Here is a 72,089-nt window from a genome sequence, read left to right on the forward strand (position 1 = left end):
CATTGTGATGACAAATGTCATGGAGCATTGTGATGACAAGGACATGGAGTATTGTGATGAGAAAAAAATGGATAATTGTGATGACCTGTGTCATGGATCTCTGCAATGACAAGGCGCATGGAGCATCGTGAGGACAGGAGTTATGGAGCAATGTGATGAAAGGGGTCATGGCGCATTTTGATGACATGTGTCATGGAGCATTCTGATGAAAAGCTTGTGGAGTATTGTGATGACCAGCACATGGAGCATTGTGATGACAAGGTGATGGAGTTTTGTGAAGACAGTTGTCAGGGACCATTGAGATGACATATATCATGGTCCATTGAGATGACAATGGCATGGAACATGGTGGAGGCAAGTGTCATGGAGGATTGTGATGACAAAGATAAAGCAGCATTGTGATGACAAGTGATTGGACCATTGTAATGACAAGGGTCATGGAGCATTGTGATGACAAAGGCATGGAGCATTTTGATGATAAGGGAATGGAGCATTGTGATGAAAAAGGCATGGAGCTATTTTATGACCGAGTTGAAGGAGCCTTCTGACAAGTGTCAGGGAGAATTGGGATGACAAGCGTTTTGAGCATTGTGATGACACATGTCATAGAGCATTGAGATGACAAGGGCATGGAATATTGTGATGACAGGCATCATGGAGCGTTGTGATGACAAGGGTCATGGAGCACTGTGATGACAATGGCATGGAGCATTGTGAGGACAAGGGTAGAAAGCAATGTGATCCGAAATTTCATGGAGGAATGTGGTCACAATGGGAAAGGAGTATTGTGATGACAATCGCAAGGAGCAGTGTGATGACAAGGTCATGGAGCATTTTGCTCACAAAGGCATGGAGCATTGGGATGACAAGTGTCATGGAGCACTGTGTTGACAAGCGTCATGGAGCATTGTGATTACAGTGGTCATGGAGCATTGGGATGGCAAGGGCCTGGATTATCATGATGGCAAGGGTCATGGAGCATTTTGATGACAGGCGTCATGGAGCATTGTGATGATACGTGTCATGGAGCATTGTGATGAGAAGGTCATGGAGCATTGGGCTGAAAATATTCATGGAGCATTGTGATGACAGGGTCATGGAGCATTGTTATGACAAGTGAATGGAGCCTTGTGATGACAAGTTCCTGGAGCATTGTGATGAGAAGACCATGGAGCCTTGTGATGACAAGTCTCATGGAGCATTCTGAGGAAAAGGGTCATGGTGCATTGTGATTTCAGGGTTCATGGAGCAATTTGATGAAAACGGCATGGATCATAATGATGAAAAAGACATTGAGCCTTATCAGGAACGGCTTCAAGGAGCATAGTGACGAGTAGTGTCGGGGAGCATTGTGATGACAAGTATATTGAACATTGTGGTGACAAAGTCCATGGAGCATTCTGATGAGAATAGCATGGATAATTCTTATGACGAGTGTCATGGGGCTTTGTGATGACAAGTGTTATGAAACATTGTGATCACAAGGGTTTGGAGCATTTTGATAACAGTGGTCATGGAGCATTTTGATTTCATTGTGATGACAAAAGCATGAAGCATTATGATGATGGGCATGGTGCATTGTGATGACAGGGTTCATGGAGCATTGAGATGAAAAGTTTCATGGTGCATTTTGATGACAGGGGTTATGGAACAGTGTGATGTCAGGGGTCATGGAACATTTTGATGATAAGGTCATGTAGCATTGTGATGACAGGGGTTACGGAACATTGTGATGACAGCAGTGAGGGAGTATAGTGATGACTAGTGATGGAACACTCTGATATCAGTGGTGAGAGAGCATTTTGATGAGAAATGCATGGAGAATTGTGGTGACAAATGTCACAGAGTCTTGTGAGGACGAGGGCATGGACAATAGTGATGACAAATGTCATGAGCATTGTGATGACTGGAGTCACGTAGAATTTTCATGAAAGTGGTCATGAAGCATGGTGATAACAAGCGCATGGAGCATTGTTTTGACAAGGGCATGGAGCAGAGTTATGACAAGGTAATGGAGTTTTGTGAAGAGAGTTGTCAGGGAACATTGTGATGTCGTATGTCATGGTACATTGTGATGACAATCACATGGAGTATCGTGATGCCAAGAGTCTAGAGTATTGTGATGACATTGGCATGGAGCATTGTAATGATAAGGACATGGAGCATTGTGATGAAAAAGGCATGGAGCTTTTTCATGAGAGAGTTCAAGGAGACTTCTGACAACTGTCAGGGAACATTGTGATGACAAGTGTATTGAGCATTGTGATGACAGTGGTCATGGAGCCTTGTGATGACAAGGGCATAGAATATTGTGATGACAATGGCATGGAGCATTGTGTTGAGCATGTCCTGGATCATTCAGATGACAGACGTCATGGAGCATTGTGATGAACTATGTCCAGTCCCTTGTGATGACAATGGCATGGAGCATTGTGATGCCAAGTGTCAAGGAGGATTATGATGACAAAGGTAATGGAGCTGCGTGATGACAACGGCTTGGATCATTGTGATGACAATGGCATGGAGCATTGTGTTGACAGGGTCATTGAGCATTAGTGTGACATTTTTCTTGGATTATTGTGATGACAGTGGGCATGGCGCATTGTGATGGCAAGGGCATTGAGCATTATGTTGACAAGGTCATGTACTATAGTGAAGACAGTTGTCAGGGAGCATTTTGATGACATATGTCATGGTCCATTTGGATGACAATGGCATGGATCATTGTGATGCCAAGTGTAATAGAGGACTGTGATGCCAAATGTAATGAAGCACTGTAATGACAAGGGCTGGGAGCATTGATGACAAGGGTCATGGTGCATTGTGATCACAAGGGCATGGATTATTGTGATGAGAAGACCATGGATAATTGTGATGATGATCGTCATGGAGCACTGTAATGACAAGGGGCATGGAGCATCGTGCGGACAGGTGTCATGGAGCATTGTGATGATAGGGGTCATGGCGCATTTTGATGACAAGTGTCTATGGAGCATTCTGATGACAAGCTTGTGGAATATTGTGATGACAAGCACATGGAGCATTGTGATGACAAGGTCATGGAGTTTTGTGAAGACAGTTGTCAGGGACCATTGCCCTGACATATGTCATGGTCCATGGTGATGACAATGGCATGTAACACTGTGGTGCCAAGGGTAATGGAGTATTGTGATGACAAATTAATGAAGCATAGTCATGACAAGGGTTTGGAACATTGTGACGACAAAGGTCACAGAGCATTGTGATGACAATGGCATGGAGCATTTTTATGATAAGGGAATGGATCATTGTGATGAAAAAGGCATGGAGCTATTTTATGACAGAGTTCAAGGAGCCTTCTGACAAGTGTCAGGGAGCATTGGGATGACAAGTGTTTTGAGCATTGTGATGACACATGTCATAGAGCATTGTGATGACAAGGTCATGGAATATTGTGATGACTAGCATCATGGAGCGTTGTGATGAAAAAGGGCATGGTGCACTCTGATGACAATGTCATGGAGCATTGTGATGATAAGGGCATGGAGCATTGTCATGAGCTTTTTCATGAGAGAGTTCAAGGAGACTTCTGACAAGTGTCAGGGAGCATTGTGATGACAAGTGTACTGAGCATTGTGATGACAATGGTCATGGAGCATTTTGATGACAAAGGCATGGAATATAGTGATGACAATGGCATGGAGCATTTTGTTGAGAATCCCCTGGAGCATTCTGATGTCATCAGTCATGGAGCATTGTGATGACATATATCAGGTCCATTGTGATGACAATCACATGGATCATTGTGATGACAATTTCATGGAGTATTGTGAAGACAGTTTTCAGGGAGCATTGTGATGACATATGTCATGGTCCGTTGTGATGACAATGGCATGGAACATTGTGGTGCCAAATGTCATGGAGGATTGTGATGACAAAGGTAATGGAGCATTGTGATGACACGGGATTGGAGAATTGTGATGACAAGTGTCATGGAGCATTGTGATGACAATGGCATGGAGCATTTTAATGAAAAGGGAATGGAGCATTGTGATGAAAATGGCATGGAGCTACTTTATGACAGAGATCAAGTAGCCTTCTGACAAGAATCAGGGAGCTTTGGGATGACAAGTGATTTGAGCATTGTGATGACACATGTCATAGAGTATTGTGATGAAAAGGGCATGGAATATTGTGATGACAAGCTTGTGGAGTATTTTGATGGCAATCACATGGATCATTGTGATGACAAGTTCATGGAGTTTTGTGAAGACAGTTGTCAGGGAGCCTTGTGAGGACAGGTGTCATGGAGCCTTGTGATGACAGGGGTCATGGAGCATTGTGATGCCAAGGGTCATGGAGCATTCTGATGACAAGCTTGTGGAGTATTGTGATGAAAATGTCATGGAGCATTGTGATGACAATTGCATGGAGCACTGTGATGATAAGGGCCATTGAGAATTTGATGACAATGTCGTGAAGCATTGTGTCCGCAGCGCATGGAGCTTGCTATGAGAAGGGTCATCGAGCTCTGCGATGACAATGTCTTGGACTATTGTGAAGACAGGTGTCAGGGAGCATTGCGATTACAAAGGTAATGGAGCATTGTGATGACAAGGGCTTGGAGGATTGTGATGACACTAGTCATGGAGGAATGTGATTAAAAGGGCATGGAGCATTGTGATGACAAGGGCCATTGAAAATTTTAATGACAACATCCTGAAGCCTTGTGATGACAAAGCACAGGGAGCTTGCTATGACAGGGACCACGGAGCATTAGGATGAAAAGGACAGGGAAAATTGTGATAACAAGAGCCTGTATCATTGTGATGAGAACTGTCACGGAGCATAGTGATAACAAGGTCGTGAAGAATTGTGATGAAAATGGACATGGAGCATTGTGATGACCAGTGGATGGAGCATTTTGATTGCAAGACCGTGGAGCATTGTGAAGAGAAGACCACGGATAATTGTGATGACGAGCGTCATGGAGTTCTGTAATGACAAGGGGCATGGAGCATTGTGATGACAGGGATCATGGAACATTGTGATGCCATGTGTCATGGAGTATTGTGATGACAAATGTAATGGACCATTGTGATGACAAGTCCTTGGAGCATTGTGATGACAAGAGTCATGGAGCATTATGATGACAATGGCAAGGAGCATTGTGATGATAAGGGCATGGAGCATTGTGATGAAAAAGGCATGGAGATATTTTTTGACAGAGTTCAAGGAGCCTTCTGACAAGTGTCAGGGAGCATTGTGATGACAAGTGTATTGATGATTGCGATGAATATGTTCATGCAGCTTTGTGATGACAAGGGCATGGAATATTGTGATGACAATGGCATGAAGCATTGTGTTGAGAATGCCCTGGAGAATTCTGATGGCATGTGTCATGGAGCATTGTGATGACATATGTCCAGTCCACTGTGAAGACTATAGCATGGAGCATTGCGATACCAAGTGTCATGGAAGATTAATATGACAAAGGTAATGGAGCATTGTGATGTAAATGTGATGGACTATTGTGATGACAGGCATCATGGAGCGTTATGATGACAAGGGTCATGGAATATTGTGATGAAAATGGCATGGAGTATTTGTTGAGAATGACCTGGAGCATTAAGATGGCATACGTCATGGAGCATTGTGATGACATATGTCTGGTCCACTGTGATGGCAATGGCATTGAGCATTGTGATGCCAAGTGTCATGGAGGATTATGAGGACAAAGGTAATGGAGCATTGTGATGATAATGGCTTGGAACATTGTGATGTCAAGGGTCATGGAGCATTGTGATGACAATGGCAAGGAGCATTGTGATAATAAGGACATGGAGCATTGTGATGAAACAGGCATGGAGCTATTTTTTGTCAGAGTTCAAGGAGCCTTCGGACATGTGTCAGAGAATATTGTGATGACAAGTGTATTGAGCATTGCGATGATAATGTTCATGCAGCATTGTGATGACAGGGGCATGGAATATTGTGATGATAATGCCATGGAGCATTGTGTTGAGAATGCCCTGGAGCATTCTGATGACATGTGTCATGTAGCATTGTGATGACATATATCCGGTCCACTGTTAAGAAAATGGCATGGAGCATTGTGATTCCAAGTGTCATGGAGGATTATGATGACAAAGGTAATGGAACATTGTGATCGCAATGGTCATGGAGTGTTGTGATGACAAGGGTGTTGGATTATTGTGATGACAATGGCATTGAGCATTGTGTTGAGAATGCCCTGGAGCATTTCGATGACATGCGTCATGGAGCATTGTGATGACATATGTCCAGGCCTGTGAGATGACAATGGCATGGAGCATTGTGATGACAGGTCCATGGAGCATTGGCCTGACAAATTTCATGGATTATTGTGATGACAGTGCGCATGGCAAATTGTGATGACAAGTGCATGGAGCACTGTGATGACAAGGTCATGGAGTATTGTGTAGAGAGTTGTCAGGGTTCATCACGATGACATATATTATGGTCTATTGAGATGACAATGGCATGGAGCATTGTGATGACAAGGGCAAGGAGCATTGTGATGACAGTTTCATGGAGCGTTGGTCGGACAAGTTTCATGGATTATTGTGATGACAGTGGGCATGGTGAATTGTGAGGGCAAGGGCATTGAGCATTATGTTGACAAGGTCATAGCCTATAGTGAAGACAGTTATCAGGGCGCATTTTGAGGTCATATGTCATGGTCCATTGGGATGACAATTTCATGTAGCATTGTGATGCCAAGTGTAATGGAGGACTGTGATGCCAAAGGTAAAGGAGCATTATGATGACAAGGGCTAGGAGCATTGTAATGACAAGTGTCATGGAGCATTGTGATGACAATTACATGAGTATTGTGAGGAGATGACCATGGATAATTGTGATGACCTGCTTCATGGAGCTCTGTAATGACAAGGGGCATGGAGCATCGTGAGGACAGGAGTTATGGAGCATTGTGATGATAGGGGTCATGGCGCATTTTGATGACATGTGTCATGGAGCATTCTGATGAAAAGTTGTGGCGTATTGTGATGACAAGCACATGGAGCATTGTGATGACAAGGTCATGGAGTTTTGTGAAGACAGTTGTCAGGGACCATTGTGATGACATATATCATGGTCCATTGTGATGACAGTGGCATGGAACATGGTGGTGCCAAGTGTCATGGAGGATTGTGATGACAAAGGTAAAGCAGCATTGTGATGACAAGGGATAGGAGCATTGTGATGACAAGGGTCATGGAGCATTGTGATGACAATGGCATGGAGCATTTTGATGATAAGGGAATGGAGCATTGTGATGAAAAAGGCATGGAGCTATATTATGACAGAGTTGAAGGAGCCTTCTGACAAGTGTCAGGGTGAATTGGGATGACAAGCGTTTTGAGCATTGTGATGACACATGTCATAGAGCATTGAGATGACAAGAGCATGGAATATTGTGATGACAGGCATCATGGATCGTTGTGATGACAAGGGTCATGGAGCACTGTGATGAAAATTGCAGGGAGCAGTGTGATGACAAGGGTAGAAAGCAATGTGATCCCAAATTTCATGGTGGATTGTGGTCACAATGGGAAAGGTGTATTGTGATGACAAGCGCATGGAGCATTGTGATGACAAGGTCATGGTGCATTTTGCTCACAAAGGCATGGAGCATTGGGATGACAAGTGTCATGGAGAACTGTGATGACAAGCGTCATGGAGCATTGTGATTACAGTGGTCATGGAGCATTGGGATGGCAAGGGCCTGGATTATCATGATGGCAAGGGTCATGGAGCATTTTGATGACAGGCGTCATGGAGCATTGTGATGACACGTGTCACGGAGCATTGTGATGAGAAGCTCATGGAGCATAGGGCTGAAAATATTCATGGAGCATTGTGATGACAGGGTCATGGAACATTGTTATGACAAGTGAATGGAGCATTGTGATGACAAGTTCCTGGAGCATTGTGATGAGAAGACCATGGAGCATTGTGATGACAAGTCTCATGGAGCATTCTGAGGAAAAGGGTCATGGAGCATTGTGATTACAGGGTTCATGGAGCAATTTGATGAAAACGGCATGGATCATAGTGATGAAAAAGACATAGAGCCTTATCAGGAACGGGTTCAAGGAGCATAGTGATGAGAAGTGTCGAGGAGCATTGTGATGACAAGTATATTGAACATTGTGGTGACAAAGTTCATGGAGCATTGTGATGAGAATAGCATGGATAATTCTTATGATGAGTGTCATGCGGCTCTGTGATGACAAGTGTTATGAAACATTGTGATCACAGGGTTTGGAGCATTTTGATAACAGTGGTCATGGAGCATTTTGATTTCATTGTGATGACAAAAGCATGAAGCATTATGATGATGGGCATGGTGCATTGTGATGACAGGGTTCATGGAGCATTGAGATGAAATGTTTCATGGAGCATTTTGATGACAGGGGTTATGGAACAGTGTGATGTCAGCGGTCATGGAGCATTTTGATGATAAGGTCATGTAGCATTGTGATGACAGGGGTCATGGAACATTGTGATGACAGGGGGAGGGAGTATATTGATGACTATTGATGGAACACTCTGATATCAGTGGTGAGAGAGCATTTTGATGAGAAGTGCATGGAACATTGTGGTGACAAAAGTCACAGACTCTTGTGATGACGAGATCATGGACAATTGTGATGACAAATGTCATGAAGCATTGTGATGACTGCAGTCACGTAGAGTTTTCAAAAAAAAGGTCATGGAGCATGGTGATAACAAGCGCATGGAACATTGTGTTGACATGGGCGTGGAGCAGAATTATGACAAGGTCATGGAGTTTTGTGAAGAAAGTTGTCAGGGAACATGGTGATGACATATGTCATGGTCCATTGTGATGACAATGGCATGGAGTATTGTGACGCCAGGAGCCATGGAAGATTGTGATGCCAATATCATGGAGCATTGTGATGATAAGGACATGGAGCATTGTGATGAAAAAGACATGGAGCTTTTTCATGAGAGAGTTCAAGGAGACTTCTGACAAGAGTCAGGGAGCATTGTGATGACAAGTGTATTGAGCATTGTGATGACAATGGTCATGAAGCATTGTGATGACAAGGGCATGGAGTATTTTGATCACAATGGCATGGAGCGTTTGTTGAGAATCCCCTGGTGCATTCTTATATCATGCGTCATGGAGCATTCTGATGGCATATATCCGGTCCATTGTAATGACAATGGCATGGAGCATTGTGATGCCAATTGTCAAGGAGGAGTATGATGACAAAGGTAATGGAGCATTTTGATGACAAGGGTTTGGAACATTGTGAAGACAAGGGCATAGAGCATTGTGATGACAGGGGCATGGAGCATTGGCCTGACAAGTTTCATGGATAATTGTGATGACAGTGCCCATGGCAAATTGTGATGACAGGGGCATGGAGCACTGTGATGAAAAGGTCATGTAATTTTGGGAAGACAGTTGTCAGGGACCATTGTGATGACGTATATCATGATCCATTGTGATGACATTGGCATGGAACATGGTGGTGCCAAGTGTCATGGAAGATTGTGATGACAAAGGTAAAGCAGCATTGTGATGACAAGGGATTGGAGCATTGTGATGACAAGGGTCATGGAGCATTGTGATGACAATGGCATGGAGCCTTTTGATGATAATTGAAAGCAGCATTGTGATGAAAAATGCATTGAGCTGTTTTATGACAGAGTTGAAGGAGCCTTCTGACAAGTGTCAGGGAGAAGTGGAATGACAAGCGTTTTGAGCATTGTGATTGCACATGTCATAGAGCATTGAGATGACAAGGGCATGGAATATCGTGATGACCGGCATCATGGAGCGTTGTGATGACAAGGGTCATGGAGCACTGTGATGACAATGGCATGGAGCATTGTGATGACACGGGTAGAAAGCAATGTGATCCCATATTTCAATGAGGATTGTGGTCACAATGGGAATGGAGTATTGTGATGACAAGGCATGGAGCATTGTGATGACAAGGTCATGGAGCATTTTGCTCACAAAGGCATGGAGCATTGGGATGACAAGTGTCATGGAGCACTGTGATGACAAGCGTCATGGAGCATTGTGATTACAGTGGTCATGGACCATTGGGATGGCAAGGGCCTGGATTATCATGATGGCAAGGGTAATGGAGCATTTTGATGACACGTGTCATGGAGCATAGGGCTGAAAATGTTCATGGAGTATTCTTATGACAGGGTCATGAAGCATTTTTATGACAAGTGAATGGAGCCTTGTGATGACAAGTTCCTGGAGCATTGTGATGAGAAGACCATGGAGCCTTGTGATGACAGTCTCATGGAGCATTCTGAGGAAAAGGATCATGGAGCATTGTGATTACAGGGTTCATGGAGCAATTTGATGAAAACGGCATGTATCATAGTGATGAAAAAGACATAGAGCCTTATCAGGAACGGGTTCAAGGAGCATAGTGACGAGAAGTGTCGGGGAGCATTGTGATGACAAGTATATTGAACATTGTGGTGACAAAGTACATTTTTCATTGTGATGAGAATAACATGGATAATTCTTAGGACGAGTGTCATGGGGCTTTGTGATGATAAGTGTTATGAAACATTGTGATCACAAGGGTTTGGAGCATTTTGATAACAGTGGTCATGGAGCATTTTGATTTCATTGGGAGGACAATAGCATGAAGCATTATGATGATAGGCATGGTGCATTGTGATGACAGGGTTCATGGAACATTGAGATGAAAAGTTTCATGGAGCATTTTGATGACAGGGTTTAGGGAACAGTGTGATGTCAGGGGTCATGGAGCATCTTGATGATAAGGTCATGTAACATTGTGATGACAGGGGTCATGGAACATTGTGATGACAGGGGTGAGGGAGTATACTGATGACTAGTGATGGAACACTGATATCAGTGGTGAGAGAGCATTTTGTTGAGAAGTGCATGGAGCATTGTGGTGACAAATGTCACAGACTCTTGTGATGACGAGGGCATGGACAATTGTGATGACAAATGTCATGAAGAATTGTGATGACTGCAGTCACATAGAATTTTCAAAAATTGGTCATGGAGCATCGTGATAACAAGCGCATGGAACATTGTGCTGAAAAGGGCGTGGAGCAGAATTATGACAAGGTCATGGAGTTTTGTGAAGAGAGTTGTCAGGGAACATTGTGATGACATAAGTCATGGTCCATTGTAATGACAATGGCATGGAGCATTGTGATGCCAATTGTCATGGAGGATTATGATGACAAAGGTAATGGAGCATTGTGATGACAAGGGTTTGGAACATTGTGATGACAAGGGCATAGAGCATTGTGATGACAGGGGCATGGAGCATTGGCCTTACAAGTTTCATGGATTATTGTGATCAAAGTGCGCATGGCAAATTGTGATGACAAGGGTATGGAGCACTGTGATGAAAACGTCATGGAGTATTGTGTAGACAGGTGTCAGGGAGCATCGTGATGACATATGTCATGGCCCATTGTGATTACAGTGGCATGGTGCATTGTGATGCCAAGGGTCATGGAGGATAGTGATGACAAATGTAATGGAGCATTGTGATGACAAGGGCTTGGAGCATTGTGAGGACAAGGGCCATGGAACATAGTGATGACAAACGTAATGGAGCCTTGTGATGACAAGGGCTTGGAGCATTGTGATGTCAAGAGTAATGGAGGAATGTGATTACAAGGGAATGGAGCATTGTGATGAAATGGGCCATTGTAAATTTTAATGACAACATCGTGAATCATTGTGATGACAAAGCACTTGGAGCTTGCTATGGCAGGGATCTTTGAACATTAGGATGAAAAGAGCATGGAAAATAGTGCTGACAAGAGCCTGTATCATTGTGATGAGAAGTGTCATGGAGCATTGTGATAACAAGGACGTGGAGAATTGAGGTGACATGGGACATGGAGCATTGTGATGACCAGCGGATGGAGCATTTTGATTGAAAGACCGTGGAGAATGGTGATGAGAAGACCACGGATAATTGTGATGACGAACGTCATAGAACTCTGTAATGACAAGGGGCATGGAGCATTGTGAGGACAGGTGTCATGGAGCACTGTGATGACAGGGGTCATGGAGCATTCTGATGCCAAGTGTCATGGAGCATTCTGATGACAAGCTTGTGGAGTATTGTGATGACAATGGCATGGAGCATTGTGATGACAAGGGCATGGAGCATTGTGATGATAAAGGCCATTGAGAATTAGATGACAATGTCGTGAAGCATTGTGATCCCAAGCGCATGGATCTTGCTATAAGAAGTGTCAAGGAGCTCTGCGATGACAATGTCATGGACTATAGGGAAGACAGGTGTCAGGGAGCATTGTGATGACAAAGGTAATGGAGCATTGTGATGACAAGTGCTTGGAGGATTGTGATGAGAAGACCATGGATAATTGTGATGACCTGCTTCATGGAGCTCTGTAATGACAAGGGGCATGGAGCATCGTGAGGACAGGTGTTATGGAGCATTGTGATGATTGGTGTCATGGCGCATTTTGATGACATGTGTCATGGAGCATTCTGATGAAAAGCTTGTGGAGTATTGTGATGACAAGCACATGAAGCATTGTGATGACAAGGTCATGGAGTTTTGTGAAGACAGTTGTCAGGGACCATTGAGATGACATATATCATGGTCCATTGTGATGACATTGGCATGGAAAATGGTGGTGCCAAGTGTCATGGAGGATTGTGATGACAAAGGTAAAGCAGCATTGTGATGACAAGGGATTGGACCATTGTGATGACAAGGGTCATGGAGCATTGTGATGACAATGGCATGGAGCATTTTGATGATAACGGAATGGAGCATTGTGATGAAAAAGGCATGGAGCTATTTTATGACAGAGTTGAAGGAGCCTTCTGACAAGTGTCAGGGAGAATTGGGATGACATGCGTTTTTAGCATTGTGATGACACATGTCATAGAGCATTGGGATGACAAGGGCATGGAATATTGTGATGACAGGCATCATGGAGCGTAGTGATGACAAGGGTCATGGAGCACTGTGATGACAATGGCATGGAGCATTGTGATGACAAGGGTAGAAAGCAATGTGATCCCAAATTTCATGGAGGATTGTGGTCACAATGGGAATGGAGTATTGTGATGACAAGTGCATGGAGCATTGTGATGACAAGGTCATGGAGCATTTTGCTCACAAAGGCATGGAATATTGGGATGACAAGTGTCATGGAGCACTGTGATGACAAGCGTCATGGAGCATTGTGATTACAGTGATCATGGAGCATTGGGATGGCAAGGGCCTGGATTATCATGATGGCAAGGGTCATGGAGCATTTTGATGACAGGCGTCATGGAGCATTGTGATGACACGTGTCATGGAGCATTGTGATGAGAAGGTCATGGAGCATTGGGCTGAAAATATTCATGGAGTATTTTATTGACAGGGTCATGGAGCATTGTTATGACAAGTGAATGGAGCATTGTGATGAGAGGACCATGGAGCATTGTGATGAGAAGACCATGGAGCCTTGTGATGACAAGTCTCATGGAGCATTCTGAGGAAAAGAGTCATGGAGCATTGTGATTACAGTGTTCATGGAGCAATTTGTTGAAAACGGCCTGGATCATAGTGATGAAAAAGACATAGAGCCTTAACAGGTACGGGTTCAAGGTGCATAGTGACGAGAAGAGTCGAGGAGCATTGTGATGACAAGTATATTGAACATTGTGGTGACAAAGTTCATGGAGCATTGTGATGAGAAGAACATTGAAAATTCTTATGACGAGTGTCAGGGTGCTTTGTGATGACAAGCGTTATGAAACATTGTGATCACAAGGGTTTGGAGCATTTTGATAACAGTGGTCATGGAGCATTTTGACTACATTGTGATGACAATAGCATGAAGCATTATGATGATGGGCATGGTGCATTGAGATGACAAGGTTCATGGAGCATTGAGATGAAATGTTTCATGGAGCATTTTGATGACAGGTGTTATGGAACAGTGTGATGTCAGGGGTCATGGAGCATTTTGATGATAAGGTCATGTAGCATTGTGATGACAGTGGTAATGGAAAATTGTGATGACAGGGGTGATGGAGTATAGTGATGCCTAGTGATGGAACACTCTGATATCAGTGGTGAGAGAGCATTTTGATGAGAAGTGCATGGAGCATTGTGGTGACAAAAGTCACAGAGTCTTGTGAGGACGAGGTCATGGACAATTGTGATGACAAAGGTCATGAAGCATTGTGAGGACTGGAGTCACGGAGAATTTTCATAAAAGAGGTCATGAGCATGGTGATAACAAGCGCATGGAACATTGTGTTGACAAGGGCGTGGAGCAGAGTTATGACAAGGTCATGGAGTTTTGTGAAGAGAGTTGTCAGGGAGCATTGTGATGACATATGTCATGGTCCATTGTGATGACAATGGCATGGAGTGTTGTGATGCCAAATTCATGGAGGATTGTGATGACAATGGCAGGGAGCATTGTGATGATAAGGATATGGAGCATTGTGATGAAAAATGCATGGAGCTTTTTCATGAGAGAGTTCAAGGAGACTTCTGACAAGTGTCAGGGAGCTTTGTGATGACAAGTGTATTGAGCATTTTGATGACAATGGTCAGGGAGCATTGGGATGACAAGGGCATGGAATATTGTGATCACAATGGCATGGAGCATTTTGTTGAGAATCCCCTGGCGCATTCTGATGTCATGCGTCATGGAGAATTGTGCTGACATATATCCGGTCCATTGTAATGACAATGGCAGGGAGCATTTTGATGCCAATTGTCATGGAGGATTATGATGACAAAGGTAATGGAGCATTGTGTTGACAAGGGTTTTGAACATTGTGATGACAAGGCATAGGGCACTGTGATGACAGGGGCATGGAGCATTGGCCTGACAAGTTTCATGGATTATTGTGATGACAGTGCGCATGGCAAATTTTGATGACAAGGGCATGGAGCACTGTGATGAAAAGGTCATGGAGTATTGTGTAGACAGGTGTCAGGGAGCATCGTGATGACATATATCATGGTCCATTGTGATGGCAATGGCATGGAGCAGTGTGATGCCAAAAGTCATGGAGGATAGTGATGACAAAGGTAATGGAGCTTTGTGATGACAAGGGCTTGGAGCATTGTGATGACAAGAGTAATGAAGGAATGTGATTAAAAGGGCATTGGGCTTTGTGCTGAAATGGGCCATTGTAAATTTTAATGACAACATCGTGAATCATTGTGATGACAAAGCGCATGGAGCTTCCTATGACAGGGATCTTTGAACATTAGGATGAAAAGGGCATGGAAAATTGTGCTGACAAGAGCCTGTATCATTGTGATGAGAAGTGTCATGGAGCATTGTGATAACAAGGACGTGGAGAATTGTGGTGACATGGGACATGGAGCATTGTGATGACCAGCAGATGGAGCATTTTGATTGAAAGACCGTGGAGAATTGCGATGAGAAGACCACAGATAATTGTGATGACGAACGTCATAGAACTCTGTAATGACAAGGGGCATGGAGCATGGTGAGGACAGGTGTCATGGAGCATTGTGTTGACAGGGTTCATGGAGCATTCTGATGCCAAGGGTCATGAAATATTCTTATGACAAGCTTGTGCAGTATTGTGATGAAAATGGCATGGAGCATTGTGATGACAAGGGCATGGAGCATTGTGATCATAAGAGCCATTGAGAATTTGATGACAATGTCGTGAAGCATTGTGATGCCAAGCGCATGGAGCTTGCTATAAGAAGTGTCATGGAGCTCTGCGATGATAATGTCATGGACTATTGTGAAGACAAGTGTCAGGGAGCATTGTGATGACAAAGGTAATGGAGCATTGTGATGACAAGAACTTGGAGGATTGTGATGACACTAGTCATGGAGTAATGTGATTAAAAGGGCATGGAACATTGTGATAACAAGAGGCATTGAAAATTTTAATGACAACGTCGTGAAGCCTTGTGATGACAAAGCACAGGGAGATTGCTATGACAGGGATCATGGAGCATTAGGATGACAAGGGCATGGAAAATTGTGATGACAAGAGCCTGTATCATTGTGATGAGAACTGTCATGGAGCATTGTGATAACAAGGTCATGGAGAATTGTGCTGACAAGGGACATGGAACATTGTGATGCCCAGCGGATGGAGCATTTTGATTGCAAGACCGTGGAACTTTGGGAAGAGAAGACCACGGATAATTGTGATGACGAGCGTCATGGAGCTCTGTAATGACAAGGGGCATGGAGCATTGTGATGACATGGGTCATGGAGCATGGTGATGTCAAGGGTCATGGAGCATTCTGATGACAAGTTTGTGGAGTATTGTGATGACAATGGCATGGAGCATTGTGATGACACGGTAATGGAGTTTTGTGAAGACAGTTGTCAGGTAGCTTTGTGATGACAATGTCATGGTCCATTTTGAGGACAATGGCATGAAACATTGTGATGCCAACTGTTATGGAGGATTCTGATGAAAAACGTAATGGAGCATTGTGATGACAAGGGCTTGGAGCATTGGGATGACAACGGTCATGGAGCACTCTGATGACAAGCGTCATTGAGCATTGTGATTACAGTGGTCATGGAGCATTGGGATGGCAAGGGCCTGGATTATCATGATGGCAAGGGTCATGGAGCATTTTGATGACAGGCGTCATGAAGCATTGTGATGACACGTGTCGTGGAGCATTGTGATGAGAAAGTCATGGAGCATTGGGCTGAAAATGTTCATGGAGTATTGTGATGACAGGGTCATGGAGCATTGTTATGACAAGTGAATGGAGCCTTGTGATGACAAGTTCCTGGAGCATTATGATGAGAAGACCATGGAGCCTTGTGATGACAAGTCTCATGGAGCATTCTGAGGAAAAGGTTCATGGAGCATTGTGATTACAGGGGTCATGGAGCAATTTGATGAAAACGGCATGGATCACTGTGAAGAAAAAGACATAGAACCTTATCAGGAACGGGTTCAAGGAGCATAGTGATGAGAAGTGTCGGGGAGCATTGTGATGACAAGTATATTGAACATTGTCTTGACAAAGTTCATGGAGCATTGTGATGAGAAGAACATGGATAATTGTTATGGCGAGTGTCATGGTGCTTTGTGATGACAAATGTTATGAAACATTGTGATCACAAGGGTTTGGAGCATTTTGGTGACAGAGGTCATGGAGCATTTTGATTTCATTGTGATGACCAGAGCATGAAGCATTATGATGATGGGCATGGTGCATTTCGTAGACACGGTTCATGGAGCATTGAGATGAAAAGTATCATGGAGCATTTTGATGACATGGGTTATGGAACATTGTGATAACAGGGGTCAGGGAGCATTTTGATGATAAGGTCATGTAGCATTGCAATGACAAGGATCATGGAACATTTTGATGACAGGGGTGAGGGTGTATAGTGATGACTAGTGATGGTACACTCTGATATCAGTGGTGAGAGAACATTTTGTTGAGAAGTGCATGGAGCATTGTGGTGACAAAAGTCACAAAGTCTTGTGAGGACGAGTGCATGGACAATTGGATGACAAATGTCATGAAGTGTTGTTTTGACTGGAGTCACGGAGAATTTTCATAAAAGAGGCAATGGAGCAAGGTGATAACAAGGGCATGGAGCATTGTGATGACAAGGGCGTGGAGCATTGTTATGACAAGGTCATGGAGTTTTGTGAAGAGAGTAGTCATGGAACATTGTGATGACATATGTCATGGTCCATTGTGCTGACAATGGAATGGAGTATTGTGATGCCAAGTGTCATGGAGGATTGTGATGACAATGTCATGGAGCATTGTGATGATTAGGGCATGGAGCATTGTGATAAAAAAGGATTGGAGCTTTTCATGAGAGAGTTCTAGGAGACTTCTGACAAGTGTCAGGGAGCATTCTGATGACATATGTATTGAGCATTGTGATGACAATGGTCATGGAGCATTGTGATGACAAGGGCATGGAATATAGTGATGACAGTGGCATGGAGTATTTTGTTGAGAATCCCCTGGAGCATTCTGATGTCATGTGTCATGGAGCATTGTGATGACATATATCCGGTCCATTGTAATGACAATGGCATGGAACATTGTGATGCCAATTGTCATGGAGGATTATGATGACAAAGGTAATGGAGCATTATGATGACCAGGGTTTGGAACATTGTGATGACAAGGGCATAGAGCATTGTGATGACGGGGGCATGGAGCATTGGCCTAACAATTTTCATGGATTATTGTGATGACAATGTGCATGGAAAATTGTGATGACAAGGGCATGGAGCACTGTGATGAAAAGGTCATGGAGTATTGTGTAGACAGGTGACAGGGAGTATCGTGATGACATATATCATTGTCCATTGTGATGGCAATGGCATGGAGCATCGTGATGCAAAGGGTCATGGAGGATAGTGATTACAAAGGTAATGGAGCATTGTGATGACAAGGGCTTGGAGCATTGTGATGACAAGAGTAATGAAGGAATGTGATTACAAGGGCATGGAGCTTTGTGATGAAATGGGCCATTGTAAATTTTAATGAAAACATCGTGAATCATTGTGATGACAAAGCACATGGAGCTTGCTATGGCAGGGATCTTTGAACATTAGGATGAAAAGGGCATGGAAAATAGTGCTGACAAGAGCCTGTATCATTGTGATGAGAAGTGTCATGGAGCATTATGATAACAAGGACGTGGAGAATTGAGGTGACATGGGACATGGAGCATTTTGATGACCAGTGGATGGAGCATTTTGATTGAAAGACCGTGGAGAATTGTGATGAGAAGACCACGTATAATTGTGATGACGAACGTCATAGAACTCTGTAATGACCAGGGGCATGGAGCATTGTGAGGACAGGTGTCATGGAGCATTGTGATGACAGGGGTCATGGAGCATTCTGATGCCAAGGGTCATGGAGCATTCTGATGACAAGCTTGTGGAGTATTCTGATGACAATGGCATGGAGCATTCTGAAGACAAGGGCATGTAGTATTGTGATGATAAGGGCTATTGAGAATTTGATGACAATGTCGTGAAGCATTGTGATCCCAAGCGCATGGATCTTGCTATAAGAAGTGTCATGGAGCTCTGCGATGACAATGTCATGGACTATAGTGAAGGCAGGTGTCAGGGAGCATTGTGATGACAAATGTAATGGAGTGTTGTGATAACAAGAGCTTGGAGGATTGTGATTACACTAGTCATGGAGTAATGTGATTAAAAGGGCAAGGAACTTTGTGATGACAAGGGCCATGGAAAATTTTAATGACAACGTCGTGAAACCTTGTGATGACAAAGCACAGGGAGCTTGCTATGACAGGGATCATGGAGCATTATAATGACAAGGGCATGGAAAATTGTTATGACAACAGCCTGTATCATTGTGATGAGAGGTGTCATGGAGCATTCTGATAAGAAGGTCGTGGAGAATTGTGATGACAAGGGACATGGAACATTGTGATGACCAGCGGATGGAGCATTTTGATTGAAAGACTGTGGAGCATTGTGAAGAGAAAACCACGGATAATTGTGATGACGAGCGTCATGGAGCACTGTAATGACAAGGGGCATGGAGCATTGTGATGACAGTGGTCATGGAACATTGTGATGCCATGTGTCATGGAGGATTGTGATGACAAATGTAATGAAGAATTGTGATGACAAGTGCTTGGAGCATTGTGATGACAAGGGTCATGGAGCATTGTGATGACAATGGCATGGAGCATTGTGATGATAAGGGCATGGAGCATTGTGATGAAAAAGGCACGGAGATATTTTTTGACAGAGTTCAAGGAGCCTTCTGACAAGTGTCAGGGTGCATTGTGATGACAAGTGTATTGAGAATTGCGATGAAAATGTTCATGCAGCATTGTGATGACAAGGGCATGGAATATTGTGATGACAATGGCATGGAGCATTGTGTTGAGAATGCCCTGGAGCATTCTGATGACATGTGTCATGGAGCATTGTGATGACATATGTCCAGTCCATTATGAAGACAATAGCATGGAGCATTGTGATGCCAAGCGTCATGGAGGATTAAGATGACAAAGGTAATGGAGCATTGTGATGACAAGGACATGGACTATTGTGATGACAGGCATCATGGAGCATTATATGACAAGGGTCATGGAATATTGTGATGCCAATGGCATGGAGTGTTGTGTTGAGAATGACCTGGAGCATTCTGATGGCATACGTCATGGAGCATAGTGATGACATATGTCTGCTCTATTGTGATGACAATGCCATGGAGCATTGTGATGCCAATGGTCATGGAGGATAATGATGACAACGGTAATGGAGCATTGTGATGACAATGGCTTGGAGTATTGTGAGGACAAGGGTCATCGAGCACTGTGATGACAATGGAATGGAGCATTGTGATAATAAGGACATGGAGCATTGTGATGAAAACGGCATAGAGCTATTTTTTGACAGAGTACAAGGAGCCTTCTGACAAGTGTCAGGGAATATTGTGATGACAATTGTATTGAACATTGCGATGATAATGTTCATGCAGCATTGTGATGACAAGGGCATGGAATATTGTGATGAGAATGTCATGGAGCATTGTGTTGAGAATGCCCTGGAGCATTCTGATGATATCTGTCATGGAGCATTGTGATGACATATATCCGTTCCATTGTGAAGAAAATGGCATGGAGCATTGTGATGCCAAATGTCATAGAGGATTATAATGACAAAGGTAATGGAGCATTGTGATGGCAATGGTCATGGAGTTTTGTGATGACAAGTGTCTTGGAATATTGTGATGACAATGGCATTGAGCATTGTGTTGAGAATGCCCTGGAGCATTCCGATGGCATGCGTCATGGAGCATTGTGATGACATATGTCCAGTCCCTTGTGATGACAACGGCATGGAGCATTGTGTTGCCAAGTGTCATGGAGGATTGTGATGACAAAAGTAATGGAGTATTGTGATGCCCAGGGCTTGGAGCATTGTGATGACAAGGTCAAGGAGCATTTTGATGACAGTGTCAAGGAGCTTTGGTCTGACAAGTTTCATGGATTATTGTGATGACAGTGGGCATGGTGCATTGTGATGGCAAGGGCATTGAGCATTATGTTGACAAGGTCATGGACTATAGTGAAGACAGTTATCAGGGCACATTTTGAGAACATATGTCATGGTCCATTGTGATGACAATGGCATGGAGCATTGTGATGCCAAGTGTAATGGAGGATTGTGATGCCAAATGTAAAGGAGCATTATGATGACAAGGGCTTGGAGCATTGTGATGACAAATGTCATGGAGCATTGTGATGACAAGGACATGAGGTATTGTGATGAGAAGACCATGGATAATTGTGATGACCTGCGTCATGGAGCTCTGTAATGACAAGGGGCATGGAGCATCGTGAGGACAGGCGTTATGGAGCATTGTGATGATAGGGTTCACGGCGCATTTTGATGACATGTGTCATGGAGCATTCTGATGAAAAGCTTGTGGAGTATTGTGATGACAAGCACGTGGAACATTGTGATGACAAAATCATGGAGTTTTGTGAAGACAGTTGTCAGGGACCATTGTGATGACATATATCATGGTCCATTGTGATGACATTGGCATGGAACATGGTGGTGCCAAGTGTTATGGAGGATTGTGATGACAAAGGTAAAGCAGCATTGTGATGACTAGGGATTGGAGCATTGTGATGACAAGAGTCATGGAGCATTGTGATGAAAAAGGCATGGAGCTATTTTATGACAGAGTTGAAGGAGCCTTCTGACAAGTGTCAGGGAGAATTGGGAGGACAAGCGTTTTGAGCATTGTGATGACACATGTCATAGAGCATTGAGATGACAAGCGCATGGAATATTGTGATGACAGGCATCATGGAGCGTTGTGATGACAAGGGTCATGGCGCACTGTGATGACAATGGCATGGAGCATTGTGATGACAAGGGTAGAAAGCAATGTGATCCCAAATTTCATGGAGGAATGTGGTCACAATGGGAATGGAGTATTGTGATGACAAGCGCATGGAGCATTGTGATGACAAGGTCATGGAGCATTTTGCTCACAAAGGCATGGAGCATTGGGATGACAAGTGTCATGGAGCACTGTGATGACAAGCGTCATGGAATATTGTGTTTACAATGGTCATGGAGCTTTGGGATGGCAAGGGCCTGGATTATCATGATGGCAAGTGTCATGGAGCATTTTGATGACAGGCGTCATGGAGCATTGTGATGATACGTGTCATGGAGCATTGTGATGAGAAAGTCATGGAGCATTGGGCTGAAAATATTCATGGAGTATTGTGATGACCGGGTCAAGGAGCATTGTTATGACAAGTGAATGGAGCCCTGTGATGACAAGTTCCTGGAGCATTGTGATGAGAAGACCATGGAGCCTTGTGATGACAAGTCTCATGGAGCATTCTGAGGAAAAGGGTCATGGAGCATTGTGATTACAGGGTTCAGGGAGCAATTTGATGAAAACGGTATGGGTCATAGTGATGAAAAAGGCATAGAGCCTTATCAGGAACGGGTTCAAGGAGCATAGTGACGAGAAGTGTCGGGGAGCATTTTGAAGACAAGTATATTGAACATTGTGGTGACAAAGTTCATGGAGCATTGTGATCAGAATAACATGGATAATTCTTAGGACGAGTATCATTGGGCTTTGGAATGACAAGTGTTATGAAACATTGTGATCACAAGGGTTTGGAACATTTTGATAACAGTGGTCATGGAGCATTTTGATTTCCTTGTGACGAAAAAAGCATGAAGCATTATGATGATGGGCATGGTGCATTGTGATGACAGGGTTCATGGAGCAGTGAGATGAAAATTTTCATGGAGCATTTTGATGACAGGGGTTATGGAACAGTGTGATGTCAGGGGTCATGGAGCATTTTGATGATAAGGTCAGGTAGCATTGTGATGAGAGGTGTCATGGAACATTGTGATGACAGGGGTGAGGGAGTATAGTGATGACTAGTGATGGAACACTCTGATATCAGTGGTGAGAGAGCATTTTGATTAGAAGTGCATGGAGCATTGTGGTGACAAATGTCACAGAGTCTTCTGAGGACGAGCGCATGGACAATTGTGATGACAAATGTCATGAAGCATTTTGATGACTGGAGTCACGGATAATTTTCATAAAAGAGGTCATGGAGCATGGTGTTAACAAGCGCCTGGAGTATTGTGTTGACAAGGGCATGGAATATTGTGATGACAGGCATCATGGAGCGTAGTGATGACAAGGGTCATGGAGCAATGTGATGACAATGGCATGGAGCATTGTGATGACAAGGGTAGAAAGCAATGTGATCCCAAATTTCATAGAGGAATGTGGTCACAATGGGATGGAGTATTGTGATGACAAGTGCATGGAGCATTGTGATGACAAGGTCGTGGAGCATTTTGCTCACAAAGGCATGGAGCATTGGGATGACAAGTGTCATGGATCACTGTGATGACAATTGTCATGGAGCTTTGATATTACAATGGTCATGGAGCATTGGGATGGCAAGGGCCTGGATTATCATGATGGCAAGGTTCATGGAGCATTTTGATGACAGGCGTCATGGAGCATTGTGATGAGAAGGTCATGGAGCATTGGGCTGAAAATGTTCATGGAGCATTGTGATGACAGGGTCATGGAGCATTGTTATGTCAAGTGAATGGAGCCTTGTGATGACAAGTTCCTGGAGCATTGTGATGAGAAGACCATGGAGCCTTGTGATGACAAGTCTCATGGAGCATTCTGAGGAAAAGGGTCATGGAGCATTGTGATTACAGGGGTCATGGAGCAATTTGATGAAAAGGGCATGGATCATAGTGATGAAAAAGACATAGAGCCTTATCAGGTACGGGTTCAAGGAGCATAGTGACGAGAAGAGTCGAGGAGCATTGTGATGACAAGTATATTGAACATTGTGGTGACAAAGTTCATGGAGCATTGTGATGAGAATAGCATGGATAATTCTTATGACGAGTATCATTGGGCTTTGGAATGACAAGTGTTCTGAAACATTGTGATCACAAGGGTTTGGAGCATTATGATAAAAGCGGTCATGGAGCATTTTGTTTTCATTGTGATGACAAAAGCATGAAGCATTATGATGATGGGCATGGTGCATTGTGATGACAGGGTTCATGGAGCATTGAGATGAAAAGTTTCATGGAGCATTTTGATGACAGGGGTTATGGAACAGTGTGATGTCGGGGGTCATGGAGCATTTTGATGATAAGGTCACGTAGCATTGTGATGACTAGGGTCATGGAACATTGTGATGACAGGGGTGAGGGAGTATAGTGATGACTAGTGATGGAACACTCTGATATCAGTGGTGAGAGAGCATTTTGAAGAGAAGTGCATGGAGCATTGTGGTGACAAAAGTCACAGAGTCTTGTGAGGACGAGGGCATGGACAATTGTGATGACAAATGTCATGAAGCATTGTGATGACTGCAGTCACGGAGAATTTTCATAAAAGAGGTCATGGAGCATGGTGATAACAAGCGCATGGAGCATTGTGTTGACAAGGGCATTGAGCAGAGCTATGACAAGGTCATGGAGTTTTGTGAAGAGAGTTGTCAGGGAACATTTTGATGACATATGTCATGGTCCATTGTGATGACAATGGCATGGAGTATTGTGATGCCAAGTGTCATGGAGGATTGTGATGACAATGGCATGGAGCATTGTGTTGAGAATGCCCTGGAGCATTCTGATGACATGTGTCATGGAGGATTGTGATGACATATGTCCAGTCCTTTGTGAAGACAATAGCATGGAGCATTGTGATGCCAAGTGTCTTGGAGGATTAAGATAACAAAGGTAATGGAGTATTGTGATGACCAGGGCATGGACTATTTTGATGACAGGCATCATGGAGCGTTATGATGACAAGGGTCATGGAATATTCTGATGACAATGGCATGGAATATTCTGTTGAGAATGACCTGGAGCATTCTGATGGCATACGTCAGGGAGCATTGTGATGACAATCGCATGGAGTATTGTGTTAAGCATATCCTGGAGCATTCAGATGACAGGCGTCATGGACCATTGTGATCACATATATCCAGTCCCTTGTGATGAAAATGGCACGGAGCATTGTGATGCCAAGTGTCAAGGAGGATTATGATGACAAAGGTAATGGAGCTGTGTGATGACAACGGCTTTGAGCATAGTGATGGAAATGGCATAGTGTATTGTGATGACAGGGGCATGGAGCATTGTGATGCCAAGTGTCATGGAGCATTCGGATGACAAGCTTGTGGAGTATTGTGATGACAATGGCATGGAGCGTTGTGATGACAAGGGCATGGAGCATTGTGATGATAAGGGCCATTGAGAATTTGATGACAATGTCGTGAAGCATTGTGATCCCAAGCACTTGGAGCTTCCTGTGAGAAGTGTCATGGAGCTCTGCGATGACAATATCATGGAATATTGTGATGAAAGGTGTCAGGGAGCATTGTGATGACAAAGGTAATGGAGCATTTTGATGACAAGGGCTTGGAGGTTTGTGATGACACTAGTCATGGAGTTATGTAATTAAAAGGGCATGGAGCATTGTGATGACAAGGGCCATTGAAAATTTTAATGACAACGTCGTGATGCCTTCTGATGACAAAGCACAGGGAGCTTGCTATGACAGGGATCATGGAGCATTAGGATGACAAGGGCATGGAAAATTGTGATGACAAGAGCCTGTATCATTGTGATGAGAAGTGTCATGGAGCATTGTGATAACAAGGTCGTGGAGAATTGTGATGACAAGGGACATGGACCATTGTGATACCAGCAGATGGAGCATTTTGATTGCAAGACCGTGGAACTTTGTGATGAGAAGACCACGGATAATTGTGATGACGAGCATCATGGAGCTCTGAAATGACAAGGGGCATGGAGCATTGTGATGACAGGGGTCATGGAGCAAGGTGATGCCAAGGTTCATGGAGCATTCTGATGACAAGTTTGTGGAGTATTGTGATGACAAAGGCATGGAGCATTGTGATGGCCAGTTTATGGAGTTTTGTGAAGACAGTTGTCAGGTAGCTTTGAGATGACAATGTCACGGTCCATTGTGATGACAATGGCATGGAACATTGTGATGCAAAGTGTCATGGAGGATTGTGATGACAAATGTAATGGAGAATTGTTATGACAAGGGCTTGGAGCATTGTGATGAAAATGGTTATGGAGCACTCTGATGACAAGCGGCATGGAGCATTGTGGTTACACTGGTCATGGAGCATTGGGATGGCAAGGGCCTGGATTATCATGATGGCAAGGGTCATAGAGCATTTTGATGACAGGCGTCATGGAGCATTGTGATGACACGTGTCATGGAGCATTGTGATGAGAAAGTCATGGAGCATTGGGCTGAAAATGTTCATGGAGTATTTTGATGACAGGGTCATGGAGCATTGTTATGGCAAGTGAATGGAGCCTTGTGATGACAAGTTCCTGGAGCATTATGATGAGAAGACCATGGAGCCTTGTGATGACAAGTCTCATGGAGCATTCTGATGAAAAGGGTCATGGAGCATTGTGATTACACGGGCCATGGAGCAATTCGATGAAAACGGCATGGACCATAGTAATGAAAAAGTCATAGAGCCTTATCAGGAACGGGTTCAAGGAGCATAGTGATGAGAAGTGTCGGGGAGCATTGTTATGACAAGTATATTGAACATTGTGGTGACAAAGTTCATGGAGCATTGTGATGAGAATAGCATGGATAATTCTTATGACGAGTGTCATGGGGCTTTGTGATGAGAAGAGTTATGAAACATTGTGATCACAAGGGTTTGGAGCATTTTGATAACAGTGGTCATGGAGCATTTTGATTTCATTGGGATGACAATAGCATGAAGCATTATGATGATGGGCATGGTGCATTGTGATGACAGGGTTCATGGAGCATTGAGATGAAAAGAGTCATGGAGCATTTTGATGACAGGGGTAATGGAACAGTGTGATGTCAGGGGTCATGGAGCATTTTGATGATAAGGTCATGTAGCATTGTGATGACAGGGGTCATGGAACATTGTGATGACAGCGTTAAGGGAGTATAGTGATGACTAATGATGGAACACTCTGATATCAGTAGTGAGAGAGCATTGTGATGAGAAGTGCGTGGAGCATTGTGGTGACAAAAGTCACAGAGTCTTGTGAGGACGAGGGCATGGACCATTGTGATGACAAATGTCATGAAGCATTGTGATGACTGCACTCACGGAGAATTTTCATTAAAGAGGTCATGGATCATTGTGATAACAAGTGCAAGGAGCATTGTGTTGAAAAGGACGTGGAGCAGAGTTATGACAAGGTCATGGAGTTTTCTGAAGAGAGTTGTCAGGGAACATTGTGATGACATAAGTCATGGTCCATTGTGATGACAATGGCATGGAGAATTGTGATGCCAAGAGTCATGTAAGATTGTGATGACATAAGTCATGGTCCATTGTGATGACAATGGCATGGAGCATTGTGATGCCAAGTGTCATGGAGCATTATGATGACAAAGGTAATGGAGCATTGTGATGATAATGGCTTGGAACATTGTGATGACAAGGATCATGGAGCATTGTGATGACAGTGGCATGGAGCATTGTGATAATAAGGACATGGAGCATTGTGATGAAACAGGCATGGAGCTATTTTTTGTCAGAGTTCAAGGAGCCTTCGGACAAGTGTCAGAGAATATTGTGATGACAAGTGTATTGAGCATTGCGATGATGATGTTCATGCAGCATTCTGATGACAAGGGCATGAAATATTGTGATGATAATGGCATGGAGCATTGTGTTGAGAATGCCCTGGAGCATTCTGATGACATGTGTCATGGAGCATTGTGATGACATATATCCGGTCCATTGTGAAGAAAATGGCATGGAGCACTGTGATGCCAAGTGTCATGGAGGATTATGATGACAAAGGTAATGGAGCATTGTGATGCCAATGGTCATGGAGCGTTGTGATGACAAGGGTCTTGGAATATTGTGATGAAAATGGCATTGAGCATTGTGTTGAGAATGCCCTGGAGCCTTCCGATGGCATGCGTCATGGAGCATTGTGATGACATAGGTCCAGTCCCTTGTGATGACAATGGCATGGAGCATTGTGATGCCAAGTGTCAAGGAGGATTATGATGGCAAAGGTAATGGAGCAGTGTGATGACAACGCCTTGGAGCATTGTGATGACAAGGGCATAGAGCATTGTGATGACAGGGGCATGGAGCATTGGCCTGACAAGTTTCATGTATTATTATGATGACAGTGGGCATGGTGCATTGTGATGACAAGGACATTGGGCACACTTATGACAAGGTCATGGAGTATTGTGTAGAGAGGTGTCAGGGAGCATCGTGATGACATATATCATGGTCCATTGTGATGACAATAGCATGGAGCATTGTGTTGCCAAGTGTCATGGAAGATTGTGATGACAAATGTAATGGAGCATTGTGATGCCCAGGGCTTGGAGCATTGTGATGACAAGGGCAAGGAGCATTGTGATGACAGTGTCATGCAGCATTGGTCTGACAAGTTTCATGGATTATTGTGATGAAAGTGGGCATGGTGCATTGTGATGGCAAGGGCATTGAGCATTATGTTGACAAGGTCATGGACTATAGTGAAGACAGTAATCAGGGCACATTTTGAGGACATATGTCATGGTCCCTTGTGATGACAATGGCATGGAGCATTGTGATGCCAAGTGTAATGGAGGATGGTGATGCCAAATGTAAAGGAGCATTATGATGACAAGGGCTTGGAGCATTGTGATGACAAGTTTCATGGAGCATTGTGATGACAAGGACATGCAGTATTGTGATGAGAAAACCATGGATCATTGTGATGACCTGCGTCATGGAGCTCTGTAATGACAAGGGGCATGGAGCATCGTGAGGACAGGTGATATGGAGCATTGTGGTGATAGGGGTCATGGCGCATTTTGATGACATGTGTCATGGAGCATTCTGATAAAAAGCTTGTGGAGTATTGTTATGACAAGCACATGGAGCATTGTGATGACAAGGTCATGCGGTTTTGTGAAGACAGTTGTCAGGGACCATTGTGATGACAATGGCATGGAACATGGTGGTGCCAATTGTCATGGAGGATTGTGATGACAAATGTAAAGCAGCATTGTGATGACAAGTGATTGGAGCATTATGATGACAAGGGTCATGGAGCATTGTGATGACAATGGCATGGAGCATTTTGATGATAAGTGAATGGAGCATTATGATGAAAAAGGCATGGAGCTATTTTATGACAGAGTTGAAGGAGCCTTCTGACAAGTGTCAGGGAGAATTGGGATGACAAGGGTTTTGAGCATTGCGATGACACATGTCATAGAGCATTGAGATGACAAGGGCATGGAGTATTGTGATGACAGGCATCATGGAGCGTTGTGATGACAAGGGTCACGGAGCACTCTGATGACAATGGCATGGTGCATTGTGATGACAAGGGTAAAAATCAGTGTGATCCCACATTTCATGGAGGATTGTGGTCACAATGGGAATGGAGTATTGTGATGACAAGCGCATGGAGCATTGTGATGACAAGGTCATGGAGCATTTTGGTCACAAAGGCATGGGGCATTTGGATGACAAGTGTCATGGAGCACTGTGATGACAAGCGTCATGGAGCATTGTGATTACAGTGGTCATGGAGCATTGGGATGGCAAGGGCCTGGATTATCCTGATATCAAGGGTCATGGAGCATTTTGATGACAGGCGTCATGGAGCATTGTGATGACACGTGTCATGGAGCATTGTGATGAGAAGGTTATGGAGCATTGGGCTGAAAATGTTAATGGAGTATTGTGATGACAGGGTAATGGAACATTGTTATGACAAGTGAATGGAGCGTTGTGATGACAAGTTCCTGGAGCATTGTGATGAGAAGACCATGGAGCCTTGTGATGACACGTCTCATGGAGCATTCTGAGGAAAAGGGTCATGGAGCATTGTGATTACAGGGTTCATGGAGCAATTAGATGAAAACGGCATGGATCATAGTGATGAAAAAGGCATAGAGCCTTATCAGAAACGGGTTCAAGGAGCATACTGACGAGCAGTGTCGGAGAGCATTGTGATGACAAGTATATTGAACATTGTGGTGACAAAGTTCATGGAGCATTGTGATGAGAAAAACATGGATAATCCTTAGGACGAGTGTCATGGGGCTTTGTGATGACAAGTGTTATGAAACATTGTGATCACAAGGGTTTGGAGCATTTTGATAACAGTGGTCATGGAGCATTTTGATTTCATTGTGATGACAATAGCATAAAGCATTATGATGATGGGCATGGTGCATTGTGATGACAGGGTTCATGGAGCATTGAGGTGAAAAGTTTCATGCAGCCTTTTGATGACAGGGTTTATGGAACAGTGTGATATCAGGAGTCATGGAGCATTTTGATGATAAGGTCATGTAGCATTGTGAAGACAGGGGTCATGGAACATTGTGATGACAGGGTTGAGGGAGTATTGTGATGACTAGTGATGGAACACTGATATCAGTGGTGAGAGATCATTTTGATGAGAAGTGCATTGAGCATTGTGGTAACAAAAGTCACAGAGTGTTGTGAGGACGAGGGCATGGACAATTGTGATGACAAATATCATGAAGCATTGTGATGACTGCAGTCACGGAGAATTTTCATAAAAGAGGTCATGGAGCATGGTGATAACAAGCGCATGGAACATTGTGTTGACAAGGGCGTGGAGCAGAGTTATGACAAGGTCATGGAGGTTTGTGAAGAGAGTTGTCAGGGAACATTGTGATGACATATATCATGGTCCATTGTGAGGACAATGGCATGGAGAATTGTGAGCGCAAGTGTCATGGAGGATTGTGATGACAATGGCATGGGGCATTGTGATGATAAGGACATGGAGCATTGTGATGAAAAAGGCATGGAGCTTTTTCATGAGAGAGTTCAAGGAGACTTCTGACAAGTGTCAGGGATCTTTGTGATGACAAGTGTATTGAGCATTGTGATGACAATCGTCATGGAGCATTGAGATGACAAGGGCATGGAATATTGTGATCACAATGGCATGGAACATTTTGTTGAGAATCCCCTGGCGCATTCTGATATCATGTGTCAGGGAGCATTGTGATGACATATATCCAGTCCATTGTAATGACAATGGCATGGAGCATTGTGATGCCAATTGTCATGGAGGATCATGATGACAAAGGTAATGGAGCATTGTGATGACAAGGTTTTGGAACATTGTGATGACAATGGCATAGAGCATTGTGATGACAGGGGCATGGAGCATTGGCTTGACAAGTTTCATGGATTATTGTGATGACAGTGCGCATGGCAAATTGTGATGACAAGGGCATGGAGCACTGTGATGAAAAGGTCATGGAGTATTGTGTAGACAGGTGTCAGGGAGCATCGTGATGACATATATCACGGTCCATTGTGATGACAATAGCATGGTGCATTGTGATGCCAAGTGTCATGGAGGATAGTGATGACAAAGGTTATGGAGCTTTGTGATGAAAAGGGCTTGGAGCATTGTGATGACAAGGGTCATGGAGCATAGTGATGACAAACGTAATGGAGCATTGTGTTGACAAGGGCTTGGAGCATTGTGATGACAAGAGTAATGGAGGAATGTGATTACAAGGGCATGGAGCATTGTGATGAAATGGGCCGTTGTAAATTTTAATGACAACATCGTGAATCATTGTGATGACAAAGCACATGGAGCTTGCTATGGCAGGGATCTTTGAACATTAGGATGAAAAGGGCATGGAAAATAGTGCTGACAAGAGCCTGTATCATTGTGATGAGAAGTGTCATGGAGCATTGTGATAACACGGACGTGGAGAATTGTGGTGACATGGGACATGGAGCATTGCGATGACCAGCGGATGGAGCATTTTTATTGAAAGACCATGGAGAATGGTGATGAGAAGACCACGGATAATTGTGATGATGAACGTCATAGAACTCTGTAATGACAAGGGGCATGGAGCATTGTGAGGACAGGTGTCATGGAGCATTGTGATGACAGGGGTCATGGAGCATTCTGATGCCAAGGGTCATGGAGCATTCTGATGACAAGCTTTTGGAGTATTGTGATGACAATGTTATGGAGCATTGTGATGACAAGGGCATGGAGCATTGTGATGATAAGGGCCATTGAGAATTTGATGACAATGTCGTGAAGCATTGTGATCCCAAGCGCATGGAGCTTGCTATAAGAAGTGTCATGGAGCTCTGCGATGACAATATCATGCACTATTGTGAAGACAGGTGTCAGGGAGCATTGTGATGACAAAGGTAATGGAGCATTGTGATGACAAGGGCTTGGAGGATTGTGATGACACTTGTCATGGATTAATGTGATTAAAAGGGCATGGAGCATTGTGATGACAAGGGCCATTGAAAATTTTAATGACAACGTCGTGGAGCCTTGTGATGACAAATCACAGGGAGCTTGCTTTGACAGGGATCATGGAGCATTAGGATGACAAGAGCATGGAAAATTGTGATGACAACAGCCCTTATCATTGTGATGAGAAGTGTCATGGAGCATTGTTATAACAAGGTCGTGGAGAATTGTGATGACAAGGGACATGGAACATTGTGATGACCAGTGGATGGAGCATTTTAATTGCAAGACCGTGGAGCATTGTGAAGAGAAGTCCACGGATAATTGTGATGACGAGCGTCATGGAGCACTGTAATGACAAGGGGCATGGAGCATTGTGATGACAGGGGTCATGGAACATTGTGATGCCAAGTGTCATGGAGGACAGTGATGACAAATGTAATGGAGCATAGTGATGACAAAGTCTTGGAGCATTGTGATGACAAGGGTCATGGAGCATTGTGATGACAATGGCATGGAGCATTGTGATGATAAGGGCATGGAGCATTGTGATGAAAAACGCATGGCAGTATTTTTTGACAGAGTTCCAGGAGCCTTCTGACAAGTGTCAGGGAGCATTGTGATGACAAGTGAATTGAGCATTGCGATTAAAATGTTCATACAGCTTTGTGATGACAAGGGCATGGAATATTGTGATGACAATGGCATGGAGCATTGTGTTGAGAATGCCCTGGGGAATTCTTATGACATGTGTCATGGAGCATTGTGATGACATATGTCCAGTCCATTGTGAAGACAATAGCATGGAGCATTGTGATGCCAAGTGTCATGGAGGATTAAGATGACAAATGTAATGGAGCATTGTGATGACAAGGGCATGGACTATTGTAATGACAGGCATCATGGAGCGTTATGATGACAAGGGTCATGGAATATTGTGATGACAATGGCATGGAGTATTCTGTTGAGAATGACCTGGAGCATTCTGATGGCATACGTCATGGAGCATTGTGATGACATATGTCTGGTCCATTGTGATGAAAAAGGCATGTAGCATTGTGATGCCAAGTGTCATGGAGGATTATGATGACAAAGGAAATGGAGCATTAAGATGACATGGCTTGGAGCATTGTGATGACAAGGGTCATTGAGCATTGTGATGATAATGGCATGGAGCACTGTGATAATAAGAACTTGGAGCACTGTGAAGAAAAAGGCATGGAGCTAATTTTTGACAGAGTTCAACGAGCCTTCTGACAAGTGTCAGGGAATATTGTGATGACGAGTGTATTGAGCATTGTGATGATAATGCTCATGTAGCATGGTGATGACAATGACGTGGAATACTGTGATGCCAATGGCATGGAGCATTGTGTTGAGAATGCCCTGGAGCATTCTGATGACATGTGTCATGGAGCATTGTGATGACATATATCCGTTCCATTTTGAAGAAAATGGCAAGGAGCATTGTGATGCCAAGTGTCATGGAGGATTATGATGACAAAGTTAATGGAGCATTGTGATGGCAATGGTCATTAAACGTTGTGATGACAAGGGTCTTGGAATATTGTGATGACAATGGCATTGAGCACTGTGTTGAGAATGCCCTGGAGCATTCTGATGACATGCGTCATGGAGCATTGTGATGACATATGTCCAGTCCCTTGTGATGACAATGGCATGGAGCATTGTGATGACAAGGGCATAGAGCATTGTGATGACAGGGGCATGGAGCATTGGCCTGACAAGTTTCATTTATTATTATGATGACAGTGGGCATGGTGCATTGTGATGACAAGGACATGGAGCACACTTATGACAAGGTCATGGAGTATTGTGTAGAGAGGTGTCAGGGAGCATCGTGATGACATATATCATGGTCCATTGTGATGACAATAGCATGGAGCATTGTGATGCCAAATGTCATGGAGGATTGTGATGACAAAAGTAATGGAGCATTGTGATGCCCAGGGCTTGGAGCATTGTGATGACAAGGGCAAGGAGCATTGTGATGACAGTGTCATGGATCATTGGTCTGACAAGTTTCATGGATTATTGTGATGACAGTGGGCATGGTGCATTGTGATGGCAAGGGCATTGAGCATTATGTTGACAAGGCCATGGACTATAGTGAAGACAGTAATCAGGGTGCATTTTGAGGACATATGTCATGGTCCATTGTGATGACAATGGCATGGAGCATTGTGATGCCAAGTGTAATGGAGGATTGTGATGCCAAAGGTAAAGGCGCTTTATGATGACAAGGGCTAGGAGCATTGTGATGACAAGGGTCATGGAGCATTGTGATGACATGGGCATGGAGTATTGTGATGAGAAAACCATGGATAATTGTGATGACCTGCGTCATGGAGCTCTGTAATGACACGGGGCATGAAGCATCGTGAGGACAGGTTTTATGGGGCATTTTGATGACAGGGGTCATGGCGCATTTTGATGACATGTGTCATGGAGCATTCTGATGAAAAGCTTGTGGTCTATTGTGATGACAAGCACATGGAGCATTGTGATGACAAGGTTCTGGAGTTTTGTGAAGACAGTTGTCAGGGACCATTGTGATGACATATATCATGGTCCATTGTGATGACATTGGCATGGAATATGGTGGTGCCAAGGGTCATGGAGGATTGTGATGACATAGGTAAAGCAGCACTGTGATGACAAGGGATTAGAGCATTGTGATGACAAGGGTCATGGAGCATTGTGATGACAATGGCATGGAGCATTTTGATGATAAGGGAATGGAGCATTGTGATGAAAAAGGCATGGAGCTATTTTATGACAGAGTTGAAGGAGCCTTCTGACAAGTGTCAGGGAGAAATGGGATGACAAGCGTTTTGAGCATTGTGATGACACATGTCATAGAGCGTTGAGATGACAAGGGTATGGAATGTTGTGGTGACAGGCATCATGGAGCGTTGTGATGACAAGGGTCATGGAGCACTGTGTTGACAATGGCATGGAGCATTGTGATGACAAGTGTAGAAAGCAATGTGATTCCAAATTTCATGGATGATTGTGGTCACAATGGGAATGGAGTATTGTGATGACAAGCACATGGAGCATTGTGATGACAAGATTCTGGAGTTTTGTGAAGACAGTTGTCAGGGACCATTGTGATGACATATATCATGGTCCATTGTGATGACATTGGCATGGAACATGGTGGTGCCAAGGGTCATGGAGGATTGTGATGACATAGGTAAAGCAGCACTGTGATGACAAGGGATTAGAGCATTGTGATGACAAGGGTCATGGAGCATTGTGATGACAATGGCATGGAGCATTTTGATGATAAGGGAATGGAGCATTGTGATGAAAAAGGCATGGAGCTATTTTATGACAGAGTTGAAGGAGCCTTCTGACAAGTGTCAGGGAGAAATGGGATGACAAGCGTTTTGAGCATTGTGATGACACATGTCATAGAGCGTTGAGATGACAAGGGTATGGAATGTTGTGGTGACAGGCATCATGGAGCGTTGTGATGACAAGGGTCATGGAGCACTGTGTTGACAATGGCATGGAGCATTGTGATGACAAGTGTAGAAAGCAATGTGATTCCAAATTTCATGGATGATTGTGGTCACAATGGGAATGGAGTATTGTGATGACAAGCACATGGAGCATTGTGATGACAAGGTCATGGAGCATTTTGCTCACAAAGGCATGGAGCCTTGGGATGACAAGTGTCATGGATCACTGTGATGACAATTGTCATGGAGCTTTGATATTACAGTGGTCATCGAGCTTTGGGATGGCTAGGGCCTGGATTATCATGATGGCAAGGTCCATGGAGCATTTTGATGACAGGCGTCATGGAGCATTGTGATGACATGTGTCATGTAGCATTCTAATGAGAAGGTCATGTAGTATTGGGCTGAAAATATTCATGGAGTATTGTGATGACAGGGCCATGGAGCATTGTTATGACAAGTGAATGGAGCCTTGTGATCACAAGTTCCTGGAGCATTGTGATGAGAAGACCATGGAGCCTTGTGATGACAAGTCTCATGGAGCATTCTGAGGAAAAGGGTCATGGAGCATTGTGATTACAGGGGTAATGGAGCAATTTGATTAAAACGGCATGGATCATAGTGATGAAAAAGACATAGAGCCTTATCAGGAACGGGTTCAAGGAGCATAGTGACGAGAAGTGTTGGGGAGCATTGTGATGACAAGTATATTGAACATTGTGGTGACTAATTTCATGGAGCATTGTGATGAGAATAACATGGATAATTCTTATGACGAGTGGCATGGGGCTTTGTGATGACAAGTGTTATGAAACTTTGTGATCACAACGGTTTGGAGCATTTTGATAACAGTGGTCATGGAGCATTTTGATTTCATTGTGATGACAAAAGCATGAAGCATTATGATGATGGGCATGGTGCATTGTGATGACAGGGTTCATGGAGCATTGAGATGAAAAGTGTCATGGAGCATTTGGATGACAGGGGTTATGGAACAGTGTGATGTCATGGGTCATGGAGCATTTTGATGATAAGGTCAGGTAGAATTGTGAAGACAGGGGTCATGGAACATTTTGATGACAGGGTTGAGTGAGTATAGTGATGACTAGTGATGGAACACTCTGATATCAGTGGTGAGAGAGCATTGTGATGAGAAGTGCATGGAGCATTGTGGTGAGAAAAGTCACAGAGTCTTCTGATGACGAGAGCATGGACAATTGTGATGACAAATGTCATGAAGCATTGTGATGACTGCAGTCACGGAGAATTTTCTTAAAGAGGTCATGGAGCATGGTGATAACAAGCGCATGGAGCATTGTGTTGACAAGGGTATGGAGCAGAGTTATGACAAGGTCATGGAGTTTTGTGAAGAGAGTTGTCAGGGAACATTGTGATGACATATGTCATGGTCCATTGTGATGACAATGGCATGGAGTATTGTGATGCCAATAGTCATGGAGGATTGTGAGGACAATGGCATGGAGCATTTGGATGATAAGGACATGGAGCATTGTGATGAAAAAGGCATGGAGCTTTTTCATGAGAGAGTTCAAGGAGACATCTGTCAAGTGTCAGGGTGCATTGTGATGACAAGTGTATTGAGCATTCTGATAACAATGTTCATGGAGCATTGTGATGACAAGTGCATGGAATATTGTGATGACAACGGCATGGAGCATTTTGTTGAGAATCCCCTTGCACATTCTGATGTAATGCGTCATGGTGCATTGTGATGACATATATTCGGTCCATTGTAATGACAATGGCATGGAGCACTGTGATGCCAATTGTCATGGAGGATTATGATGACATAAGTAATGGAGCATTGTGATGACAAGGGCATAGAGCATTGTGATGACAGGGGCATGGAGCATTGGCCTGACATGTTTCATAGATTATTGTGATGACAGTGTGCATGGCAAATTGTGATGACAAGAACATGGAGCACTGTGATGAAAAGGTAATGGAGTATTGTGTAGACGGGTGTCAGGGAGCATCGTGATGACATATATCATGGTCCATTGTGATGAAAATGGCATGGAGCATTGTGATGCCAAAGGTCACGGAAGATAGTGATGACAAAGGTAATGGAGCATTGTGATGACAAGGGGTTTGAGCATTGTGATGACAAGAGTAATGGAGGAATGTGATTACAACCGCATGGAGCATTGTTTTGAAATAGGCCTTTGTAAATTTTAATGACAATATCGTGAATCATTGTGATGACAAAGCGCATGGAGCTTACTATGGCAGGGATCTTTGAACATTAGGATGAAAAGGGCATGGAAAATAGTGCTGACAAGAGCTTGTATCATTGTGATGAGAAGTGTCATGGAGCATTGTGATAACAAGGACGTGGAGAATTTTGGTGACATGGGACATGGAGCATTGTGATGACCAGCGGATGAGTCATTTTGATTGAAAGACCGTGGAGAATGGTGATGAGAAGACCACGGATAATTGTGATGATGAACGTCATAGAACTCTGTAATGACAAGGGGCATGGAGCATTGTGAGGACAGGTGTCATGGAGCATTGTGATGACAGGGGTCATGGAGCTTTCTGATGCCAAGGGTCATGGAGCATTCTGATGACAAGCTTTGGGAGTATTGTGATGACAATGTTATGGAGCATTGTGATGATAAAGGCCATTGAGGATTTGATGACAATGTCGTGAAGCATTGTGATCCCAAGCGCATGGAGCTTGCTATAAGAAGTGTCATGGAGCTCTGCGATGACAATATCATGGACTATTGTGAAGACAGGTGTCAGGGAGCATTGTGATGACAAAGGTAATGGAGCATTGTGATGACAAGGGCTTGGAGGACTGTGATGACACTAGTCATGGAGGAATGTGATTAAAAGGGCATGGAGCATTGTTATGACAAGGGCCATTGAAAATTTTAATGACAATGTCGTGAAGCCTTGTGATGACAAAGCACAGGGAGCTTGCTATGACAGGGATCATGGAGCATTTGGATGAAAAGGGCATGGAAAATTGTGATGACAGAGGCTGTATTATTGTGATGAGAAGTGTCATGGAGCATTGTGATAACAAGGTCTTGGAGAATTGTGATGACAAGGGACATGGAACTTTGTGATGACCAGCGGATGGAGAATTTTGATTGCAAGACCGTGGAACATTGTGAAGAGAAGGCCACGGATAATTCTGATGACGAGCATCATGGAGCTATGTAATGACAAGTGGCTTTGAGCATTGTGATGACAGGGATCATGGAGCATGGTGATGTCAAGGATCATGGAGCATTCTGATGACAAGTTTGTGGATTATTGTGATGACAATGGCATGGAGCATTGTGATGACACGGTTTTGGAGTTTTGTGAAGACAGTGGTCAGTTAGCTTTGTGATGACAATGTCACGGTCCATTGTGAGGAAAATGGCATGGAACATTGTGATGCCAAGTGTCATGGAGGATTGTGATGACAAATGTAATTGAGCATTGTGATGATAAGGACTTGGAGCATTCTGATGATAATGGTCATGGAGCATTGGGATGAAAATCTTCATGCAGCTTTGTGATGACAAAGACATGGAATATTGTGATGACAATGGCCTGGAGCATTGTGTTGAGAATGCCCTGGAGCATTCTGATGACATGTGTCATGGAGCATTATGATGACATAAGTCCAGTCCATTGTGAAGACAATAGCATGGAGCATTGTGATGCCAAGTGTAATGGAGGATTAAGATGACAAAGGTAATGGAGCATTGAGATGACAAAGGTAATGGAGCATTGTGATGACAAGGGCATCGACTATTGTGATGACAGGCATCATGGAGCTTTATGATGACAAGCGTCATGGAATATTGTGATGACAATGGCATGGAGTATTGTGTTGAGAATGCCCTGGAGCATTCTTATGACATACGTAATGGAGCATTCTGATGATATATGTCTGGTCCATTGTGATGACAATGGCATGGCGCATTGTGATGCCAAATGTCATGGGGGATTATGATGACAATGGTAATGGAGGATTGTGATGACAATGGCTTGGAGCTTTGTGATGACAAGGGTCATGGAGCATTGTGATGACAATGGCATGGAGCAATATGATAATAAGGACATAGAGCATTCTGATGAAAAACGCATGGAGCTATTATTTGACAGAGTTCTAGGAGCCTTCTGACAAGTGTCAGGGAATATTGTGATGACAAGTGTATTGAGCATTGGGATGATAATGTTCATGCAGCATTATGATGACAAGGGCATGGAATATTGTGATGACAATGGCATGGGACTTTGTGTTGAGAATGCCCTGGAGCATTCTGATGATATGTGTCATAGAGCATTGTGATGACATATATCCGGTCCATTTTGAAGAAAATGGCATGGAGCATTGTGATACAAAGTGTCATGGAGGATTATGATGACAAAGGTAATGGAGCAGTGTGATGACAACGGCTTGGAGCATTGTGATGACAAGGGCATAGAGCATTGTGATGACAGGGGCATGGAGCATTGGCCTGAGAAGTTTCATGTATTATTTTGATGACAGTGGGCATGGTGCATTGTGATGACAAGGTCATGGAGTATTGTGTAGAGAGGTGTCAGGGTGCATCGTGATGACATATATCATGGTCCATTGTGATGACAATAGTATGGAGGATTCTGTTGCCAAGTGTCATGGAGGATTGTGATGACAAAAGTAATGGAGCATTGTGATGCCCAGGGCTTGGAGCATTGTGATGACAAGGGCAAGGAGCATTGTGATGACAGTGTCATGGAGCATTGGTCTGACAAGTTTCATGGATTATTGTGATGACAGTGGGCATGGTGCATTGTGATGACAAGGGCATTGAGCATTATGTTGACAAGGTCATGGACTATAGTGAAGACAGTTATCAGGGCGCATTTTGAGGACATAGGTCATGGTCCATTGTGATGACAATCGCATGGAGCATTGTGATGCCAAGTGTTATGGAGGATTGTGATGCCAAAGGTAAAGGAGCATTATGATGACAAGGGCTTGGAGCATTGTGATGACAAAGGTCATGGAGCATTGTGATGACAAGGGCATGGAGTATTGTGATGAGAAACCATGGATAATTGTGATGACCTGCGTCATGGAGCTCTGTAATGACAAGGGGCAGGGAGCATCGTGAGGACAGGTGTTATGGAGCATTGTGATGATAGGGGTCATGGCGCATTTTGATGACATGTGTCATGGAGCATTCTGATGAAAAGCTTGTCGAGTATTGTGATGAAAAGCACATGGAGCATTCTGATGACAAGGTCATGGAGTTTTGTGAAGACAGTTGTCAGGGACCATTGTGATGACATATGTCATGGTCCATTGTGATGACAATGGCATGGAACTTTGTGGTGCCAAGGGTCATGGAGGATTGTGATGACAAAGGTAATGGAGCATTGTGATGACAAGGGTTTGGAGCATTGTGATGACAAGGGTCACGGAGCATTGCGATGGCAGGGGCCTGGATTATCATAATGGCAAGGGTCATGGAGCATTTTGATGACAGGCGTCATGGAGCATTGTGATGACACGTGTCATGGTGCATTGTGATGGGAAGGTCATGGAGAATTGGGCTGAAAAAGTTCATGGAGTATTGTGATGACAGGGTCATGGAGCATTCTTATGACAAGTGAATGGAGCCTTGTGAAGACAAGTTCCTGGAGCATTTTGATGAGAAGACCATGGAGCCTTGTTATGACAAGTCTCATGGAGCATTCTGAGGAAAAGGGTCATGGAGCATTGTGATTAAAAGGGTCATGGAGCAATTTGATGAAAACGGCATGGATCATAGTGATGAAAAGGACATAGAGCCTTATCAAGAACGGGTTCAAGGAGCATAGTGACGAGAAGTGTCGGGGAGCATTGTGATGACAAGTATATTGAACATTGTCGTGACAAAGTTCATGGAGCATTGTGATGAGAAAAACATGGATAATTGTTATGACGAGTGTCATCGGGCTTTGTGATGACAAGTGTTATGAAACATTGTGATCACAAGGGTTGGGAGCATTTTGATGACAGAGGTCATGGAGCATTTTGATTTCATTGTGAGGACAATAGCATGAAGCATTACGATGATGGGCATGGTGCATTGTGATGACAGGGTTCATGGATCATTGAGATGAAAAGTGTCATGGAGCATTTTGATAACTGGGGTTATGGAACAGTGTGATGTCAGGGGTCATGGTGCTTTTTGATGATAAGTTCATGTAGCATGCGATGACAGGGGTCATGGAGCATTGTGATGACAGGGGTGAGGGAATATAGTGATGACTAGTGATGGAACACTCTGATATCAGTGGTGAGAGAACATTTTGATGAGAAGTGCATGGAGCATTGTGGTGACAATAGTCACAGAGTGTTGTGAGGACGAGGGCATGGACAATTGTGATGACAAATGTCATGAAGCATTGTCAGTATTGGAGTCACGTATAATTTTCATAAAAGACGTCATGGAGCATTGTGATGACTAGGGCATGGAGCATTGTGATGACAAGTACATGGAGCATTGTTATGACAAGTTCATTGAGTTTTGCTAAGAGAGTTGTCAGGGAGCATTGTGATGACATTTGTCATGGTCCATTGTGATGACAATGACATGGAGTATTATAATGCCAAGAGTCATGGAGGATTGTGATGACAAAGGTAATGGAGCATTGTGATGTCAAGGGATTGGAGCATTCTGATTACCAGGGTCATGGAGCATTGTGATGACAAATGTAATGGAGCATTGTGATTACAAGGGCTCGGAGCTTTGTGATGACAAGAGTCATGGAGCAATGTGATTACAAGGGCATGGAGCATTGTGATGACACGGGCCATTGAAAATTTTAATGACAACTTCGTGAAGCTTTGTGATGACAAAGTGCATGGAGCTTGCTATGACAGGGATCATGGAGCATTAGGATTAAAAGGGCACGGAAAATTGTGATGAGAAGAGCCTGTTTCATTGTGATGAGAAGTGTCATGGAGCATTGTGATAACAAGGACGTGGAGAAATTTGATGACAAGGGACATGGAGCATTGTGATGTCCAGCGAATGGAGCATATTGATTGCAAGACCGTGCAGCATTGTGATGAGAACACCACGCATAATTGTGATGACGAGCGTCATGGAGCACTGTAATGACAAGGGGCATGGAGCATTGTGAGGACAGGTGTCATGGAGCATTGTGATGACAGGGATTATGGAGCATTGTAATGCCAAGGGTCATGGAGCATTCTGATGACAAGCGGGTGGAGTATTGTGATGACAATGGCAAGGTGCATTGTGATGACAAGTGCATGGAGCATTTTGACGATAAGGGTCATTGAGAATTTGATGACAAAGTCGTGAAGCATTGTGATCTCAAGCGCATGGAACTTGCTATGAGAAGTGTCATGGAGCATTGCGATGACAAGGTCATGGACTATTGTGAAGAAAGGTGTCAGGGAGCATTTTGATGACAAAGGTAATGGAGCATTGTGATGACAAGGGCTTGGAGCATTGTGATGACAACATGGCAAAGGCATGGAACATTGTGATGAAAAGGGTATGGAGTATTGTGAGAAAAAGGCATGGAGCCTTTTCATGATAGGGTTCAAGGAGCAATCTGACGACAAGTGTCATGGAGCACTGTGTTGACAACTGTATTGAGCATTGTGATGACAAAGGTCATGAAGCATTGTGATGACAAGTGTATGGAGCATTGTGATGAGAGGGGCATGGAACATTGGTTTTAAAAATTTTCTTGGATTATTGTGATGGCACTGGGCATGGCTCATTTTGATGACAAGGGCATGGATCATTGTGATGACAAGGCCATGTAGCATTTTGATGACAAAGGCATGGAGAAGTGTGATGACAATGGTCAAGGAGCACTGTGATGAAAAGCATCACGGAGCTTTGTGATTACAGGGCTCATGGAGCATTGGGAGGACAAGTGCCTGGATCATTGTGATAACAATGGTCATGGAGTATTTTGATGAAAATAGTCCCGGATCACTGTGTTGTCAGAGGCCATGGGGCGTTGTTATGACAGTGGTTATGGAGCATTGTCACGACATGTGTCATGGAGCATTATGATGAGAAGGTCATGGAACATTGGGCTGAAAATGTTCATGGAGTATTGTGATGAGAGTTGTCATGGAGCAATGTGAAGCCAAGGGAATGGAACATTGTAATGACAAGGGCCTGGAACATTGTGATGAGAAAACCATGAAGACTTGTGATGACAAGGATATGGAGCAATGTGATGAGAGGATTCATGGAGCACTGTGATGACAATGGCATGGAGCATTGTGATGACAAGGGTAGAAAGCAGTGTGATCCCAAGTTTCATGGAGGACTGTGGTCACAATGGGAATGGAGTACTGTGATGACAAGCGCATGGTGCATTGTGATGACAAGGTCATTGAGCATTTTGCTCACAAAGGCATGGAGCATTGGGATGACAAGTGTCATGGAGCACTGTGATGACAAGCGTCATGGAGCATTGTGATTACAGTGGTCATGGAGCATTGGGATGGCAAGGGCCTGGATTATCATGATGGCAAGGGTCATGGAGCATTTTGATGACAGGCGTCATGGAGCATTGTGATGACATGTGTCATGGAGCATTGTGATGAGAAGGTCATGGAGCATTGGGCTGAAAATGTTCATGGAGTATTGTGATGACAGTGTCATGGAGCATTGTGATGACAATTGCATGGAGTATTGTGATGCCAAGAGTCATGGAGGATTGTGATGACAAAGGTAATGGAGCATTGTGATGACAAGGGCATGAAGCAATGTGATCCCAAGGTTCATGGAGGATTGTGATGACATTGGTAATGGAGGATTGTGATGACAAGCGCATGGAGCATTGTGATGAAAAGGTCATGTAGCATTTTGCTGACAAAAGCATGGAGCATTGTGATGACATGTGTCATGGATCACTTTGATGACAAGCATCACGGAGCATTGTGATTACAGGGGTCATGGAGCATTGGGCTGAGAAGGGCAAGATCATTGTGATGACAAGTGTCATGGAGCATTTTGATGACAAGAGTCCCGGATCATTGAGTTGTCAGGGGTCATGGAGCGATGAGATGACATTTGTTACGGAGCATTGTGACAACAAGGTTCATAGCACATTATGATGAGAAAGTCATGGAGCATTGGTTTGAAAATATTCATGGAGTATTGTTATGACCGGTTTCATGGAGCATTGTGATGACAAGGGAATGGAGCATTGAGATGACAAAAGCATGGAGCAATATGATGACAGGTTTCATGGAGCATTGTGATGATAATGGCATGGAGTATTGTGATGCCAACGGTCATGGAGATTTGTGATGAGAAAATCATGGAGCATTTTGATGACAAGGGCATTGTGCAATGTGATGAGAAATGCAGGGATCATTGTGATGAAATGGTCACGGAGCAATTTGATGAAAAGGGCCATGGAACATTTTGATAACAGTGGTTATGGAATATTGTGATGACAAGGGATTTGGAGCATTGTGATGACCAGGGCATGGAGCACTGTGATGACAATACCATGGAGCATGGTGATGAGAAACCATGGATGATTGTGATGTCAAGCCTCATGGAGCACAGTAATGCCAGGTGCATGGAGCATTGTGATGACAGGAGTCATGGAGCATTGTGATGAGAAGGATATGGAGCATCCTCATGACATGCGTCATGGAGCTTTATGATGACAAGGGCATGGAGAATTTTGATAGCAAAACAGTGAAGAATGGTGATGAGCAGACCATGGATAATTGTGATGTAGAGCGTCATGGAGAACTGTAATGACAAGTGTCATGGTGCATTGTGATAACAGGAGTCATGGAGCATTGTGATGAGAAGCTTGTGGAGTATTGTGATGACAGTGGCATGGAGCATTGTGATGAACATTGCATGGATCATTTTGAAGAAAATGGCATGGATCCTTTTCATGACAGGGTTCATGGAGCATTCTGATGACAAGTGTCTAGAAGCATTGTGATGACAAGTCTATTGAGCATTGTGATGATAAACGTCATGGAGCATCGTGATGACAAGTTCATGGAGAATTGTGCTGACATGCATTATGGAGCCTTGTGATGACAAGGGTTATGGAACATTGTGATCACAAGAGTTTGGAGCATGGTGATGACAGAGGTCATGGATCAATTTGATTTCAAGGAGCATGGAGCATTGTGATGACAAGGGCATGAATCAATGTGATCCCAAAGTTCATGGAGGATTGTGATGACAATGGTAATGGAGGCTTGTGATGACAAGCACATGGAGCATTGTGATGAAAAGGTCATGTAGCATTTTGCTGACAAAGTCATGGAGCATTGTGATGACAAGTGTCATGGATCACAGTGATGACAAGCATCACGGACCACTGTGATTACAGGGGTCATGGAGCATTGGGCTGAGAAGGGAAAGATCATTGTGATGACAAGTGTCATGGAGCATTTTGAAGACAAGATTCCCGGATCATTTTGTTTTCAGGTGTCATGGAGCGATGAGATGGCAGTTCTTATGGAGCATTGTGACAACAATGTTCATGGTGCATTATGATGAGAAGGTCATGGAGCATTGGTTTGAAAATATTCTTTGAATATTTTTATGACAGTGTTCATGGAGCATTGTGATGACAAGGGAATGGAGCATTGTGATGACAAGTGTCATGGAGCATTTAGATGACCAGAGTCCCGTATCATTGTGTTGTCAGGGGTCATGAAGTGTTGTGATGACAGTGGTCATGTAGAATTGTGAAGAACGTGGTCATGTAGCATTGTGATGACAAAGGTTATGGAGCATTCTGATGACAAGCTTGTGGAGTATTTTGATGACAAGGGCATGGAGCATTGTGATGAAAGGGGTATGGAGCATTGTGAAGAAAAAGGCATGGAGCCTTTTCATGATAGGGTTCATGGAGCATTCTGACGACAAGTGTCATGGAGCACTGTGTTGACAACTGTATTGAGCATTGTGATGACAAGGGTCATGAAGCATAGTTATGACAAGGGTATGGAGCATTGTGATGACAGGGGCATGGAGCATTGGTCTGACAAGTTTCATGGATTATTGTGATGGCATTGGGCATGGCTCATTTTGATGACAAGAGCATGGATCATTGTGATGACAAGATCATGGGGTATGGTGAAGACACGTGTCAGTTAGCATTGTGATGATATATGTCAAGGTCCACTATGATGACAATTGTATGGAGCATTGTGATGCCAGGGGTCATGGAGTATTGTGATGACAAGGGCTTGGAGCATTGTGATGACAAGCACATGGAGCATTGTGATGACAAGGTCATGTAGCATTTGATGACAAATTCATGGAGAAGTGTGATGACAATGGTCACGGAACACTGTGATGAAAAGCGTCACAAGCTTTGTGATTACAGGCCTCATGGAGCATTGGGCTGACAAGTGCAGGGATAATTGTGATAACAATGGTCATGGAGCATTTTGATGAAAAGAGTCCCGGATCATTGTGTTGTCAGGGGTCATGGGGCGTGTGATAACAGTGGTTATGGAGCATTGTTACGACATGTGTCATGGAGCATTATAATGAGAAGTTCATGGAGCATTGGGCTGCAAATGTTCATGGAGTATTGCAATGACAGTTGTCATGGAGCATTGTGAAGCCAAGGGAATGGAACATTGTGATGACAAGGGCCTGGAACATTGTGATGAGAAGACCATGAAGCCTTGTGATGACAAGGGCATGGAGCAATGTGATGAGAGGATTCATGGAGCACTGTTATGATAATGGCATGGAGCATTGTGATGCCAAATGTCATGGAGCATTTTGATGACAGGGGCGTGGTGCATTGTGATGAGTAGGGCAGGGAGTATTGTGATCACACTGTCATGGAGCAATTTGATGAAAAGTGTCATGGAACATTTTGATGACAGTGGTTATGGAACATTGTGATGTCAGTGGTCATGCAGAATTGTGATGAAAAGGATCATGGAGCCTTTTGATGACAGGGTTATGGAACACTGTGATGCCATGGGTCATGGAGCATTGTGATGATAAGTGCATGTAGCATTGTGATGACTGGGGTCATGGAACATTGCGATGACAGTGGTGAGGAAGTATTGTGATGACTAGTGATGGAACATTGTGATATCAGAGGTGAGAGAGCATTTTGATGAGAAGTGCATGGAGCATTGTGATGACAAGGTTCATGGAGCATTGTGATGACAGAGGTAAATGATGATTTTGATTTCAAGGAGCATGGAGCATTGTGATGACAAGGGCATGAAGCAATGGGATCACAAGGTTCATGGAGGATTGTGATGACAATGGTAGTAGAGGATTGTGATGGCAATGATAATGGAGTACTGTGATGACAATCACATGAAGCATTGTGCTGACAAAGGCATGGAGCATTGTGATGACTGAGGTCATGGAACATTGTGATGAAAATTTCATGGAGCATTGTGGTGACAAAGGTCACAAAGCCTTGTGATGACGGGGGCATGGACCATTGTGATGACAAATTTCAGGAAGCATTGTGTTTACAGGGGTCATGAAGCGTTGTGTTGAAAAGTTCATGGAGCATTGTGGTGAAAAATGTCACAGAGCCTTGTGATGACAAAAGCATGGACCATTGTGAAAACAAAGCTCATGAAGCATTGTAATGACTAGAGTCATGGAGCATTGTGATGACAGGGGTCATGGAGCATTTCGATGACAAGTCCATGGAGCATTGTGATGACAGGGTCATGGTGCATTGGTCTGACAAGTTTCATGGATTATTGTGATGACAGTGGGCAAGGCACATTGGGATTACAAGGGCATGCAATACTTTGAAGACATGTGTCATTTAGCATTGTGATGACATATTTCATGGTCCATTGTGATGACAATTGCATGCAGCATTGTGATGCCAGGTGTCATGGAGGATTGTATTGACAATGGCTTGGAGCATTGTGATGACCAGGGCATGGAGCTTTGTGATGGCAAGACAGTGGAGAATGTTGATGTGCAGACCATGGATAATTGTGATGACGAGTGTCATGGAGCACTGTAATGACAAGTTTTATGGAGCATTGTGATAACAGGAGTCAGGGAGCATTGTGATGACAAGCTTGTGGAGTATCGTGATGACAATGGCATGGAGCATTGTGATGAGAAGTGCATGGAGCATTGTGATGACAAGGTCATGTAGTATTGTGATGACAGGTTTCATGGAGCATTGTGATGAAAAGGAAAAGGAGCATTGTGATGACAAGTGTATTGAGCATTGGGATGATAATGTTCATGCAGCATTATGATGACAAGGGCATGGAATATTGTGATGACAGTAATCATAGAACTTTGTAAATTCAAGTGTTATGGAACACAGTGACCACAAGGGTTTGGAGCATTGTGATGACAGAGGTCATGGATCTTGTTGATATCAAGTGACATGGAGCATTGTGATGACAAGGGCATGAAGCAATGTGATCCCAAAGTTCATGGAGGACTGCAATGACAAGCGCATGGAGCATTGTGATGACAAGGTCATGTAGCATTGTGATGAAAAAGGCATGGAGCCTTTCATGACAGGGTGCATGGGGCATACTGACGACAAGTGTCAAGGAGCCTTGTGATGACAAGTGTATTGATTATTGTGATGATAAAGGTCATGGAGCATTGTGATGACAAGGGCATGGAGTATTGTGATGACAGGCATCATGGAGGGTTGTGATGACAAGTGTTATGGAACATTGTGACCACAAGGGTTTGGAGCATTGTGATGATAGAGGTTATGGATCATTTTGATTACAAGGAGCATGGAGCATTGTGATGACAAGGGCATGAAGCAATGTGATCCCAAGGTTCATGGAGGATTTTGATGACAATTGTAATGGAGGATTCTGATGGCAATGGTAATGGAGTATTGTGATGAAAATCGCATGGAGCATTTTGCTGACAGAGGCATGGAGCATTGTGATGACTGGGGTCATGGAGCATTGTGATGAAAAGTTCATGGAGCATTGTGGTGACAAATGTCACAAAGCCTTGTGTTGACCTCGGCATGGAACTTTGTGATGAAAATGTTCATGAAGCATTGTGATGACTGGAGTCATGGAGCACAGTGTGGACAGGGGTCATGGAGCATTGTGATGAAAAGTTCATGGAGCATTTTCGTGACAAATGTCACAGAGCCTTGTGTTGACAGAAGCATGGACCACTGTGATGACAAAGGTCATGAAGCATTGTAATGACTGGTGTCACGGAGCATTGTAATGACAGGGGTCATGGAGCATTTTGATGACACCGGAATGGAGCATTGTGATGACAGGGGCATGGAGCATTGGTCTGAAAAGTTTCATGGATTATTGTGATGACAGTGGGCATGGCGCATTGGGATTGCAAGGGCATGTGGGAAGAAAGGTTTCAGTTAGAATTGTGATGACATATTTCTTGGTCCATTGTGATGACAATTGCATGCAGCATTGTGATGCCAGGTGTCATGTAGGACTGTGATGACAAGGGCTTGGAGCTTTGTGATGACCAGGGCATGGAGCATTGTGATGGCATGACCGTGGAGCATGCTGATGAGAAGACATGGATAATTGTGATGACGAGAGTCATGGAGCACAGTAATGACAAGGAGCAATGAGCATTATGATGACAGGTGTCTGGGAGAATTGTGATGACAGAAGTCATGGAGCAATGTGAGGAGAAGCTTGTGGAGTATTGTGATGACAATGGCATGGAGCATTGTGAGGAAAAGTGCATGGAGCATTGTGAAGAAAATGGCATGGAACCTTTTCATGACAGGGTTCATGGAGCATTCTGATGACAAGTGTCATGGAGCATTGTGATGAAAAGTGTATTGAGCATTGTGATGATAAAAGTCATGGAGCATTGTGATGACAAAGTCATGGAGAATTGTGATGACAGGTATTATGGAGCCTTTTGATGTCAAGGGTTATGGAACATTGTGATCAAAATGGTTTGGAGTATGGTGATGACAGAGGTCATGGATCATTTTGATTTCAAGGCGCATGGAGCATTGTGAAGACAAGGGCATGAAGCAATGTGATCCCAAGGTTCATGGAGGATTGTGATGAAAATGGTAATGTAGGATTGTGATGACAAGCGCATGGAGCATTGTGATGAAAAGGTCATGTAGCATTTTGCTGACAAAAGCATGGAGCATTGTGATGACAAGTGTCATGGGGCATTTTGATGACAAGAGTCCCGGACCATTGTGTTGTCAGGGGTCATGGAGCGATGAGATGACAGTTGTTATGGAGCATTGTGACAACAAGGTTCATGGCTCATTATGATGAGAAGGTCATGGAGCATTGGTTTGAAAATATTCATGGAGTATTTTTATGACAGTGTTCATGGAGCATTTTGATGACAAGGGAATGGAGCATTGTGATGACAAAGGCATGGAGCAATATGATGGCAGGTTTCATGGAGCATTGTGATGACAATGGCATGGAGTATTGTGATGCAAACGGTCATGGAGATTTGTGATGAGAAAATCATGGAGCATTTTGATGACAAGGGCATTGTGCAATGTAATGAGAAATGCAGGGATCATTGTGATGACAGGGTCACGGAGCAATTTGATGAAAAGGACCATGGAACAATTTGATGACAGTGGTTATGGAACATTGTGATGACAAGGGACTTGGAGCATTGTGAGGACCAGGGCATGGAGCACTGTGATGGCAATACCGTGGAGCATGGTGATGAGAAACCATGGAAGATTGTGATGACGTGCCTCATGGATCACTGTAATGACAAGGGCATGGAGCATTGTGATGACAGGTGTCACGGAGCACTGTGATGACAGGGGTCATGGAGCATTGTGATGACAAGGTTCATAAAGCATTCTGATGACAAGCTTGTGGAATATTGTGATGACAATGGCACGGAGCATAGTGATTGAAAGGGCATGGAGCATTGTGATGAAAAATGCATGGAGCCTTTTCATGGCAGTGTTCATGGAGTATTTTGATGACAAGTGGCAGGGAGCATTGTGATGACAAGTGTATTGAGCATTGTGATGACTAAGGTCATGGATCATTGTTGTGAAAAGAGCATGGAGTATTGTGATGACAGGCATCATTGAGTGTTGTGATGACAAGTGTTATTTAAAATTGTGATCACAATATTTTGGAGCATTGTGAAGACAGAGGTCATGGATCATTTTGATTTCAAGGCGCATGGAGCATTGTGAAGACAGCGGCATGAAGCAATGTGATCCCAAGGTTGATGGAGGATTGTATGACAATGGCATGGAGCATTGTGATGAAAACGGCATGGAGCATTGTGATGAAAAAAGCATGGAAGCTTTTCATGACAGGATTCAAGGAGCTTTCTGACAACAAGTGTCTGGGAGCATTGTGATGACAAAGTCATGGAGCATTTTGATGACAAGGGAATGGAGCATTGTGATGACAAAGGCATGGAGCAATATGATGGCAGGTTTCATGAGCATTGTGATGACAATGGCATGGAGTATTGTGATGCAAGCGGTCATGGAGATTTGTGATGAGAAAATCATGGAGCATTTTGATGACAAGGGCATTGTGCAATGTGATGAGAAATGCAGGGATCATTGTGATGACAGGGTCACGGAGCAATTTGATGAAAAGGGCCATGGAACATTTTGATGACAGTGGTTATGGAACATTGTGATGACAAGGGACTTGGAGCATTGTGATGACCAGGGCATGGAGCACTGTGATGGCAATACCGTGGAGCATGGTGATGAGAAACCATGGAAGATTTTGATGACGAGCCTCATGGATCACTGTAATGACAAGGGCATGGAGCATTGTGATGACAGGTGTCACGGAGCACTGTGATGACAGGGGTCATGGAGCATTGTGATGACAAGGTTCATGGAGCATTCTGATGACAAGCTTGTGGAGTATTGTGATGAAAATGGCACGGAGCATAGTGATTGAAAGGGCATGGAGCATTGTGATGAAAAATGCATGGAGCCTTTTCATGGCAGGGTTCATGGAGTATTTTGACGACAAGTGTCAGGGAGCATTGTGATGACAAGTGTATTGAGCATTGTGATGACTAAGGTCATGGATCATTGTTGTGAAAAGAGCATGGAGTATTGTGATGACAGGCATCATTGAGTGTTGTGATGACAAGTGTTATTTAAAATTGTGATCACAATATTTTGGAGCATTGTGAAGACAGAGGTCATGGATCATTTTGATTTCAAGGCGCATGGAGCATTGTGAAGACAAGGGCATGAAGCAATGTGATCCCAAGTTGATGGAGGATTGTATGACAATGGCATGGAGCATTGTGATGAAAACGGCATGAAGCATTGTGATGAAAAAAGCATGGAAGCTTTTCATGACAGGATTCAAGGAGCTTTCTGACAACAAGTGTCTGGGAGCACTTTGATGACAAAGTCATGGAGCATTTTGATGACAAGTGCATGGAGTATTTTGATGACAGGCATCATTGAGCGTTGTGATGACAAGAGTTATGGAACTTTGCAGTCAATGGTTTGGAGCATTGTCATGACAGAGGTCACGGAAGATTTTGATTTCAAGGAGCATGGTGTATTGTGCTGATAAGGGCATGAAGCAATGTGATACCAAGTATCATGGAGGATTGTGATGACAATGGTAATGGAATATTTTGATGACAATGATAATGGAGCACTGTTATGACAATCACATGGAGCATCATGATGACAAGAGTCATGGAACACTGTGATGAGAGGCATCACGGTTCATTGTGATTACAGGTGTCATGGAGCATTGTGATGTCAAGGGATTGGAGCATTCTGATGACCAGGGTCATGGAGCATTGTGATGACAAAGGTAATGGAGCATGGTGATGACAAGGGCTTGGAGCATTATGATGACAAGAGTCATGGAAGAATGTGAATACAAGGGCATGGAGCATTGTGATGACACGGGTAATTGAAAATTTTAATGACAACTTTGGAAGCTTTGTGATGACAAAGCGCATGGAGCTTGCTATGACAGGGATCATGGAGCATTAGGATTAGAAGGGCACGGAAAATTGTGATGGGAAGAGCCTGTTTCATTGTGGTGAGAAGTGTCATGGAGCATTGTGATAACAAGGACGTGGAGAATTTTGATGACAAGGGACATGGAGCATTGTGATGACCAGCGGATGGAGCATTTTGATTGCAAGACCGTGGAGCATTGTGATGAGAACACCACGCATAATTGTGATGACGAGCGTCATGGAGCACTGTAATGACAAAGGGCATGGAGCATTGTGATGACAGGGATTATGGAGCATTGTGATGCCAAGGGTCATGGAGCCTTCTGATGACAAACGGGTGGAGTATTGTGATGACAATGGCAAGGTGCATTGTGATGACAAGTGCATGGAGCATTGTGAGGATAAGGGCCATTGAGAATTTGATGACAACGTCGTGAAGCATTGTGATCTCAAGCGCATGGAACTTGCTAGGAGAAGTGTCATGGAGCATTGCGATGACAAGGTCATGGACTATTGTGAAGAAAGGTGTCAGGGAGCATTGTGATGACAAAGGAAATGGAGCATTGTGATGACAAGGGCTTGGAGCATTGTGATGACAAGATGACAATGGCATGGAACATTGTGATGAAAAGGGTATGGAGCATCATGAAGAAAAAGGCATGGAGCCTTTTCATGATAGGTTTCAAGGAGCAATCTGACGAAAAGTGTCATGGAGCACTGTGTTGACAACTGTATTGAGCATTGTGATGACAAAGGTCATGAATCATTGTGATGACAAGTGTATGGAGCATTGTGATGACAGGGGCATGGAACATTGGTCTGAAAAGTTTCTTGGATTATTGTGATGGCATTGGGCATGGCTCATTTTGATGACAAGGGCATGGATCATTGTGACAAGGTAATGCAGTATGGTGAAGACAGGTGTCAGTTAGCATTGTGATGATATATGTCAATGCCCACTATGATGACAATTGCATGGAGCATTTTGATGCCATGGGTCATGGAGTATTGTGATGACAAGGGCTTGGAGCATTGTGATGACAAGCACATGGAGCATTGTGATGACAAGGTCATGTAGCATTTTGATGACAAAGGCATGGAGAAGTGTGATGACAATGGTCACGGAGCTCTGTGATGAAAAGCATCACGGAGCTTTGTGATTAAAGGGCTCATGGAGCATTGGGCGGACATGTGCAAGCATAATTGTGATAACAATGGTCAAGGAGCATTTTGATGAAAATAGTTCCGGATCATTGTGTTGTCCGGGTCCATGGGGCTTTGTTATGACAGTGGTTATGGAGTATTGTCACGACATGGGTCATGGAGCATTATGATGAGAAGGTCATGGAGCATTGGGCTGAAAATATTCATGGAGTATTGTGATGACAGTTGTCATGGAGCAATGTGAAGCCAAGGGAATGGAACATTGTGATGACAAGGGCCTGGAACATTGTGATGAGAAAACCATGAAGACTTGTGATGACAAGGCTATGGAGCAATGTGATGAGAGGATTCATGGAACACTGTTATGATAATGTCATGGAGCATTGTGATGCCAAAGGTCATGGATCTTTGTGATGACAAAAGTCACGGATCATTTTGATGACAGGGGTGTGGTGCATTGTGATGAGTAGGGCAGGGAGTATTGTGGTCACAGGGTCGTGGAGCAAGTTGATGAAAAGAGTCCTGGAACATTTTGATGACAGTGGTTATGGAACATTGTGATGTCAGTGGTCATGCAGAATTGTGATGAAAATGGTCATTGAGCATTTTGATGACAGGGTTAGGGAACATTGTGATGTCATGTGTCATGGAGCATTGTGATGATAAGTGCATGTAGCATTGTGATGACTGGGGTCATGGAACATTGTGATGACAGTGGTGAGGAAGTATTGTGATGACTAGTGATGGAACATTGTGATATCAGTGGTGAGATAGAATTTTGATGAGAAGTGCATGGAGCATTGTGATGGCAAAGTTTATGGAACATTGTGATGACAGAGGTAAAGGATCATTTAGATTTCAAGGAGCATGGAGCATTGTGATGACAAGGGCAAGAAGCAATGTGATCCCAAGGTTCATGGAGGATTGTGATGACAATGGTAATGGAGGATTGTGATGTCTATGGTAATGGAGTATTGTGTTGACAATCGCATGGAGCATTGTGCTGACAAACGCATGGAGCATTGTGATGAAAAGTTCATGGAGCATTGTGGTGACATAGGTCACAAAGCCTTGTCATGACGGTGGCATGGACCATTGTGATGACAAAGTTCCGGAAGCATTGTGACGACTGGAGTCATGGAGCTTTGTGTTGCCAGGGGTCATGGAGCATTGTGATGAAAAGTTCATGGAGCATTGTGGTGACAAATGTCACAGAGCCTTGTAATGACAAAAGCATGGGCCATTGCGATGACAAAGGTCATGAAGCATTGTAATGACTGGTGTCACGGAGCATTGTGATGACAGGGGTCTTGGAGCATGTTGATGACAAGGGCATGGAGCATTGGTCTGAAAAGTTTCATGGATTTTTGTGATTTCAGTGGGCATGACACATTTGGATTACAAGGGCATGGAGTACGGTGAAGACATGTGTCAGTTAGGATTGTGATGACATATTTCAGGGTCCATTGTGATTTCAATTGCATGGAGCATTATGATGCCAGGTGTCATGGAGGATTGTAAAGACAATGGCTTGGAGCATTGTGATGACCAGGGCATGGAGCATTGTGATGGCAAGACAGTGGAGAATGGTGTTGAGCAGACCATGGATGGCTGTGATGACGAGCGCCATGGAGCACTGTAATGATAAGGGGCAAGGAGCATTGTGATGACAAGTTTCATGGAGCATTGTGATAACAGGAGTCATGGAGCATTGTGATGACAAGTTTGTGGAGTATTGTGATGACAATGGCATGGAGCATTGTGATGAAAATTGCATGGAGATTTGTGATGACAAGTTCATATAGCCTTTTGCTGATAAATACATGGAGCATCGTGATGACAAGTGTCATGGAGCTCTGTGATGACAGGCGTCACGGAACAGTGTAATTACAGGTGTCATGGAAGCTTGGGATGACAAGGGCTTGGATCATTGTGATGCAAAGTGTCATGGAGCATTTTGATGACAAATGCATGGAACATTGTGATGACAAGTGTCATGGAGCATTTTGGTGACAAGAGTCCCGGAACATTGTGTGTCAGGGGACATGAAGCATTGTTATGACAGTGGTCATGGAGCATTTTGATGACAGGGTTCATGGAGCATTGTGATGAGAAGGTCATGGAGCATTGGGCTGAAAATGTTCATGGGGTATTGTGATGACAGTTTTCATGGAGCATTGTGATGAAAAGGGAAAAGAGCATTGTGATGACAAGGTCATGGATCATTTTGATGAGTAGACCATGGAGCCTTGTGATGACAAGTCTCATGAGCATTCTGATGAAAATTTGCATGGAGCATTGTGATTACAGGGGTCTTGGAGCACTGTGATGACAAAGTCAGGGAACATTGGAATGAGAAGTCCATGGAGCATTCTGATGACATGTGTCATGGAGCTTTTTGATGACAAGGGAATGGAGAATTTGATTACAGGGGTCTTGGAGCATTAGGATGAAAAGGAATGGATCATTGTGATGAAAAAGACATGGAGCCTTGTCATGACAGGGTTCATGGAGCATACTGAAGGCACGTGTCAGGGAGTGTTGTAATGACAACTGTATTGAGCATTCTCATGACAAAGGTCATGGAGCATTGTGATGATAAGACAATGGGTAATTGTGATGATGAGCGTCATTGGACGCTGTAATGACAAGTGTTATGCACCACTGTGATCAAAAGGTTTTGGAGCATTGTGATGTCAGAGGTCATGGATCATTTTGATTACAAGGAGCATGGAGCATTTTGATGACAGTGGCATGGTGCATTGTGATGAGTAGGGCAGGGAGTATTGTGGTCACAGGTTCATGGAGCAATTTGATGAAAAGTGTCATGGAACATTTTGATGACAGTGGTTATGGAACATTGTGATGTCAGTGGTCATGCAGAATTGTGATGAAAAGGGTCATGGAGCATTATGATGACAGGGTTATGGAAAATTGTGATGACATGGGTCATGGAGCATTGTGATGATAAGTGCATGTAGCATTGTGATGACTGGGGTCATGGAACATTGTGATGACAGTGGTGAGGAAGCATTGTGATGACTAGTGAAGGAACATTGTGATATCAGTGGTGAGAGAGCATTTTGATGAGAAGTGCATGGAGCATTGTGATGACAAGGTTTATGGAGCATTGTGATGACAGAGGTCATGGATAATTTTGATTTCAAGGAGCATGGAGCATTGTGATGACAAGGGCATGAAGCAATGCGATCACAGGGTTCATGGAGGATTGTGATGACAATGGTAATGGAGGATTGTGATGGCAATGGTAATGGAGTATTGTGATGACAATCGCATGGAGCTTTGTGCTGACAAAGGCATGGAGCATTGTGATGAGTGGGGTCATGGAGCATTCTGATGAAAAGTTCATGGAGCATTGTGGTGACAAAGGTAACAAAGCCTTGTGATGACGGGGGCATGGACCATTGTGATTAAAATGTTCAGGAACCATTGTGCTGACAGGGGTCAGGGAGCATTGTGATGAAATGTTCATGGAGCATTGTGGTGACAAATGTCACAGAGCCTTGTGATGACAAAAGCATGGACCATTGTGATGACAAAGGTCATGAAGCATGGTAATGACTAGAGTCATGGAACATTGTGATGACAGGGGTCATGGAGCATTTTGATGACAAGGCCATGGAGCATAGTGATGACAGGGTCATGGTGCATTGGTCTGACAAGTTTCATGGATTATTGTGATGACAGTGGGCAAGGCACATTGGGATTACAAGGGCATGCAATAATTTGAAGACATGTGTCATTTAGCATTGTGATGACATATTTCATGGTCCATTGTGATGACAATTGCATGGAGCATGGTGATGCTAGGTGTCATGGAGGATTGTAATGACAATGGCTTGGATCATTGTGATGAACAGGGCATGGAGCATTGTGATGGCAAGACAGTGGAGAATGGTGATGAGCAGACCATGGATAATTGTGATGACGAGCGTCATGGAGCACTGTAATGACAAGTGTCATGGAGCATTGTGATAACAGGAGTCATGGAGCATTGTGATGACAAGCTTGTGGAGTATTGTGATGACAATGTCATGGAGCATTGTGATGAAAAATGCATGGAGCATTGTGATGGCAAGGTCATGTAGCCTTTGCTGACAAATGTATGGAGCATCGTGATGACAAGTGTCATGGAGCTCTGTGATGACAAGCGTCACGGAACAGTGTAATTACAGGTGTCATGGAGGCTTGGGATGACAAGGGCTTGGATCATTGTGATGCAAAGTGTCATGGAGCATTTTGGTGTCAAGACTCCCGGATCATTGTGTGTCAGGGGACATGAAGCTTTGTGATGACAGTGGTCATGGAGCATTTTGATGACAGGGGTCATGGAGCATTTGATGAGCAGGTCATGGAGCATTGGGCTGAAAATGTTCATGGAGTATTGTGATGACAGGTTTCATGGAGCATTGTGATGAAAAGGGAAAAGAGCATTATGATGACAAGGTCCTGGATAATTGTGATGAGTAGACCATGGAGCCTTGTGATGAAAAGTCTCATGGAACATTCTGATGAAATGTTGCGTGGAGCATTGTGATTACAGGGGTCTTGGAGCATTTTGATGACAAAGTCATGGAGCATTGTGATGAGAAGTCCATGGAGCATTCTGATGACATGTGTCATGGAGCTTTTTGATAACAAGGGCATGGAGAATTTTGATTACAGGGGTCTTGGAGCATTAGGATGAAAAGGAATGGATCATTGTGATGAAAAAGACATGGAGCCTTGTCATGACAGGGTTCAAGGAGTATACTGATGGCACGTGTCAGGGAGCGTTGTGATGACAACTGTATTGAGCATTGTGATGACAAAGGTCATGGAGCATTGTGATGATAAGACCATGGGTAATTGTGATGATGAGCGTCATGGGGTGCTGTAATGACAAGTGTTATGGAACATTGTGATCACAAGGTTTTGGAGCATTGTGATGACAGAGGTCATGGAGAATACTGATTTCATTTTGATGACAATAATATGAAGCATTATGATGATGTGCATGGTGCCTTTTGATGAGAGGGTTCATGGACCATTGAGATGAAAACGGGCATGGAGCATTGTGTTTACAGTTACTTGGAAAATTGTGATGATAAGGGCATGGAGCATTGTGATGAGATGGATATGGAGCATCCTGATGACATGCGTCATGGAGCTTTATGATGACCAGGGCATGGAGCATTTTGATGGCAAAACAGTGGAGAATGGTGATGAGCAGACCATGGATAATTGTGATGACGAGAGTCATGGAGCACTGTAATGACAAGGAGCAAGGAGCATTATGATGACAGGTGTCATGGACCATTGTGATGACAGGAGTCATGAAGCATTGTGATGAGAAGCTTGTTGAGTATTGTGATGACAATGGCATGGAGCATTGTGATGAACAGTGCATGGAGCATTGGGAAGAAAATGGCATGGAACCTTTTCATGACAGGGTTCATGGAGCATACTGATGACAAGTGTCAAGGAGCATTGTGATGACAAGTGTATTGAGCATTGAGATAAAACTCATGGAGCATTGTGATGACAAAGTCATGGAGTATTTTGATGACAGGCATTATGGTGCCTTTTGATGACAAGTGTTATGGAACATTGTGATCACAAGGGTTTGGAGCATGGTGATGACAGAGGTCATGGATCATTTTGATTTCAAGGAGCATGGAGCATTGTGATGACAAGGGCATCAAGCAATGTGATCCCAAGGTTCATGGAGGATTGTGATGAAAATGGTAATGGAGGATTGTGATGACAAGTGCATGGAGCATTGTGATGAAAAGGTAATGTAGCATTTTGCTGACAAAAGCATGGAGCATTGTGATGACAAGTGTCATGGATCACTGTGATGACATGCATCACGGAGCATTGTGATTACAGGGGTCATGGAGCATTGGGCTGAGAAGGGAAGATCATTGTGATGACAAGTGTCATGGAGCATTTTGATGACAAGAGTCCCGGATCATTGTGTTGTCAGGGTTCATGGAGCGATGAGATGACAATTGTTACGGAACATTGTGACAACAAGTTTCATGGTGCTTTATGATGAGAAGGTCATGGAGCATTGGTTTGAAAATATTCATGGAATATTGTTATGACAGGGTTCATGGAGCATTGTGATGACAAGGGAATGGAGCATTGAGATGACAAAGGCATGGAGCAATATGATGACAGGTTTCATGGAGCATTGTGATGACAATGGCATGGAGTATTGTGATGCCAACGGTCTTGGAGATTTGTGATGAGAAAATCATGGACCATTTTGATGACAAGGGCATTGTGCAATGTGATGAGATATGCAGGGATCATTGTGATGAAATGGTCACGGAATAATTTGATGAAAAGTGCCATGGAACATTTTGATGACAGTGGTTATGGAATATTGTGATGACAAGGGATTTGGAGCATTGTGATAACCAGGGCATGGAGCACTGTGATGACAATACCATGGAGCATGGTGATGAGAAACCATTGATGATTGTGATGACGAGCCTCATGGAGCACAGTAATGCCTGGTGCATGGAGCATTGTGATGACAGGTGTCATGGAGCACTGTGATGACAGGGGTCATGGAGCATTGTGATGACAAGGGTCTTGGAGCATACTGATGACAAGCTTGTGGAGTATTGTGATGACAATGGCATGGAGCACTGTGATGAAAAGAGCATGGAACATAGTGGTGAAAAAGGCATGGAGCCTTTTCAGGACAGGGTTCATAGAGCATTTTGACGACAAGTGTCAGGGAGCATTGTGATGACAAGTGTATTGAGCATTGTGATGACTAAGGTCATGGATAATTATGATGAAAAGAGCATGGAGTATTGTGATGACAGTTATCATTGAGCGTTGTGATGACAAGTGTTATGGAACATTGTGATCACAATATTTTGGAGCATTGTGAAGACAGAGGTCATGGATCATTTTGATTTCAAGGAGCATGGAACATTTTGAAGACAAGGGTATGAAGCAATGTGATCCCAAGGCTGATGGAGGATTGCATGACAATGGCATGGAGCATTGTGATGAAAACGGCATGGAGCATTTTGATGACAAGTGCATGGATTATTGTGATGACAGGCATCATTGAGCGTTGTGATGGCAAGCGTTATGGAACATTGTGATCAAAGGTTTGGAGCATTGTCATGACAGAGGTCACGGATGATTTTGATTTCAAGGAGCATGGAGTATTGTGCTGATAAGGGCATGAAGCAATGTGATCCCAAGTTTCATTGTGGATTTTGATGATAATGGTAATGGAATATTTTGATGACAATGATAGTGGAGCATTGTGATGAGCATCGCATGGAGCATCGTGATGACAGGTGTCATGGAACACTGTGATGAGAGGCATCACCGTTCATTGTGATTACAGGTGTCATGGAGCATTGGGATGACAAGGGCGTGGATCATTGTGATGACAAGGGTCATGGAGCATTTAGGTGACCAGAGTCCCGGATCATTGTGTTGTCATGGGTCATGAAGCGTTGTGATGACAGTAGTCATGTAGTATTGTGAAGACTGGTGTCATGTAGCATTGTGATGACAAAGGTCACGGAGCATTCTGATGACAAGCTTGTGGAGTATTGTGATGACAATGGCATGGAGCATTGTGATGAAAAGGGTATGGAGCATTGTGAAGAAAAAGCCATGGAGCCTTTTCATGGTATGGTTCAAGGAGCATTCTGACGACAAGTGTCATGGAGCACTGTGTTGACAACTGTATTGAGCATTGTGATGATAAAGTTCATGAAGCATTGTGATGAAAAGGGTATGGAGAATTGTGATGACAGGGTCATGGAGCATTGGTCTGACAAGTTTCATGGATTATAGTGATGGCATTGGGCATGGCACAATTTGATGACAAGGGCATGGATCATTGTGATGACAAGGTCAAGGAGTATGGTGAAGAGAGGTGTCAGTTAGCATTTTGATTATATTTGTCAAGGTCCACGATGCTGACAACTGTATGGAGCATTGTGATGGATGACAGTGTCATGGAGTATTGTGATGACAAGGGCTTGGAGCATTGTGATGACAAGCACATGGAGCATTGTTATGACAAGTTCATGTAGCATTTCGATGACAAAGGCATGGAGATGTTTGATGACAATGGTCACGGAGCACTGTGATGAAAAGTGTCACGGAGCTTTGTGATTACAGGGCTCATGAAGCATTGGGCTGAGAAGTGCAAGGATAATTGTGATAACAATGGTCATGGAGCATTTTGATGAAAAGAGTCCCGGATCACTGTGTTGTCAGGGGTCATGGGGCGTTGTGATGACAGTGGTTATGGACCATTGTCACGACATGTGTCATGGAGCATTATGATGAGAAGGTCATGGAGCATTGGGCTGAAAATGTTCATGGAGTATTGTGATGACAGTTGTCATGGAGCATTGTGAAGCCAAGGGAATGGAACATTGTGATGACAAGGGCCTGGAACATTGTAATGGGAATACCAAGAAGACTTGTGATGACAAGGGCATGGAGCAATGTGATGAGAGGATTCATGGACCACTGTTATGACAATGGCATAGAGCATTATGATGCCAAAGGTCATGGAGCATTTTGACGACTGGGGCGTGGTGCATTGTGATGAGTAGGGCAGGGAGTATTGTGGTCACAGGGTCACGGAACAATTTGATGAAAATGGTCATGGAACATTTTGATGACAGTGGTTATGGAACATTGTGATGTCAGTGGTCATGCAGAATTGTGATGAAAAGGGTCATGGAGCATTTTTATGACAGGGTTATGGAACATTGTGATGTCATGGGTCATGGAGCATTGAGATGATAAGTGCATGTAGCATTGTGATGACTGGGGTCATGGAACATTGTGATGACAGTGGTGAGGAAGTATTGTGATGACTAGTGATGGAACATTGTGATATCAGTGGTGAGAGAGCATTTTGATGAGAAGTGCATGGAGCATTGTGATGACAAGGTTTATGGAGCATTGTGATGACAGAGGTCATGGATCATTTTGATTTCAAGGAGCATGGAGCATTGTGATGACAAGGGCATGAAGCAATGTGATCCCAAGGTTCATGGAGGATTGTGATGACAAGCGAAATGGAGGATTGTGATGGCAATGCTAATGGAGTATTGTGATGACAATCGCATGGAGCATTGTGCTGACAAAGGCATGGAGCATTGTGATGACTAGGGTCATGGAGCATTGTGATGAAAAGTTCATGGAGCATTGAGGTAACAAAGGTCACTATGCCATGTGATGACGGGGACATGGGCCATTGTGATGACAAAGTTCAGGAAGCATTGTGAGGACAAGAGTCATGGAGCATTGTGTTGACAGGTGTCATGGAGCACATTGATGAAAAGGGCATGGAGCTTTGTGAAGACAGGTTCATGGTGCATTGGTCTGACAAGTTTCATGAATTATTGTGATGACAGTGGGCATAGCACATTGGGATTACAAGGACATGGAGTACTGTGAAGACATGTGTCAGTTAGCATTGTGATGACATATTTCATGGTCCATTGTGATGACAATTGCATGGAGCATTGTGATGTCCAGTGTCATGGAGGATTTTAATGACAATGGCTAGGAGCATTGTGATGACCAGGGCATGGAGCATTGTGATGGCAAGACAGTGGAGAATGGTTATGAGCAGACCATGGAAGATTGTGATGACGAGGGTCATGGAGCACTGTAATGACAAGTGTCATGGAGCATTGTGATAACAGGAGTCATGGAGCATTGTGATGAAAAGCTGTGGAGTATTGTGATGACAATGGCATGGAGCATTTGATGAAAAGTGCATGGAGCATTGTGATGACAAGGTCATGTAGCCTTTTGCTGACAAATGCATGGAGCATTGTGATGAAAAGTGTCATCGAGCTCTGTGATGACAGTCGTCAGGGAGCAGTGTGATTACAGGTGTCATGGAGGGTTAGGATGACAAGGGCTTGGATCATTGTAATGCAAAGGCTAACAGAGCATTTTGATGACAAATGCATGGAACATTGTGATGACAAGTGTCATGGAGCATTTTGGTGACAACTGTCCCGGATCATTGTGTGTCAGGGGACGTGAAGCGTTGTGATGACAGTGGTCATGGAGCATTTTGATGACAGGTTTCATGGAGCATTGTGATGAAAAGGGAAAGGAGCATTGTGATGACAAGGTCCTGGAGCATTGTGATGAGTAGACCATGGAGCCTTGTGATGACAAGTCTCATGGAGCATTCTGATGAAAAGTTGCGTGGAGCATTGTGATTACACGGGTCTTGGAGCACTGTGATGACAAAGTCATGGAGCATTGTGATGAGAAGTCCATGGAGCATTCTGATGACATGCGTCATGGAGCTTTTTGATGACAAGGGCATGGATAATTTTGATTACAGGGGTCTTGGAGCATTAGGATGAAAAGGAATGGATCATTGTGATGAAAAAGACATGGAGGCTTGTCATGACAGGGTTCAAGGAGCATACTGATGGCACGTGTCAGGGAGCATTGTGATGACAACTGTATTGAGCATTGTGATGACAAAGGTCATGGAGCACTGTGATGATAAGACCATGGGTAATTGTGATGATGAGCCTCATGGGGCGCTGTCATGACAAGTGTTATGGAACATTGTGATCACAAGGTTTTGGAGCATTGTGATGACAGAGGTCATGGAGAATACATATTTCATTGTGATGACAATACGATGAAGCATTATGATGATGGGCATGGTGCCTTTAGATGAGAGGGTTCATGGATCATTGAGATGAAAACAGGCATGGAGCATTATGTTTACAGGTGTCTTGGAACATTGTGATGACAAGGGCATGGAGCATTGTGATGAGAAGGAAATGGAGCTTTCTGATGACATGTGTCATGGAGCTTTATGATGACAAGGGCATGGAAAATTGTGATTAGTGGGGTCTTGGAGCATTGTGAGTACAAGGGTCATGGAGCCATGTGATGACAATGCTGTGGAACATTGTGATTGCAGGGGTCATGGAGCATTGTTATCACAGGGGTAATGGAGCATTTTGATGATAAGGGCATGGAACATTGGTCTGAAAACTTTCATGGATTATTGTGATGAGAGTGGGTACGGAGCATTGTGTTCACAAGGGCACGGAACACTGTGATACAAGGGTCATGGAGGATTGTAATGACAAGGGCATGTAGCATTGTGATGAGAAGGGCATCGAGCATTTTGATGACAAGTGTCATGAAGCTTTGTGATGACAAGTGCATGGAACATTGTTATTAAAAAGGCATGGATGATTGTGATGAAAAATGCATGGAGCCTTTTCACGACAGCGGTCAAGGAGCATTTTCAAGACAAGTGTTAGGGAGAATTGTGATGACAAGTGTATTGAGCATTGTGATGACAATGGTCATGGAGCATTGGGATGATAAGGGCATGGAGTATTGTGATGACAGTAATCATAGAACTTTGTGATGACAAGTGTTATGGAACACTGTGACCACAAGGGTTTGGAGCATTGTGATGACAGAGGTCATGGATCTTGTTGATATCAAGTGACATGGAGCATTGTGATGACAAGGGAATGAAGCAATGTGATCCCAAAGTTCATGGAGTACTGCAATGACAAGCGCATGGAGCATTGTGATGACAAGGTCATGTAGCATTGTGATGAAAAAGGCATGGAGCATTTCATGACAGGGTTCATGGAGCATACTGACGAGAAGTGTCAAGGAGCCTTGTGATGACAAGGGTTATGGAACATCGTGACCACCAGGGTTTGGAGCATTGTGATGATAGAGGTTATGGATCATTTTGATTACAAGGAGCATGGAGCATTGTGATGACAAGGGCATGAAGCAATGTGATCCCAAGTTTCATGGAGGATTGTGATGACAATGGTAATGGAGGATTGTGATGGCAATGGTAATGGAGTATTGTGATGAAAATCGCATGGAGCATTTTGCTGACAAAGGCATGGAGCATTGTGATGACTGGGGTCATGGAGCATTGTGATGAAAAGTTCATGGAGCATTGTGGTGGCAAATGTCACAAAGCCTTGTGTTGACGGGGGCATGGAACTTTGTGATGAAAATGTTCATGAAGTATTGTGATGACTGGAGTCACGGAGCACTGTGTTGACAGGGGTCATGGAGCATTGTGATAAAAAATTCATGGAGCATTTTCGTGACAAATGTCACAGAGCCTTGTGTTGACAAAAGCATGGACCATTGTGATGACAAAGGGCATGAAGCATTGTAATGACTGGTGTCACGGAACATTGTGATGACAGGGGTCATGGAGCATTTTGATGACACCAGCATGGAGCATTGTGATGACAGCAGCATGGAGCATTGGTCTGAAATGTTTCATGGATTATTGTGATGACAGTGGGCATGGCGCATTGGGATTACAAGGGCATGGAGTACTGTGAAGACAGGTTTCAGTTAGCATTGTGATGACATATTTCTTGGTCCATTGTGATGACAATTGCATGCAGCATTGTGATGCCAGGTGTCATGTAGGACTGTGATGACAAGGCTTGGAGCTTTGTGATGACCAGGGCATAGAGCATTGTGATGGCATGACTGTGGAGCATGTTGATGAGAAGACATGGATAATTGTGATGACGAGAGTCATGGAGCACAGTAATGACAAGGAGCAAAGAGCATTATGATGACAGGTGTCATGGAGAATTGTGATGACAGAAGTCATGGAGCATTGTGAGGAGAACCTTGTGGAGTATTGTGATGGCAATGGCATGGAGCATTGTGATGAAAAGTGCATGGAGCATTGTGAAGAAAATGGCATGGAACCTTTTCATGACAGGGTTCATGGAGCATTCTGATGACAAGTGTCATGGAGCATTGTGATGAAAAGTGTATTGAACATTGTGATGATAAAAGTCATGGAGCATTGTGATGACAAAGTCATGGAGAATTGTGATGACAGGTATTATGGAGCGTTGTGATGACAAGGGTTATGGAACATTGTGATCACAAGGGTTAGGAGCATGGTGATGACAGAGGTCATGGATCATTTTGATTTCAAGGAGCATGGAGCATTGTGATGACATGGGCATGAAGCAATGTGATCACAAGGTTCATGGAGGATTGTGATGACAATGGTAATGTAGGATTGTGATGACAAGCGCATGGAGCATTGTGATGAAAAGGTCATGTAGCATTTTGCTGACAAAATCATGGAGCATTGTGATGACAAGTGTCATGGATCACTGTGATGACAAGCATCACGGAGCATTGTGATTACAGGGGTCATGGAGCATTGGGCTGAGAAGGGCAAGATAATTGTGATGACAAGTGTCTTGGAGAATTTGATGACAAAAGTCCCGGATCATTGTGTTGTCAGGGGTCATGGAGCGTTGTGATGACAGTGGTTATGGAGCATTGTCACGACATGGGTCATGGAGCATTATGATGAGAAGGTCATGGAGCATTGGGCTGAAAATGTCCATGGAGTATTGTGATGACAGTTGTCATGGAGCATTGTGAAGGCAATGGAATGGAACATTGTGATTACAAGGGCCTGGAACATTGTGATGAGAAGACCATGAAGCCTTGTAATGACAAGGGCATGGAGCAATGTGATGCGAGGATTCATGGACCACTGTTATGACAATGGCATGGAGCATTGCGATGCCAAAGGTCATGGAGCATTTTAATGACAGGGGCGTGGTGCATTGTGATGAGTAGGGCAGGTAGTATTGTGGTCACAGGGTCATGGAGCAATTTGATGAAAAGAGTCAAAGAAAAATTTGATGACCGTGGTTATGGAACATTCTGATGTCAGTGGTCATGCAGAATTGTGATGAAAAGGGTCATGGAGCATTTTGATGACAGGGTTATGGAACATTGTGATGTCATGGGATATGGAGCATTGTGATTATAAGTGCATGTAGCATTGTGATGACTGGGGTCATGGAATATTGTGATGACAGTGGTGAGGAAGTATTGTGATGACTAGTGATGGAAAATTGTGATATCAGTGGTGAGAGAGCATTTTGATGAGAAGTGCATGGAGCATTGTGATGACAAGGTTTATGGAGCATTGTGATGACAGAGGTAAAGGATCATTTTGATTAAGAGGAACATGGAACCTTGCGATGACAAGGGCATGAAGTAATGTGATCCCAAGTTTCATGGAGGACTGTGATGACAAAGGTAATGGAGGATTTTGATAGCAATGGTAATGGAGTATTGTGATGACAATTGCATGGAGCATTGTGCTGACAAACGCATGGAACATTGTGATGACTTGGGTCATAGAACATTGTGATGAAAAGTTCATGGAGCATTGTGGTGACAAAGGTCACAAAGCCTTGTAATGACGCGGACATGGACCATTGTGATGACAATGTTCACGAAGCATTGTGAAGACTGGAATCATGGAGCATTGTGTTGACAGTGGTCATGGAGCGTTGTGATGAAAAGTTCATGGAGCATTGTGGTGACAAATATCACAGAGCCTTGTGATGACAGAAGCATGGACCATTGTGATGACAAAGCTCATGAAGCATTGACTGGTGTCACGGAGCATTGTGATGACAGGGGTCGTGGAGCATTTTGATGACAAGGGCATGGAGCTTTGTGATGACAGGGTCATGGTTAATTGGTCTGACAAGTTCCATGGATTATTGTGATGACAGTGGGCATGGCACATTGGGATTACAAGGGCATGGAGTACTGTGAAGACATGTGTCAGTTAGCATTCTGATGACATATTTCATGGTCCATTGTGATGACAATTGCATGGAGCATTGTGATGTCAGGTGTCATGGAGGAGTGTAATGACTATGGCTTGGAGCATTGTGATGGCAAGACAGTGGAGAATGGTGATGAGCAGACCATGGATAATTGTGATGACGAGTGTCATGGAGCACTGTAATGACAAGGGGCAAGGAGCATTGTGATGACAAGTGTCATGGAGCATTGTGATAAGAGGTGTCATGGAACATTGTGATGACAAGCTTGTGGATTATTGTTATGACAATGGCATGGAGCATTGTGATGAAAAGTACATGGAGCATTGTGATGACAAGGTCATGTAGCCTTTTGCTGACAAATGCATGGAGCATCGTGATGACAACTTTCATGGAGCTTTGTAATGACAGGCGTCATGGAACATTGTGATTACAGGTGTCATGGAGGTTTGGGATGACAAGCGCTTGGATCATTTTGATGCAAAGTGTCATGGAGCATTTTGATGACAAATGCATGGAACATTGTGATGACAAGGTCATGTAGCCTTTTGCTGACAAATGCATGGATCATCGTGATGACAAGTTTCATGGAGTTTTGTGATGACAGGTTTCATGGAGCATTGTGATGACAAGGGCATGGAGCATTTTGATTGCTAGACAGTGGAGCAATGTGATGAGAAGACCATGGATAATTGTGATGACGAGTCTCATGGAGCACTGTAATGACAAGGGGCATGGAGCACTATGAGGACAGGTGTCAAGGAGCATTGTGATGCCAAGTGTCATGGAGCATTCTGATGACAAGCTTGTGGAATATATTGATGACAATGGCATGGAGCATAGTGATGACAAGGGCCTGAAGCATTGTGATGATAAGGTCATGGAGTTTTGTGAAGAAAGTTGTCAGGGAGCATTGTGATGATATGTGTCATGGTCCATTGTTATGACAATGACATGGAACATTGTGATGCAAAGAGTCATGGAGGATAGTGATGACAAAGGTAATGGAGCATTGTGATGACAAGGGATTGGAGCATTCTGATGACAAGGGTCATAGAGTATTGTGATGACAATGGCATGGAGCATTGAGATGATAAGGGCATGGAGCATTGTGATGAAAAAGGCATGGAGCTATTTCATGACAGAGTTCAAGGAGACTTCTGACAAGTGTCAGGGAGCATTGTGATGACAAGTGTATTGAGCATTTTGATGACAATGGGCATGGAGCATTGTGATGACAAGGACATGGAATATTGTGATGACAGGCATCATGGAGCGTTGTGATGACAAGGGTGTTGGATCATTGTGATGACAATGGCATGAAGCATTTTGTTGAGCTTCCCCGGGAGCATTCTGATATCATGTGTCATGGAGCATTGTGATGACATATGTCTGGTCCATTGTGATGACAAAGGCATGGAGCTTTGTGATGCAAAGTGTCATGGAGGATTAAGATGACAAAGGTAATGGAGCATTGTGATGCCAAGGGCTTGGAGCATTGGGATGACAAAGACATAGAGCATTGTGATGACAGTGGCATGGAGCATTGGCCTGACAACTTTCATGGATTATTGTGATGACAGTTTGCATGGCACAATGTGCTGACAACGGCATGGAGCACAGTGATTACAAGGTCATGGAGTATTGTGTAGGTTCGTGTCAGGGAGCATTGTGATGACATATTTTATGGTCCATTGTGATGACAATGGCATGGAGTATTGTGATGCCAAGTGTCATGGAGGATAGTGATGACAAAGGTAATGGAGATTTGTGATGACAAGGGCTTGGAGCATTGTGATGACAAGGGCATGAAGCATTTTGATGACAGGGTCATGGGGCATTGGTTTGACAAGTTTCACTGATTATTGTGATGACAGTGGGCATGGCACATTGTGATGGGAATGGCATGGAGTATTGTGATGACAAAGTCATGGACTATTGTGAAGACAGGTGACAGGGAGCATTGTGATGACATATGTCATGGTCTATTGTGATGATAATGGCATGGAGTTTTGTGATGCCAAGTGTTATGGAGGATTGTGATGACAAAGGTAATGGAGCATTGTGATGACAAGGGCTTTGAGCATTGTGATGACAAGGATCATGGAGGAATGTGATTATAAGGGCATGGAGAATTGTGGTGACAAGGGACATTGAAAATTTTAATGACAACGTCGGGAAGCATTGTGATGAGAAAGTGCATGGAGCTTGCTATGACAGGGGTCATGGAGCATTGGGATGACAAGGGCATGGAAAATTGTGATGACAAGGGCCCATAAAATTGTGATGAGAAGTGTCATGGAACATTGCGATAACAAGGACGTGGAGAATTGTGATGACAAGGGACATGGAGCATTGTGATGACCCGGGCATGGAGCATTTTGATTGCAAGACCGTGGAGCATTGTGATGAGAAGACCATGGTTAA

Source organism: Mesoplodon bidens, assembly GCF_964165515.1.
Source record: "Mesoplodon bidens genome assembly, chromosome: Y".
In the NCBI taxonomy this organism is placed as follows: Eukaryota; Metazoa; Chordata; class Mammalia; order Artiodactyla; family Ziphiidae; genus Mesoplodon; species Mesoplodon bidens.